The sequence below is a fragment of the Hoplias malabaricus genome, chromosome X2 (assembly GCF_029633855.1).
Source record: "Hoplias malabaricus isolate fHopMal1 chromosome X2, fHopMal1.hap1, whole genome shotgun sequence".
NCBI lineage: Eukaryota > Metazoa > Chordata > Actinopteri > Characiformes > Erythrinidae > Hoplias > Hoplias malabaricus.
This window is the reverse complement of record NC_089819.1, coordinates 39,818,853-39,879,800: the sequence shown is the minus strand read 5'-3', so window position 1 is coordinate 39,879,800 and position 60,948 is coordinate 39,818,853. Positions and strand designations below refer to the sequence as shown.

The 60,948-nt window shown below is 36.7% G+C and overlaps 3 protein-coding genes and 1 long non-coding RNA gene across 6 annotated transcripts in view; 3 read left to right on the top strand and 1 right to left on the bottom strand.

Moving 5' to 3' along the window:
• The first annotated feature begins 4,040 nt into the window (after positions 1–4,040).
• LOC136676707 (double-stranded RNA-specific editase 1-like) lies at positions 4,041–24,922 on the top strand. Its single transcript, XM_066653893.1, has 10 exons — positions 4,041–4,137; positions 7,325–7,405; positions 11,260–12,182; positions 14,696–14,810; positions 15,082–15,250; positions 16,653–16,804; positions 19,173–19,341; positions 21,577–21,758; positions 21,925–22,103; positions 23,501–24,922. The coding sequence occupies exons 1-10, from the start codon at positions 4,068–4,070 to the stop codon at positions 23,675–23,677; spliced, it is 2,217 nt and encodes a 738-aa protein (XP_066509990.1). The 5' UTR covers positions 4,041–4,067; the 3' UTR covers positions 23,678–24,922.
• A 3,951-nt stretch (positions 24,923–28,873) lies between these two features.
• Positions 28,874–42,424, top strand: LOC136677190 (centrosomal protein of 70 kDa-like). 3 transcript variants are annotated; one of them, XM_066654645.1, is made up of 18 exons: positions 28,874–29,079; positions 31,266–31,376; positions 31,773–31,872; positions 32,165–32,288; positions 33,865–34,045; positions 34,599–34,774; positions 35,337–35,396; positions 35,634–35,721; positions 36,326–36,414; positions 37,100–37,177; positions 37,606–37,684; positions 38,112–38,210; positions 38,525–38,683; positions 38,888–39,037; positions 39,163–39,331; positions 40,597–40,711; positions 41,357–41,436; positions 42,326–42,424. In XM_066654645.1, the coding sequence occupies exons 2-18, from the start codon at positions 31,368–31,370 to the stop codon at positions 42,385–42,387; spliced, it is 1,818 nt and encodes a 605-aa protein (XP_066510742.1). In that variant the 5' UTR covers positions 28,874–29,079; positions 31,266–31,367; the 3' UTR covers positions 42,388–42,424. The 3 variants fall into 3 exon arrangements, with proteins under 3 accessions (XP_066510742.1, XP_066510743.1, XP_066510741.1); XM_066654646.1 differs by lacking the exon at positions 31,266–31,376; XM_066654644.1 differs by lacking the exons at positions 28,874–29,079; positions 31,266–31,376 and adding an exon at positions 31,528–31,641.
• Positions 42,425–43,223: 799 nt separating this feature from the next.
• On the bottom strand, positions 43,224–48,483 carry LOC136677137 (cobalamin trafficking protein CblD-like). The gene is made up of 8 exons (XM_066654563.1): positions 48,350–48,483; positions 47,128–47,167; positions 46,118–46,253; positions 45,479–45,714; positions 44,772–44,880; positions 44,415–44,530; positions 44,061–44,147; positions 43,224–43,752 (listed from the first exon to the last, which is right to left on the bottom strand). Exons 2-8 carry the CDS (start codon positions 47,134–47,136, stop codon positions 43,531–43,533), a joined length of 915 nt encoding a protein of 304 aa, XP_066510660.1. The 5' UTR covers positions 47,137–47,167; positions 48,350–48,483; the 3' UTR covers positions 43,224–43,530.
• An 8,060-nt stretch (positions 48,484–56,543) lies between these two features.
• LOC136677098 (uncharacterized) overlaps positions 56,544–60,948 on the top strand; it is a 5,137-nt gene continuing 732 nt past the window's right edge. The window contains exons 1-3 of the long non-coding RNA XR_010796335.1: positions 56,544–56,891; positions 57,020–57,086; positions 59,175–60,948. The exon at positions 59,175–60,948 is cut by the window's right edge and continues 732 nt beyond it. This is a non-coding gene — a long non-coding RNA (uncharacterized lncRNA). The remainder of the gene's footprint in view (positions 56,892–57,019; positions 57,087–59,174) is intronic.

Here is a 60,948-nt window from a genome sequence, read left to right as displayed (position 1 = left end):
AGTCCAAACCCACCCTGATGCCAGGTCTACAAACATAGTGTCATGCAGCCATGAAATGACCAAGTGAACAGTGTTAATGTAAAGCCCCGTTGCCTTTCTATAAATCTCCATGACCAGAGACTGAGTAAAATGAGAGGAAATATTGACCTTGTGTTTGAAAAGTGGAGGAAGTATATAAGGATTAACACAACACAACAGAACAAAGCGAGAGAGCTTGCTAATGTACACCTGAACAGGTAACAGCAAATAATTTCTGAAAAAATAAAGATGTACAGATGCCAATGTAGAGATTAAAAGGAGTAAACACCATAGGTTGTGTATTTTATATAAAGAAAGTGAGGCATAGCGATGTTTGAAATGTGTTAGGACTGTTTTTGGTGCTTTATAAGAAGGCGAATAACAACATGATTGAAAGGTATAAATAACATTTATCATAAATAAAGGTATAAATATAATTTTTTTTGTTGTAAAGAAATTAAGGCAGATTCATGTGTGTTCCTTCGTTGTGTGTGTGTGTGTGTTAAACAAATTAATGAGTGTAAATAATATATTATAATAAATGAGTATTCAATAAGCTGGAGAATAATGAAAATAAGACTCTTCTTATTTAAAAATAACACAGTTCTTGTCTAAAATATTAGGTGGTTTAGACGATACATTTTTGTAAATGCATGGAAAACGGTGGTGGGTCTTTCCATTTTTGCCTTTCATTAAGTATGTAAATGTTTAATGACACATACAATTGGTGTGGAATAACAGTTGCTTCAAAAAGTCTGAAAAGCTGTAGTGCTAGCTTCGTCTCTTAAGGTGGAAGAGAGAATTTCAGAAGCTGGCCGATAACACCATAATAAACGGATACATATAAGGTGGAGCAAAATGTTTGACTACGTAAATTGTGAATAAGAAGCAAAGGTCTGCCTCTAATGACATTTGTGGTGGAAGGGAAAATCGATAAATAACACCAGCCTTGTCTATTGTAAATTTTGTGGATTTGGAAATTAAATGTTTTAGTGAAATAATGAACACTTTTCTGTGTATATATTATGATTATGGCACATTCTTCTTAGCTATTACAGCCCAAAGTTCTTAAACTTGTCTCTTGCTTGGCAACCTGGTCAAGCTTTATGTCTGGGGAGGACGGGGAGGAGGCAGAGGGCTCAATCCACAGTTTTGAAACTGGAGCATAGTTCAAATTTTAAACAATTTTTTGACAGTTGTCATGGAAGGCTTATGTAGGTGTAATGTTTGCCTCATCAAAACAACACCTACAGTAAAGATCGGATCAGTTTATAACTGATAAATCAATGCACACATTTAAGTGGAGTATATACAGTGGTGTGAAAAAGTGTTTGCCTTCATGATTTCTTATTTTTTGCATGTTTGTCACTCTTAAATGTTTCAGATCATCAAATAAATTTAAATATTAGTCAAAGACAACACAAGTAAACACGAAATCCAAACCTATATGGCCCTGTGTGAAAAAGTTAAAACATAACTTAACTGTGGTTTATCACACCTGAGTTCAATTTCTCTAGCGACACCCAGGCCTGATTACTGCCACACCTGTTCTCAATCAAGAAATCACTTAAATAGGACCTGCCAAGAGTGAGAACACAAATGGCAAAAACGTGGAACAGTGGTGAACCTTCCCAGGAGTGGCCGGCCGACCAAAATTACTCCAAGAGCTCAGCGATGACTCATGAGGTCACAAAAGACCCCAAAACAACATCGAAAGAACTGCAGGCCTCACTTGCCTCAGTTAAGGTCAGCATTCATGACTCCACCATAAGAAAGCGACTGGGCAGAAATGGCCTGCATGGCAGGGTATCAAGACGAAAACCACTGCTGAACAAAAAGAACATTAAGGCTCGTCTCAATTTTGCCAGAACACATCTTGATGATCCCCAAAACTTTTTGGACTGATGAGACAAAAGTTGAACTATTTGGAAGGTGTGTGTTCCATTACATCTGGTGTAAAAAAAAATAACACCACATTTCAGGAAAAAAAAAACGCTGTGAAAGACTCATTGCAAGTTACCGCAAACACTTGATTGCAGTTGTTGCTGCTAAGGGTGGCCCAACCAGTTATTAGGTTTAGGGGCAAACACTTTTTCAGAAAGGGCTTTGTAGGTTTGGATTTTTTTTTTCTTCCTTAATAATAAAAACCTTCCCTTAAAACTGCATTGTATTATAACAGTATTGTATTTACTTGTGTTTTCTTTGACTAATATTTACATTTGTTTGATCTGAAACAGTTAAGAGTGACAAACATGCAAACAAATCATGAAAGGGGCAAACACTTTTTCACACCACTGTGTGTGTATGTATGTATGTATGTATGTATGTATGTATGTGTGTATATATATATATATATATATATATATATAGATAGATATATTCTATAAAAAATAATTGTAAATATTCAGAAGCACAATTTTTATTGTCTGGATTTTCCACATTTTCTAAAATGCTGGACAAAAACACATTTTACTTCTTATAATTTTGCTTATTTTATTACTCAAATATATATTACTGGTTCTCAAAAGAAAACTTAAGCAAAGCAAATATATTCTGGAATACAATGCAAGTTTTGGTAATTATTGTGTAGAATTGTGTTTTAAACACTAGGCGGCAGCATTTGTAAACAAATTCAAATTATCACCAACTTGGCTTTTCTGCTGCAAATGTTTTAAAGCAGGTTTGCTCCCAATTGTAGGTTTACAGAAACAGGAAAACAAAAAAAAATTAAACTAAGGCTTTGGTACTATAAATGTTGCTCTGGGGCTTTTTTGCCAAGAAGACTTTTCATTCATTCCTGCATTCGTTTTCTGCGACCATTTCATCCAGTTTAGGGTTGCGGTGGGTCCGTAGACTACCTGAAATTACAGGGCGCAAAGCAGGAACACACCCTGGATAGAGCACTAGTCCACCAAAGGGCATCACATACTCACAACCATGGACAATTTTTGCACATCCAGTCCACCTCTTTTTTTTTGGACTGTAAGAGGAAACCCATGCACTCCTCACAGACAGTCACCCAAATCAGGATTTGAAGAATACCCGTGCATTTATATTTTCAAACTTGATGCCTGAACAGTGAATGTATTGTCAGACAAGCTCTGTTTATTGGTTACATAAGATTTACAAGTCAAAACTTTGAAGAATGTGGAACATGATATAAATTGCTGCAGATAAATATTTGCAGTTAAAATATAAATTTAATCAAATCACACTGCAAAATACACTGAAACACTGAAAAATCTTGACATCCACACTACACTGAAACACTCGCACACTACACTTGTGTAATAGGAAGGTATTTTTCAGATGAACTGAGTGGGCTCAGTAGCACACAGGGAAATAATGTTTGATAAACTCCTGAGTTTGGAGGGTTTTTTTTGAGGAACGAACAAACATTTCCCTCTTTCAGTTTTTATCGGCCTGTACAGGTGACGGAGCAGGTGCTGAAACACTGATGTAAAGTGAATTAGAGACCCGAGTCAATGAATACAGGACACCCAGTAAACTCACAGCAGTGCTGTAATGGTGCTTATGACTGCGAACAACAATGGTGTGAGCGCTGTGGCTGCAGACCGTTGTGGGTTTACTGGGGTCCTCTGTAAAAATGAGAGGAGTGAATGTTTGTTCATTTTTTAAAAACCAAAAATCAAAGCCCAGGTGTTATTAAACTAATATTATTTCCCTCTGTGCTACTGAGCATGCATGGATCAGCATAGATTTTTCAATGTGTTACGCAAGTCTTTCAGTGTAGTGTGCACAGGTTTTTCAGTGAGTTGTGCGCAAGGGTTTCAGTGTTTTTTGCCCTAGATGGCCTCTCATAGCCTGTCATAGCCTCCTATAATTCAGTGCCTCTCTTTCTTTCTCTCTCTCTCTCTCTCTCTCTCTCTCTCTTTTCACCCTCCCCTCCCCTTTTTTACTCTGTCTTCTCTCTCTCTCTCTCTCTCTCTCTCTGTCCCCACCCCTTTCTGTTAATATATATTAGTATCATTCTGTTTGTGTCTGTGAGTGTGTGAGTTATGGCTCTCTCTCAATCTTGTGTGAGCAGCATGACTCTATTTTATTGTCTCATCCGGAGAACATTTAAACGAAGACGCAAGAAACGCTCTGAACGCAAAGGTAAAATCTACATGCTTGTGTCTGTGTGTGTGTGTGTGATGATATATATATATATATAAAATGTGTGTGTGTAATTCTACAATTTCCTTCGGCATCAGTGAAATGTTATATATGTATTATTCTGAATATATATAATCTAAATTAAGTTTATTAAGAATATACATGTTTTTTAAATTAAGAAGTTTGATTTTTGAGCAAAGCTCTACTACATTCTAACTAGGGGACTCCCTCAGCATTCATCAAGATTACAGATAAAGCAAAGATTTATTGATTAAATATAAGGGTACAGTCTATTGTCTAATATTAATCTTATACAGAATATCGCATAGTGTCGCTATTCTAATAAAAACATTTGTTTGTAACTGCACAGGAGAAGTGAAAAGTTAATATTGCTGGATTTTGCTCTGAGTATATTTGGAGCATTTTCGGTGTCAGTGGTCAGAAAGTTTAGCAATATTTGTTTTGCAGCATTTAGTTTAACAGAGGTACATTTGTTATAGAGAACATGGCAAAACTTCATAATAACACCTTTATAATAAGTTTTAAATCTGTAGTTGTAACACTCATCCACAAGAAATATATATTATTTGACCCTACTTCTCTTTCATGTTTTCTCTTTCTTCCTTTGCCTTCACTCTTACACTCCCTTCTTTCTCACTCTCTACTATATAACGCTTTCTCCTCCTTCTCTCTTCTCTCTCCTCTCTAAACCCCCCCCCCCCCCCACACACACACACCCAAATCTTTGGAATATAGTGTTAAAGGCTGATAGTAGGTTCAATTCTGAAGGTTTCTCATGTGTAAAGTTTAATCCTCTTCTTTGAACCAGTCTCCACTCTCTCTCTCACTTTAACATCTGCTCATCTGTCACCATGGTTACATCTCCAACGACTGTTTGAGGAGCAGCATTCCTCACATGCTGCCCATCACACATTATGTTTCTATTGGTCCTATTGGTAGATAAGGATTATATTTCTGTTATGACTGAAATACTTGAAGTTTAATATCTTTTATCACAGTAGTTAATTATCCAGTCTTATGCATACATATATATAGGTTAATACATTTGTGGACACACAATGACATAAAAAAAATGACACTTTGTATTTACCTAATTATTTTTGTCAGACGGTTCCATGAAATTAAATCATCTACATGCAGATGTATAATTTGACAATTAGTATGTTATTTAATTATATGTTTGGATGTAGAGGCTTTAATTACATGCAGCCTAGTCTTTTGTGTTTTGAGTGCTTCCAACATTTCTGCTTAAGTAATTTGTTATTACTTTACTGCAGTAACAGCTTCTACTACTATAGGAAGGCTTTATACCAAATGCTGATAGATATATTTTGTGGCAATTTATTGTTCAGCCATGAGAGCATCAGTGAGGTCAGTTCTGGAATGAAAACCTTGTTCCAACTCATCCTAAAATTAAACTTCAGGGAACCCAGTTCCATTGCTTCACAGACGAATACTTCAGGGGTTTTCCACAAATTTAGCCTACGCTTGACATTTAGCATGGTTGTAGGCTCATGTGCAGCTTTCACATATGAGAAAATGGAGATGAGAACACTCACCTGTATGTACCAACAAGATTTTTCTTAGGCTATTACCTCAATAATTAAGGTATTCATGTAGATAAATGTACCGCGACCCTGTATTGGAAACACAGTTACTGATGATGAAAGAATGAACGAATGTAAGTAAATTTGGGTTTGATGGAAATAAGCTGCTGGCATAGAATATTTACATACATTTTAATATGTTCCTTGCAGTTTTGTAGAAAATGAACAAGGTTTTGACTAAAATTGCCTAAAATTATTAATATTCATTCATTCATTCATTGTCTGTAAATGCTTATCCAGTTTAGGGTTGCTGTGGTTCTGGAGCCTTGTGTTAGGTCTGACACAAATCTGGGTGGGTTGTTTTATAGCTGTCTTTAAGCATTTGATGCCTCATCTCCAAAGCCTGGAGACTCTCTGGGTGGGTAGGATAGCCCTCCTTCTCCTCTCACCATGCACAAATACAAGGCAGTGTGGGTGTCTGTTAGTGGGCATACTAGATATAAACAGTTGGTGGTCTCCTCCAAGCATGTTGAGCTCCAGTGGCATTGTGTTAGCAGCAATTTGAAGAGAAGTCTTCACATGCCTCAGAGTACATATGTGTGATTGATGAGTCCTCATCTTCCAAGCTTGGTGCCACTGTGTTATTGGGGATGTCTGAGCTATAGGTTGTTGGTAATGAAAATAACGGGAAACATAAGAATTAATATAAATAAATAAGTAAAAGCTGCTGATTACAAAGTAAAATATATGTCAGACTTAGCTGTTGCGACTTCCAAATGAATATATGTTCATCTTTAGTGTTTCATTTGATAAATTTATCTTTGGGAAACCTTGAGAAATCATATGCTTCCTCTGCTTCTATTTAATGTTAAAACATAAGCCCAGGACTTAATGGCGACATTCACAAGCTCTGTTCTCTTGGCCTGAGCTCATCTCAGTTGGTCCAAGTGTCAGTGGATATCTGTGCTGTGATCAGATGAGTCCATGGTTTAGGTTTTTTTTTTCTTCAGAAAAAATAGATATTGGTTTCTCAAAGAAGAAATGGACTATCCAAATTATTATCAGCAAAAGTTGCTTAAGGTGAAATCTCTCATGGCATGGAGGTGCATTAATGCCCATACCATGTGTCTTGCATATGTGTGAATGTACCATGATGTGAAATCATATATTGGGATTTCAGAGAGACATGCGCTACCAAAGACTGCCAGGCCTCATTCTAATGTGCCACAATAGCATGGCTTCATAGACACAGAATCCATATGTGTATGTTGCCCTGTGAGGGTGTATTCCCGCCTTGCACCCAATGATTCCAGGTAGGCTCTGGACCCACCATGACCCTGAACTGGATTAGCGGTTACAGATAATGAATGAATGAAATATTTTATTTGTACCTTTGTTAGTTAAATATAGGTTCAAGTGGATTCACAAATCACAGATAGTTGTTTCTGAAATTGGGATGTGTACCTCATCGAAATTGCCACAGATATGAATTAATATGATTTAATTAATATGAATATGAATTAATATTCATTGCAGTCAAAATGAATTAGTGGTTATGAGTGATGTGTAACATCTATCTATCTATCTATCTATCTATATCTCTTTTTTTCTTTCTCCAGGTCGAACTTGTGTGAAGCTAAAAGGTCAACAGAAGTTTTTTGGCTTGAATGTGGAAGAAGAGGATACTATGAAGAGTATGAGTGAGTATGTTTGTTATTCTGTTTGTGTCTGTGCCATTTTCTCTTTCTCCTGCTTTTTTATCTAGGTGTCTTTCCTTGTCCTTTACTCTTTCTCTTTTTCTGTTTCTCTATTTCTGCTTTTTCTTCTTGTCACACCCATGTATTTTTTCTGCACTCAACCACATGAAACAGATTCAATTTGAAAACAAAATCAAACAAACATTAAAGCCTTATAGCATTAGCTCAGTTCTGTTTGAGTCTAAATCCTGGTTCAGCGCTGTGGTCAGCAGGCAGAATGGATGGGCCAGGATTAGTGGACCAGCCAGTGGTCCCTTTTTTATTTATTTGTGGAAAATGGAGGGATTGTCCTTGAAATAGAGACATGTCCCTCTATCAACCAACACAGGGGGAAGGAAGCACATTAATCCCTCTTTCCAAACACAAAAAGGCACATTGCCTGCATTTGAAAAAGAGAACTTCTGACCTTTTGACTTTGTCAGGAATGGATTTATGTTGTGTTTTGAATGGTGATGGGGGACTGACATATGCAGCTAAAGAGGGGATCTGGTTCCAACTGTCAAATAAGTTTTGAACAAATTATGTCTGATGATTTCAGACATTTCAGAGAAAATTTAATGCTGATTAGTTTTTCATCAGAACTGCTGACCATCCCAGAACATTATATATATTATGAGTCTTCAGGCAGATTCTTAAGGAATTGTAAATTAAGCAAATATATACCACAGAAGGCTTTAGATGTCAAAGCACACTCACTAAGTTACAACAGGTAAAGGGCTCTGGGAAACTTAATGCAAGGGTTAGAAGAATGAGGAAACTTTCAGGTTGAAATATAAACATGTTAACCAAATAGGCAAAGCTAAAGTATTGCCAAGCCTACTGGAAGGTTTAGCTGATACAGGAGTGGTGGTCCACCATTCTGCTTTGCAGTGTTGCTTGCACAAACAGGGGCTGCTCATGTAGTGCATGGGCTCTCTTTTGCAGATAGTGTGATTTCTGCTCTAGTCAGTGCCACGAATGTCCAGAGGAGTTTTTGGACTTGACGGAGAGGTCAAGACTGGTGGAAAAGAATTGCATTTTATGGACACATAATTTCTGTCATTTCTTCACATATGGCTGTCATTAATATTCAGAGTTATAAAAACAGATTTGTAAACCGAATATTTCTGTATATAATCGTCTATTTTGAGTTCTTGAAGAATTTCGCTTTCATTCCGCCTTTTCTCGGTTGCGCTTCTCTCAGTCTCGCTTTTGCCTCCAGAAGTTTCTCGCTTTTAGTAATGCATAGTTCGTCATAATGGCTTAGAGTCATTTTGCAATCAGGGTTAGGGTGGGCAGAATCTGCTGGGTGGGCAGGGCTTAACTTTAGCAGCCAATTACTGTCTAGATTCCAACACCGTCAAAAGCAAGAAACCTCTGGAGGCAATAGCGAGATTGAGAGAAGCGCAACCGAGAAAAGGCGTAATGAAAGCGAAAACGGATTCTTCAAGAATATTAAACTCAAAATAGACAATTATATACAGAAATATTCGGTTTACAAATCTGATTTTATAACTATGAATATTAATGAAAGCCATATGTGACGAAATGACAGATTTTAATCATTTTGATAATTTTGTGTCCGTAAAATGCCATTTTGTTTTATATAATTCTCAATATTAATGACAGTTTTCTCAAATATAAAATGACATTTATTGGTTATGGATTCTGTTTTTTGGTTCTTAGAACTTTAGAACCTATTTTGATGCCATAATGTACATTCAAGTTAATCTGTGAAAATCTAGCCAGCAATCTGCATTGTCACTCCTTTCAACCGCTTGCATAACTCAACCCGGACACAAAATAAATAAATTCTCTTTACCATTGTGTTAAGTTTGAACAAGATCTATGGTTCTGTCATGCGTATCTGAATTTCACTTTTGAATATTATTTTTTTTATTTGAATATTTGAATTATTTAAATATGTATTATGTATGTTTGAGTAACGTGTGTATGCCGTTTCATAAATAAAGGGCTGATGTGAGACAGCTCTGGAATTGGTGGCTGGGAGACAATGGCATTGTAATTGGTTAATACTATGTTCACTTACTCATTTAAAATTGTACTTTTCTTGGGGAGCCCAGCTGGTTCACCTCTGGCTTAGATTTGAATTTATGGATCTGTTTTTCTTAAATGTGAGAATAAAGTTTAAGTATAATGTGAGAAACACATAATATAAAAACAACATTGTTAAAATTCTTATTAATAAAATACTATATATATATATATATATATATATATATATATATATATATATATATATATATATATGGCAGCTACTTAGCTCCATGTGCTCCAGTTGTAACCTTATCACAGTGTCTCCTAGGGGCATTAACATTTGGCTTTTTATGCAGACAAGTTAGATATGAGTATTATTTAACAAAAAATGCATATATGAGAGAATATATGGAAATATATGGAAAAAGATCACACTGTAACACTAATGGTTAAAATTTTTCTTTGTGATGTTTTCCTTGGTATTAGCAGTCATTCTGTGTCCAGCTGTTTAGCCATTTATATACAGCTCTTTTTCCTTTTTAAATTAATAATTAACTTCTTATTAACCATAAATTACTGATAGAGTTAAATACTTCTAAATTAATGTTAATATAAGTTTTTAAATTATGGTGATTGTTAATTAAAATAATTTGTTTACCCTTCCTTTGCTTACCTTGTTTGTTTATATTAAGGGCTGCGTATCTGACCTTGAAAATCACCCTTCTACTCCCTCCCAAAGCCTTCTCTCTCTCTTTCTCCCTGTCTTTTATTGTTTCTCTCTTTGTTCGTCCTGGAGCACCAAATGGAGTAACCTAACGAGCTTTTGCTGCAGGATGTTATAAATGAGAATTTACACTTGGCTTTGGTAACTAGCACTTGGGATGTTGGTTTCTTTAAAAATGGACGTATTCTTGGACGCTGAGGTATTTGTGTTTTTTTTGTTGTTTTTTTTTTACTGTCCAATGTTCAAGCCTAATAAAAATGTTTTTATTGCCATTGCACAACATACAATGAAAACATTCCCTCACATATAACACATCTGAGGCAGTGTGCATGCACACGCGCACACACACACACACACACACACACACACACACACACACACACACACACAGTGCACTAGGAGCAGTGAGTACACACACACATACCTGAGAAGCGAGCAGCCATCCCCAGAACCCACAGCAGTTGGGGTTAGTTGCTTTGTTCAAGGGCACTTCAGCCATTGATGTTGAGGGAGAAAGCAATGCTGTTCCTATTACCCCAAATTTCTGGATAGCATGGGTTTGAATCTGGCAACCTTCCAGTCCCAATCTTGCTTCTGTAACTAATAAGCCATGGCTGCACCCATAAAGCATAGAATAAAAATGATCTGAAATTAAGATTTAAAACAAATATTTTTTAATGGAAAAAACTGTTAGGGGTCATGTGGTCAAGTTATTATATCAAACATCTACTTTAATATTGTGAAGCTGGCTTTACTTAGAGAAACTTCACCACTGAATTTGCATGAAGCAGATGTCTTGTGAAATTTGACAGTTAAGACAATGCATTAAAAATGTAAATATCATGCAGCCAGGCTTGAGTATAGTCTAAGATAACCATATGGCTTTATAGGTGATTTATAATAACCAAAAAACATTTTTCAGCCATCAGTTGTGTGTGTGTTGGGATATATCTGGTAATACTTTCTGGAATTGTTTTTAAAGAAACCCACATAATCTAGGCCTAGTTACAAAGGAGAGATAAACCTATCTCTAAATTTTGCATTTACAAGATCCTGCACCGAAGGCGTTGTAAGTTGCTCTCTCTGGGCATCACAGGTTCATGTGCCATCGATGTTAAAGAAAACCGCAATGTGGACAACCTCTCCTCCAAGGAGGGGCTTGGGGAGGGCCTGCAACTGGCCAATGGGAGCACGTCGGGCTCAGGCCGCAAGAGACCGCTGGAGGAGGGTAACGGTCATGCGCACTCCAAGTTCCGACCTAAGAAGCGCAAGAAAGCACCAGGGCCTGTGTTACCCAAAAATGCCTTGATGCAGCTCAATGAGATCAAACCTGGTCTGCAGTACAAGCTTTTGTCTCAGACTGGACCTGTCCATGCACCGGTTTTCGCTATGACTGTGGAGGTCAATGGTCAACTCTTCGAAGGCACTGGCCCAACCAAGAAGAAGGCCAAACTGAATGCAGCCGAAAAAGCTTTGCGATCCTTTGTTCAGTTTCCCAATGCTTCCGAGGCTCATCTGGCCATGGGGCGCACACTGACCATCAACACAGATTTCACTTCAGACCAAGATGACTTCCCCGACACTCTGTTTAACGGCTTTGAGACACCCATCCCTCCTGAAGATTCCTTCTGCCTGAATCCCAGCTCCAGCATGCCTTTGTCATACCAGGAAGAGTGTCCGCTGCCCATCCCACTGACCCACACTACACTGCTCCCCATGACCCCTGCCCTCACTGCACCACCTATTGGCCATGGCAAGAATGCAGTGATGATCCTCAATGAGCTGAAGCCAGGTCTCAAGTACGAGTTTGTGGCCGAGAGCGGTGAGAGCCACGCCAAGAACTTTGTGATGGCTGTGACCATTGATACCCACACTTTCCAGGGCTCCGGACGAAACAAGAAACTGGCGAAGGCCAGAGCAGCACAGGCAGCACTTTCTGGGCTTTTCAACATGCAGCTGGACCAGACTCCCTCCAGGCAGCCCATTCCTAGAGATGGACTACAGCTACACCTGCCACAGGTAAGAGCAATCATAACCAAGCCACACATACACGTACCATTTGCAACTTTTATACTTATGTATCACAGACCATGAACCCTATACTGTAGGGGTGCAATTTTACATACTCTTCAATTTCTTTTAATTCTATTGTGCTCTTGAGTAGGTCACAGTAATGAGTGTTTCTTTTGTTATGGATTATTAATGTAAAAATACTCTATATATTCACTGGTTTTACATTTTTTGCATCACTGGCTTTGTTTATCTAACACTTGTCCTTATAAAAGGATCTGCCAATCTTCATTAGTGCAGATATTAATTAAATCACAGTTTAATTGTGATTGAGGTGGCTTTCAAAAGGAGTCAGTCATTAAACCCTTAAGCTTTCTGTTTGCATTCATAGCATTTATTTACACATCAGATAATCCTGCCTCCCTAATCCCTCTATTTTCCTCAGTATAATGAGGCAGAGAAATAAACTAATCTTAATTAACATCAGAGACTTTCGAAGTGCTCAAACAGGGAAATGCATCACTGTCACTTTCCTGTCCACAATACACAGGATTTCCTTGTGTATGTTTGTGTGTGTCTGTGTGTGTTCTTTTTCATTTCCAAATTTACTCTCTTTTTTATTTCATTTGTTTAGTAGTGTGGGGGGGAAATGCAGAGGCATGTTTGCTTCTTAGGTTTTGCACTGGAGCTTCAAGATTAATGCAGATGTGAAATCTTATGTATACCAATTAGTATGATGAAAGTGGCCTTTCCTAAATTCACAAAAAGAGCTTTAATTGGAACAGAAATTTTGGCTTGAACCCACATAGACCCAAGCAGTTTCTATCTGAACCAAACATGTCACAAACAATCAAACATTTGAGTCTAAAACTGACAGAAGGCCAACTTTTTTTTATTGAACCTATCTGTAATCACCCAAACTGGCAAAACCTTTTATCTCAAAAATGGTAAGACAGTTACATCTTTTGACAATTGTTTAATGAAGATGATGCAAAGAAATTTCAGAAAATTAATGTCAATATCATGTAAGAATGTAAATGTAAAAAAAGTTTTTAAACTATTTTTGACTATACTATGTTAAAACCCTTTTCAGTATATTTGCACATTCATTTAGGAATTAGGAATGCTTTGTACCCCACAAATATGAAACAGCACGTGTGAATTAGCTGTATCTCCTGCACATGCTGCACAGGTACCGCCTCGTGTATAAAGCTCATGGAGCATTTTCCGCTGTGAGAACAGATTGGACACAGGACCACCCACTAAGGGACCTCCCCAGACCTGATACTTTGGAGCTTCGGAGCACACACACACAGGACAAATCGGGAGTCATTACCAATCTGATCTCTAACATTAAATAGCACACATACAGACAGTACTTGTCTTGCACACAGGCTTTAATATCAACATATAAACCTACCAATGGCATAACAGCTAGCTCAAATTCAAACAATGGACAGTGGTTGAGTGACAACCTGCAATGTTTGCTTGCTTGATTAAAAAAAAAAATCCTCAGATAGCTAGTGATCTGTGCCTCAGAGTAGCAGAAATGAGGACTGCTGCTAATAATTGTATTGTCTTGGTGTCAAGTGATTAAGTCTATAAATCCTCATCTGAACTACTTACTGGAGCCACCACACCCCAGACAGTTAAACTGTAACTGGTATTACATGTGTGAGTGAGAGACATGTAGGGATTGCTGTATTTTTATTGTTAAAATATGGTGTTCAGTCATTTACTTTGTACTGTTTTAACATTTTTTCACCGAGGACAAACTTCGATTTTTATATAATAACAACAAAAAATGACTTTTTAATCTTAATTTTTAGGGACGCTGGGACCCAATTTAGGGTTACTTGTGGAATGCATTTGAAGTCTTGATGCCTTTCTGTAAAACTGCTTTGCCACAATATAATTTTTAAAAAGCACTATATAAATACATTTTGATTTGATATAAATACATTATATTCTAGAAGCCTTTATATCACAGCAGAACATTGCTTTTTTGTGTTCTGATGAGGTATCAAGCTCTGGAATACTCATCCCATTTCACAGGGCAAGATTTTAACCACTACACATTGTAACTCAGTTCCAAGAGGCAAGATAACACTCAAATGCAAGGGGGTACAATTAAAAAAACAGGATTCACCCTTAAATTGCTTAAAACAGACTCAACAAGAACCCCGTTTCTCGCTGCTTCGTGTCCAGGTATGGGATGAGCAGTGGCTCATCATCATTTAAAGAATCAGTCACTGAAACCAGCCATTCTAAACAGGGTTGTTAGCAGTGCTGTGTTGTTTGATCCGTGTGGTACTTTGACCAAGGAATGACACAAACATTTCATTAAGACCCCAGATCTGTGTTAACTTGTGGAAATGGGTACAGTGTGTCACCTTTAATCATTCTTTTGGCTTTTAAGGAATGCAGTGTTGTATTATCAATGTGTGTCTTGCGAATGGTTGTAACTCTCTCTGTGTGTGTGTGTGTGTGTGTGTGTGTGTGTGTGTGCGTGTGTGTATCAGGTTCTGGCTGATGCTGTATCTCGGCTGGTTGTGGATAAGTTCAGTGAGTTGACGGACAACTTTACTTCACCTCACGCTCGACGGAAAGTTCTTGCAGGTGTTGTCATGACGACAGGTACATGCCTCTCTCAGCCTCCACATTAAAATAACTCTTACTGTAAAGCTACTGTAGATACTTAACACATACCCTTTGTGCTTTGTTCTTGTTCCTAAAATATTATGTAGTGTATCATATTCTAATTAATGTTTAAGTCCACATTGTATATATTTTATTACATATAAAATAAGCATTTAAGATACATGTAATGTATGTGTATATGTATGTGTATAAACATGTAGGACAATAGATCTAAATGTCCAAACTCTTTTTTGTACCTGTTGGATAGGTATAGATGTGAAGGATGCTCAGGTGATCTGTGTTTCTACGGGAACCAAGTGCATTAATGGGGAGTACATGAGCGACCGGGGATTGGCTCTAAACGACTGTCATGCAGAGATCATCGCACGCAGGTCACTCATCAGATACCTGTACAGTCAACTGGAGCACTTCCTCGGGTTTGTCAGCACACAGGATAATGCATAATAAATACACAAAATATTCAAATGTTTTTGGCTACCTGCTCATTCCATATATAGGGAGTTGTTCCTCTTTGCTTCATTAACAGCTTCCACTCTTCTGGGAAGTTTTTATACTAGATGTTGGAACATTACTTTTGAGTATTTGATGGCATTTAGTTACATAAACATTAGTAAAAAGTAACATTTTGTATCTCACAATATTGTCAATATTGTATCTCACAAAGTAGCCTTATTAACTTAAGAATGGCAGAAATTCAGTCATTGCTACTACTAGAATCCCGGCTGCAGAAACTTCACTATGTAAATTTGGGAGGAGGGTAGGAATCTACCCACCTTCCTCTCTCCCTCCCCTTGCCCCTCAGGACAGTGCTGTAAAATTGAATTACACTCTGCAACTGTAGGGGTGTCCAAAAGCAAAAATATAAATTCTTACCCAGTGTTCCTCTACACTTCAGAGCACCCCTACCATTTTGTATTTCTTTGAAAATTATGTCAAGTCTGTGTTCAGTACTGAATGTGTCAAAAATGTCTGCACTTTAATGGAGCTCAATTCAATCATAAGGGTATCTACAAATTTTAGGACATAACCTCTATCACTAATATTGCACCATTTGGTTTTAATTGGTTTTCACAGTTTTACAGCTTTAAAACTAAAGAAGCAAACTTCCCAGCAAAGACTCCAGAAATATCTTTGCTGATCAACTACATCAAGGTTGAGAGTGGAAAACTGTACATATGATTTTATGGCAAAGTATACATTTAATGTGTGTAAACTAGGTCCAAAACCCCAATGGCCACATTCCCAAGTGTGGAAACTTGACTTTAAAAGCCAGTCTCACCAAGCATTGAACTGGAACTGTGTTCTCTAGATTCTATTTGAGATGTGGATTATGGAAAGTTTATTCTCTCTCTCTCTCTCTCTCTCTCTCTCTCTCTTTCTGTGTGTGTGTAATTGGTGTCATGGCTTGTTTGAGTGGTCTGTGTGTTAAATAGTGATTGATTGATTGGTTTGATGGCTGACAGGGCATGGACCCTTCTGCTCATTTTCAGCTGCAGAGTTCATTTTCTGCCCATTTCAGCAGCTCTAACCAGATCAGTGTGTGCATGTGTGTGTGTTTGTGCGTTGCAAGGTAACAGCTGGGATTTTCACAAGCTACTTCATGCAATTCTTGAGTCTTTATCTCAGTCTTCAACAGATTGTAATTGAAATCATCCAGGTTCTGGTGAATGAAATATTGTAAATGCTGCGCTGAAGAGATATTATACATGAAAAAAAATGTTATACTTTTTAGGCAGAAATAGATTTATTTAATATAAATAAGAATTTAAAATGTAGTCACAGTGTGTTGAGTTATTTGTTTGTGTGTGTGTTTTGCAGTAACAGTGCTGAGGATCATGCAAAGTCTATATTCTGTCGCTGTGAGCCATTCGGTTACCAGTTGAAGGAGGGAGTTCAGTTCCACCTTTACATCAGCACATCACCCTGTGGAGATGCTCGCATCTTCTCTCCACACGAGGCTGCCGTAGATGGTGAGTATCAGAAATACTTTAATATCGTTCAGCTAAATTCAGTAAAGTTCCTTGAAATTCATCTCCTTTAGCAAATTTCCACCAACGAGCCTCGAACACAGTGATATTGAGCTGGACATTTACAATGTTTCATATGAGTAAATAAATAAATAGGAAATAAAACAGGAACATGCCCCATTTGTGTGTGTTTCTGGGGCTGAGTTTGGCTGTGTTTGGCATGTTGGTCAGAGCCACGGCTCTGCATTACGTTTCTCTGCTGTTCACAAGTTCAGCGGGATGGCTCGGAACTCAGCAACATTTACACATCTCACTCTAATTTAACAAAAATAAAACAATGACTCTGACAGTTTATCTGTGGCTTTGGCACTGTATGTAGCCACAGTGATGCCCCCTCACTGATGACATATCCTTGGTTCCCCTCTAAACGTGCAGAAACGCAGGCCAGTTCAATGGAAAGAACCAAGGTTCCAGGAATGGAACTTGTTAAAGAACAAGAGTTCTTTTGGTGGATAAGCACTACATTTCCATCCTGTTTTGTTCAAGTGACATTCATTTAGTTCAGTACTGATATATTCAGTTTAATTCTGTTAGTTCCTTTCAATATAATTCACTTAATTTAAAATGGCTTCATATTAAATCAGTTCAGTCCAGTTTAATTCAGTCCTCTTCAATTGAATTCAGTTTAATTAACTACAGTTCAATATTTTTAGCTTTAATTTCAGTAAGATCTTTGTGTTTAGAAGAACACTAGGTAAGATATTAGTTTTTTGCTACTGGGGCTCCCCCAGTATAATTAAATTTTATAACATTGTATTGAAATCAATTCAGAGAAGGAAGGAGGGAGCATGGTTTCCTACCATCCTCCAAAAGTTACATAAGTTTCTGCAGTGCTGATCCCAGAGTAACAGCAACAGAGGCTCTGTTTTCCCTACAGCTCAGTGGTGCAAAGTTTTTAAAGCTGCAATTTTAAACAAAAAATTTTACATAGTGTTCCTTTAATTTAGATCAATTTATTTTAACTTCTTTCAGCTGATCTATGTTTAAATGAGTTCTGTTTAATTCCATTTATTCTACTTCAGTTATTTATTTCACTTTCTGTTAATCATAAATTAGAAAATAACAATAATCTGAAGTAATGAAGCAATGAATTAAAAAGATTTTTTATTCAAGAATACGTTATGGGAATGTGGTTAATTTAGGTAAAAACCTTTAGCTCAAACTGAAATTATGAATTTGTAGTGGAAATATGTGCACACTTTTTCATTACATGTAGAAGAAGACAGTTGTTATTGTCTGTGTGCTCACACAGAAATCAATCTGGATTATAAGAAAACCTCTGAGGCCCCAGTGCTGAGAATGTGTGATTAGCTTTGTCGCGACATAATACCTGGCCTGACGGATACACTGAAAACGAGAAAAAGCTCTGGTCTGTATCTGGATGCTAATCTTCTGCTGATAGTGTGATATATCTGACGCAGATGTCTCCCTGTGTCGTAGTCGTCTCTGTTGAACAATAGGCACGTTAGCCAAGCTGCCACATCTGCTGAAACGAGAATAAAATAATAATCTGATTAATCTTATAATGTTTTAGCTGCTTTTATATGATAGGGATTGGACTTCTCATTTTGTTCTCATTTACTCACCATGGGAAAGATGTAAACAGATGTTGTATTTAGGGCTGTCCATGTTAATACGTTGAAACGTGATTCTTCTGGAAATGTTAATACATTTTTAATGCAAATTAATCATTTTAACAACATTTTACCATAATTAATTCATTTTACAGAGCCTAGTGATGTTATAGCAGGTTTGAAAATTTGAAAATTATAATAAAGTAAAAAGTAGGGTTACTTTTATGGTTTGTCATGCATATCTCTCTACACATTTATTTGTTGTATCTCCCTTTCATAAAAACAAGGAAATACTACCATTTTAACTCATGATTAATCTTCATTAATCACAGAATGTCACTGTGATTAATGCAATTACAATTCTTAATCAATTGACTCCACTAGATATATAATTTTAGTGAGTGAACCCATTTTCCATTTCCTCCGTTGAGAGGAGTAGCAATCCATAACTAATCATCCAGTTATAGTCTTGTGGCTGAATAGCATCAAATACTTAAAGCAATGTTTCAGAGTATAGTATAAAGACTTCCCAGAACAGGGGAAGCTGTTGCTGCAGGAATACAAATCTATGTATAATAGCCATCATTTTAGAAGGAACAGTGTATATAGGATCTGGTGTTTTAGAATAGGAGGAATGTTGCAGTGCTGTAGGTCTTCGGAAACTGAAAGTTGGGTGCATCTCTATTTTAAACCATCACTGATGTGGAATGTGTTTTCTTTTTCATTTCTCTGTCCAGATCAGGGTGACAGGCATCCGAACAGAAAAGCCAGAGGGCAGCTCCGGACCAAGATTGAATCTGGAGAGGGAACAATTCCAGTGCGAGCCAGCAACACCATCCAGACCTGGGATGGAGTCCTTCAAGGAGAGAGACTACTGACCATGTCCTGCAGTGACAAGATTGCCAGGTATGGTCATTTATTCTCCCCATGCAATTATACACAATATGCCCTTTTTAGAACCCCCTCCTCTGCAGCTCGATGTTGCTGATGTCCGTTTAGCTTATCAGCTCATGCCAGGCTCATAATTTTTGGCAAAGTATGTAATTGCAATATTTCTTATGATTTTGTTTTCATCTTCCCCATTTTCAGCAAAAGATGGTCTACAGTTTGTAACTGCATATCTATATAGTAGACATATATTTGGGCAAAAGTATGTGGACATTTCTAAATTCAACTATTTTTTTAATGAATGCTATTAAAAGCATTTGGCAGTTTCTACTCTTCTGGGATGGATATAGGCTACATGCAAGAACATTGCTGTGAGGATCCGATGGCACTGGTGAGGTCAGGTACTGAAAGTTCTGGATCTGAAACACCACTGCGACTTGTGGAGCATTAGCTCTCCCACAGTTCCACGCCAACCCAGCACTAATGGCAATTTTATTGGGCATAATGACCTTTGGCTCTTGTGTTCCATTTTATGCTAATTCGTAGAGATTATACAAATTGTGTGTTGCACAATTCAATACATGTGTAATCAAATTTAAAACTGCTAAACTCATTCGTAATAAGGGGTGTCCACAAACATTTGCATATATAGCAGACATAGCTATCATGTCCTATACTAGCAGGAGCATCCTAAGGAAGCAGAGTGGGTAATTTAAATACTTGCGTTAGAACTTTCTCCAGATTTATTTTTCACCATAAACAGCCACTGATTGGTGACTTTTTTCAGTGATATCAGGATGTTTTTAAAGCTGGCAGGTGGGCATGCTTTAGGCATCATGATCCTTCATCAGTACAGCCATACAGCTGTTTCATGTGCATACAAACACACATACACACACACACACTCACGGTGATTGGTATTCAGGAATTCACTGCTGACTTCAGGTGGTCTGCTATTTCCACCCTCCTCTTTGATTACACTTCTGGGGTGAAGTCAGACCCCTCAGTCTCTAAACACACACACACATTTGTTTTTGTACCTTATCAGTACATAGGGTTTTGTATATACATCTATGTAGCTAAATGTAACAATTGGTTGTATTGCGTATATATATATATATATATATATATATATATATATATATATGTATATATACATATATATATTAAATTTGAATGAGAGTTAACAAATAGTTTTCCACACAGTTAGTTACACACACTCCTATTGCATGAGAACTGTCTGCTCTTATCTGTAATAATTATAGGGTTCTTTAATAAAAATACAAGACTTTGACTGGGCTACTGTAAAATCTTAATTTCACTAATTTGGAGACATTCAGAGAACTTATTCTTGTGCTTATGATAATTGTCTTGCTGAAAAATTCTATCCTGAAAGTGTATGAAAACACAAACACAGCCCTGGTACTGCGTTATATTTTCTCCTTTTCCACAGATTTTATACTCTAGTACTTTCTGAAAGTAGCTGATTGGCCAAGCCAAAAGCTCTAATGGTCCAATCACTTACCATCTTCTCAGAGCATGCCCCCCCATGTCACCTCCATTAAAGGCTGATTACAGCTTTGATTACAGCTTTTACAGAAGCAGTGAACCTGCTGAGATTGTTCTCTGACTTACTCTCTCTCTCTCTCTCTCTCTCTCTCTCTCTCTCTCTCTCTCTCTCTTTCTCTCTCTCTCTCACTCTCTTTCTCTCTCACACTCACACACACACACAAACCCATATACTGCAATACACACACAGCAAATGTCCTGTTTAATCACTGAAAAAAAACATGATCTTTAAGTATATAGTCCCCTTAGTGAGTGGAAGCTTAACAGAGAATAGTTTAAGTAAATGTTAAAGTTTAAGATTAATTTGAATATAATTTCCCCTAAACTAATGTGGCAGAGGGGAGGGGAAATGAAAATAGGTAGAAAATGTTCTTGAGAAAATAGGAACTGGTGTCTCACCAAAACTGTTCCTATCAGAATCCCAAAGATGTGGAGCTGTAGAGAAGCAGGAAATAGTCACAAAAGGAGAGAATCCAAGAAAAAAAAAGTTACTGGAGCTCTCAAAAAATGGGCTGACACCAGGGCACAAACATCAATGTTATTTTTGTTTTTAGTTATTTGGCCATTACATTTAGAGAGTGACAAACAATTTAAACATCTCTGAAATGACATGATGCTAATGCATGGTATGTAAACTATCTTCCTGTCTCTTCATCTATCTCTATCTATTGCTTTCTGTCTCAGGTGGAATGTAGTAGGGGTGCAGGGTTCCCTGATGAGCTATTTTTCAGGACCCATCTATTTCTCCAGCATAATCCTGGGGAGTTTGTATCATGCAGACCACCTGTCTCGTGCCATGTACCAGCGCATAGCAGATATAGAGGAGTTACCTCAGCCCTTTAATCTCAACAGACCACTGCTCAGCGGTAGGACCACCCATAATGCAAAAAACACTTTTTCCTATTTGCATATCTCAGTGAGTCCTACACTTCCCAAAGCAACCTCCATGTACAACTGGTTACTAACTGTATAGAATAACAATGTAAATTTATCTCTTTTTTTTCTCTCTCGTTTCTAAATGTCTTTCTGTAGGTATCAGTAATGCTGAGGCCAGGCAGCCAGGTAAAGCTCCCAACTTCAGTGTGAACTGGACAGTTGGAGATCAGGGGTTAGAAGTAATTAATGCCACCACAGGGAAAGATGACCACGGACGGCCATCTCACGTCTGTAAACATGCATTGTACAGCCGCTGGGTTCAACTACACACAAAGGTGCACATTAAACCTTAATTCTAGTTCTATGAAAGATTTTATATTAACTTTATCCCATTCAACTATAAATCTCATTTCTAGAAAAGTTGGGATGTATTCTCATTTTTTAATTCACTTGAACTTGTATTTAACAGATAAAAACACAAAGAAAAAAATATTCAAATATGGAATGGCATATTTCAAGAATGGCAAATATTTCAAAATGTAATCAAATTTAGAAACTGAGACACAAGAACAACTGGAAAAAAAGACATGTTTTCCACTGTGTTACATCACCATTTGTAAACATGTAGATATTTTCCTCTCCCACAAATACGACTTAACAGTTACACCTTTACAAATTCCTCATTGCAGGTACACAAATCCATTTCTACAGGTTTGCAACTCCTGAAGAGATTTTTTCTGTGACAGATTTACAGATTCACATGTGTGACTATATATACCTACAAACTGTTGCCTGATTCTCCTCTCCATGATGTACCACAGGTGTGAGAGTGCAGGCAGGCCAGTCAAACAAACACATTCTGTTTCTATGGATCCACATTATCGTAGCACATGCAGAATTAGGCCTGGAAGAAGCTAGATCTTGCTGAAATAACCATTGACTTCCCAGGATCAGACATTGTCCTGATGATAGCATATGTCTTCTGTTGCAATGAAAATGCAATGTTCTTCTGTTGTTTTTGAACTGTTTGACAATCCTCTCACAAAGTGTAACACAAAGTGGAGAGCCAAAAATCAGGTTTGAGTGTGCCTTTCTTCGAAGCTCAGTAACTATACTTATACCAGTTACCAATTTACCTGCCTATTCAAATGTATCTTGAATATTCTATAAAACTTTTAGTCTTATCCTGCCTCTGTTCCAACCTTTGGAGTGTGTTGCAAGAAGCAACTACAAAAAAAAATTCAGGAAAACACCATGGAGAGGGCACCAGTCCTTCACATGGCGACACACACTCACACATTCATACCTATGGACAGTTCAGTGTCCCCAATCCACCTACCAACGCGTGTTTTTGAACCATGGGAGGAAACTGGAGAACCCGCAGGAAACCCACACGGACACAGGGAAAACACAAAAAAAAAAAATTTATATTCCCAAAATTATAATTTTTTCTTTGTGGTTTGCCAATAACAAAAGCTATGTGTGTATAATGCTCACTACCATTGGACTGTGGAGCAGTGGAATTGCTTTCTCCAACATGTAATCATCCAACATCAGTACCTGACCTCACTAATGATCTTGTGGCTGCCATAACAGCAATGTTAAAACATTTAATTTAAAAGAGGAGTAAAAGTTGTTTCTCTCTCTCTCTCTCTCTCTCTCTCTCACTCTCTCTCTTTACACACACGCACAACACACATGTTCTTCCTATATATTTCTTTTTCTCTCTCAGCTCTCCCAAACAATGAGGATCAGAGGGGAGAATCCAGCGTCATATCACGAGGCCAAACAAGGAGCAGTGGAGTATCACCATGCCAAACAGACTCTGATTAAAGCCTTCCAGAAATCAGGCCTTGGAGCCTGGGTCAAAAAACCCATCGAACAGGACCAGTTCTCTCTCAACCCTTGAGAAAGAGTATGAGAGAGAGAGAAGAAAAAGGAAACTGCATGGAAGGACTGTTTCAGCTCATCATTTCAGGTTGTTTTAAAGGAGCAAACATGTTTTCCCCACCAGAAAATTGCAAAAAACACCAACTTGAATTAACCAGCCAATACTCCATTAAGTGGATGCCCACATGGGGACAGCCATGTTTAAAACAGTGTTCAGTTCTGATTCATCCAGAATAAATCCAGAAGAAGAATCACTGGATAAAATGTCAGACTGCTCCTTTAACAACACATTCCCTGTTTATGACATGTATGTTTTGTGTTTGCTACTGCTACTGTTTGTTTATATATATATAATAACAATAATGAAAATTAAGTTTCTATAATGGTCGTTTAATAAAGAAAATGAAAATAACCCTGAACATTTGAAGAATCTTTTGCATGATTAAATGGTTCTATATGGCACCAAAATTGGTTCTTCTGTTGAAATTAGCTTGACATCATGAAAATAGAGAAACCACCTTTGGTGCCATATAGAACCCTTTTCTGAAACTATATAAAACCATCTAGCACATTCTCCATCAACCTGAAGAACCCCTTCACGATGCAAAGAAAACTTTAATCATGCAAATTGTCCTTCTTGTGTTCAGGGTTCTATTTGCTCTATCTCCAATTTTTCAATTTCATTTAAATACGGCTGTTGCTCTTTAACTTAACTTCTTTTTTTTTTTTTTGGAGAACGAAGATGTATTGCTTCCATTGTGTGCTTTTCTGTGTTATTTTATATATTTTGTACTAATGTGTTGTTAAAAAGCTACTTTCAGTTCATGTCCAGACACAAGGTGTTTTTTGCCAGAGTTTTGTTTGTAATAGAAATTATTTTGCAAAGTTAACAAAGTAAACAAAAGTATGTCAGAAAATTTAAGTGTTTTCAGTAAATATTGTGTAGCATCTTCCTTAATATTTGTTTATTTTGTTATTATTTTATGTTGTTATTTTACCAAATTACCTCATCATATTACATTACTTTTAACACCTGCATTTTTAACTGCTTATTCCTCTTCGGAGAACTGAATGTCTAAACAATTCCCTTTAATATATAGGATTTGTAAAGATTAGCATTTGAAAGAATGGGGGAAATTACAGTCCAGCCTAATACATGCTTACAATTTGCTTTATTTCCAAAAAGAACTATGAATTAAAATTCCCTAAATTACATGCCCTTATTATTTATTTTTAATTATTATTTCACCCAGTGGGTGTTAACATGGCTTTAAATTGATTTTGTTATTAAAGACTCTACTGCAATTCTAAACAGTCTTTTAATCATGTTTGTTATTTGTCTAATTATTTGTCTATATTAATGTAGTTGAATCATATATATAGTAATTATGTATTCATTTACCCATGTACTTATGGGTTTCTATACGTACATCCTCTGGGTGCTCCGGTTACGGGAGTGTACGGGTGTGGGTGTAGGCTCCAGACTAACCACCACACTTAACTGGATAAGTGGTTACAATATGAATTAATGCATTAGGTTAATTGATAATTATTTATTTCACATATATTTTGGCAATCTCCAACGGTCTATATAGGGCAGTCATTTTCTAAATCTAGAATTTATAATAAATAAATAAATAAAAATTAAGAAGAAACCTATTTTGTCCCATAGGGTATAGAGGACAACTCTCTGTACCCTATGGGACAAAATAGGTTTCTTCTTAATTTTTATTTATTTATTTTTTGCACTGGAGTTATCAGGCAAATGCCTAACAAGAAACAGAAGCTAATATGTGTAGTGTTAGCATAATGCTAAAGTTCTCACTTGTCTCATTTTGTGATGATTTGTTCAGTAATTTCTAATAGAGTATTACTATTATTACCTATGTTTTCTGGCATACTGTTAGCTATAAAAATGTATGTATTAAAAAATATTATATTATAAAAATATTGCTCAGTAGATCCAGATCTGTCCAGATAGAAGGGCAGCATTTCCCCTCTACACATGCAGAACTGCAAGATAAAAGCTACAAATAAACCCTTCAAACACCTAATTTAAACACCTCATGTATAGCCAGGAAAGTTAGCTAATCCTTTTTTCACCAAATAATGTCTTTGTGTTAGGTCTCCAGATTTATATGCATTTTCCTTGCCACTGTTCCCTTTGGCTTGCTTACCTTGGTCTTTCTGATTCACATTTTCTGTTGGTCTGGTACTACTTCTGTAATGCTGCTTTGCAAAAACATTCCTATAACATTTGATTTGACAATTTATGTAGCTGTTCTAAAGCCTTTTAGTTAAAATGAATTGCATAATGTTTATACATAAATATTTTACACTGTAGTGGGTTTTTTGATTTGACCCAAACAGTAGGAGAGCTAATGCACCATGATTTGACATCCTGCAATCAAATGTTGGAGATTTAACACTTAACACCTTGTACTTTCACTCAACGTAAGTGGTTTTAAAGAAAGACACCTAGTTGCAGGAATTAAACTCAAAGGTGAGGAGAATGTATTTCCTTTTCCTTGAAAGGCAATTTGCAGATAAAGGCCTTAATCCTACCTCACCTTGAGTCAAATCGACTTCTCAGCACATTTTTAATAATTGCACATTATATTTCATCACAAATCTTTACTGCTTTCCCCAAAACCACAAAAAAAACCTTCCTGCTTCTCTTCAGAGGGTTGGAAAAAAGATATGAACTTTGGGCTTTTTTAAGAATATATTTTCCTCCTGCTCTCCTGAGAGTGGTGGAGTCAGAGGAGATGAGGAGAGAGGGGGGTGGTGGGGATTGGGGTTGTGATGGACGATAAGGCTTGTTTGCGTTTAACTGAAGCAGAAAGGACAGGTAAAAATATCAGACCAGAGATTATTGGCCACTCTTGTGTGTCGCACAGGTGTGAGACGCTGATATGGAGGGTGAGAAGGGGGCGGGGGGAGAGAGAGTGGCAGCTCCACAAATATCATCAGCACTCTCTGTTTCAAACGGGAATGTGGGGCTTATCTAAATTACCTTTATTTTAAAGACCAAGTCAACAACAACTAGAAAATATTTAGACAATTTAGATCCAATTTGCCTAATGACCAGAATACATTTCTTGTTTTATTATGGCTAATTCCTGTTGTTATTTGTTAAGTTTGACAAAATACCTAGGTTTTAAACTGTAAAATTCAATATTTGTTTTCTCACTTAATTAACAAAGTTAATGAAAACACTTTTTTTAATTAATAAAATTCAGAAAATGTTTCAAAATTTGCTAGATAGTTTGGGTGCTCGAAACCGGTCTAATGTGTTTATGAAGCCCCAGCATCTGTAAATGAGTAAATAAACCAAATAGTAACACAGCTGCAGACCAGTGTTGAATTAATTAGTAATACAGTTAGCATAATTTTGAACTTTGAGCTACAGGTTATATTAAGTACATTAAGAAAATAGCACTGATATTAAATTAAATCAGGAATTCAGACACCAGACATTCCCAAGCTGATCAAAAATATTTTGGCATTATGTAGATTTTGGATGAAATTATTCAAATTTCTGCTGCTTATTATTGTTTTCTACTTGCTGCTTTGTCAGCGATTGGCAGAGGGTTTTATGTTCTGTGATCACAATAATGCTATTTAGTGTTCAATTTCGGTTCACTAAATAGCAGTATCTGCTGCAAAATGTCAGCCTTGGCATGCCTCATATTCAATGGCATTTTGTGATTGGACAGCTTCACTTACAGGCTTTCCGTGGCATTTAGCTCCTACACATTTGAAAGCTTTGGTTAATTGGACTTCTGAAAAACACATTATTGCACCTGCCGAAACTCAACGAATAACATGACGTTATTATTTACAGGAAGAAAATACACAAATAGCTGTGGGACGTTCAGACCTGTCTGTTATTCTAAGAATTAATAAGAATTTAAAAGTTTCCTTCCTTTTTGAAATAAGAATTACTGTTATACATACAACTGATGTATAGCTTATGCCTTGAAACACTGCGTTTCACATTGTATTTCTTGATGCAGCAACAGACTTTGTTAGGTGACGTTTCTCATGCAAAGCCATTTGAGGCTGCACTTTAAACAGTGGTATCTGGCTTTGCCAGTAGACCGATATTTATCCATATTCCTAAATCTTTTCAAAATATAATGTTTTAAAGGTGGTCATTCACCTGAATTATTTGCTAAATTATGTCCAACCACTTCCTGTAATGGTGGTTGCATTACAGAGCTCCACATTGTGTTCATGTCAAATTACATGACCATAGTTCTTGTCTGAATTTATTGACTGATGTACCATTCAACCTAGCAAGGTCCCTGATGTTTGTAAACAAAATATGACCACTCACCCATCCAACACACACACACACACACACACACACACACACTAGCACACTCACAATTTCAGTTTCACTGCTGTGCTGAGAAGAGAATCATGTCTGGACACCAGTGATTACTAAGTATTTTCAACCGTTTATTGACTATCTGCAGTCCAGATCTCTCTCTCTTTCTTTCTCAAACCACGACCTGACCAAACCAGAACTGACCACTAGTACAAAAAGAAATGTTAGAATTTCTGTAAGATTCAGGGAGAATGTGTATTAGATCAGACTTTCGTTAATATATAAAAGATACATAATTTAATTCGTAATATTAATCTTTATGAATTAATATTAATGACCCTTCAGGATTTAAATACCGTTTGATATGCTCCCTCTGTTGTCTCTTTTCTGCCATCTTGTGGTACTTGTTGGTACTACCCTGCCAGACGTTTGTGGACACACATCCAGCATTTTCTCTGAAATGAAGGGCCTTATTCAGGAGTTTATTCCTTTTCGCTGGAGCAGGCGTTTCTTCTGTTCTGGGAGGGCTTGTTATATTGTGAGAACTTGATGGAATTTAAGCACATAAAAAACCATGTTCTCCCTGTCACTCGTTTGTATATAGACTGTCTGGCCAAATAACAGTCGCAAACGCTGATAAGCTACATTCACTGTACTTTGTATCATGAATGTAGAATCAGGAATATTGTTTATTGTTGGTGCCGATCGGACGATGGTCTATAAATTAAGAATATGAATCAAACAATCCTACGCTATTTATCAAATACTTTGCAGTTTGTAGACTTGTGTGTGAGATTTGGAACATAGATCCTATGAATATGGGCGGGAACTGTCGTCATGCTGGTCTGCAATTGGTCCGTTTTGCGGAAGTAGGTTTTGACTTCACTTTCAGCAGTTATTTTGAAAAGCAAAACAAAGAAACAAAGGCGCCGTTGTTGTAAATAACATAAATATGAATGATCACTAACTGAGGAGATTCCAGGTAGGCTCTGGACCCACCGCGACCCTAAAATTGGATAAGCGGTTACAGATAATGGATGGATGGATGGACTAACTGAGGAGTACTTGGATTTTAAGATCTAAAGGTAGGATTAGAGTGTGTATTAGAACCAGCGTTCATTAAATTACCTCTGTTTAGTTTGTTTATGTGTGTGTACTGACTGTAAAGTTGAGAGATGTAGCTATATTAGAGTTAAGATCAAAATCAGTACCGTTGATGCCTCGGTTTGTTTGATATTAGTGGGTTGTCTTTTAGATTAAATAATTATTTCAGATATAAAACGTTAATAAAGGAGCTGAGGTATTAGTGTACGTATATTTGATATACTTATATTTTAACACCCAGAACTGTGAAACTGGCAGTTCAGGTCTCGGCACCACTGACCCGACTTTAAATCAGTAAACTCTCCATTGTAAATCAGTTTTTTTTTCATTGCATGCACAAAATAAGAACTGTACACAATTCTAAAAACTTGAAGTTCATGTATCAACATCATGACTCTAAACTGCTAAAGTCCAAGCACAATTCCATTTGTTTTCAATGAAATATCATACTAAATCACAGTTTTACAAATTTCTAAACACACACTGCATCATTTAGGAAACTTTGGTCACCTGGAAACACTGGGCTTCAAAATTCAACTTCTCAATTTCCAATTCATCTCACTCATGTACAAATACAATTGGGAGAAAACTTTGATAATTTATAAGGCAGGATATAGAGTAACCTGTTTTATGCATTTTGCAGTGAATACATTTATTTTGTGACCCTTTTCTTCCTTTTAGTGTTTGTTTTGCTACATGCTATGTAAAATGAGTCACATTTGTGTTACAGACACATGAGGTGTTGTAAATGCAGTTTTGGGACAAAAAACCCTGTACTTCACCAAAATTAGGGAAAAAAAACGATTTTCCACACACATGCATTTGAACATGTAACATGGCCTCATTAAGCAAATCATACATATACACGTTTGATGGTAGTGTTATGAATGTCATATCACTGTATATTTGATGCATTGTAAGAGATAAGCATGTAGCAGCTGTGTGTAGTGTTTCAGTGAAGGGAATCAGTTCTGAGGAGAGAGAACATGGTTTTGAGTGCTGTGTTTCATTTTGCCAGAGATTTGTGTCTTTTTGACTAAGTAATAAACTATTTTGTGTGTAGAGTTTCTGGAAATGTGTTTAAACATTTGGGAAAAACTGTAATGAACTCGTTATTAATGTTATCAATAATGTCTCCAATTTAATGAGCTGTACTAGCTTAGTTAACATCTCATTAACTGTATTTACCATCTAAGAAAATGAATCCCATAGTCTTTCAGAATGTTGATATTTGTTGTATTTAATTTTTTTGATAATGTATTTACCCAGCCAGAATGCTGTAATGGAATCCACATAAGTTGAACATGTTCTAGCTAGGTTCAGCATGATCATGGGCTGTTGATGGGTTAATAACTGCCATTAGTGGGACCCAGTTGAGCTGCGTATATTAGATAAATGTGGGCAGCCATGCAACTATACGTAGGGGCCACAAGGACCCCTAGAATATTTTCTTAATTTAGAGAGGTTGTGTTGCCCTTGGTTCTGTGTTTAACACATCCTTGTCGCATCACAGACCTGGAGGGCATCCAGATGTGGGGCTAAAATTTAACCCTTGGCAAAACTTTTGTTTGTAAATATAGTCATGCACAGGATATAAATATCGTATGCCAATCCATTAGAGCTTCACATAGAGCCCACCCCACTCTCTTCCTACCTGCAGCTAAAATATTTCTGTTGTTTAAATCCTACACCTAAATTAAATAATAATTCTACAATCATTAACTTAATATGAACTTCAATAAATTGAAAACATTTTCTAAATTTATTAATATTTATAATTTAATCTAAATCTTTGGCTTCATTGAGTTCTTTCTCCTTTTTTATAAAGTGTAACACTTTTTAAAATTAAGGTATATTACTGCTTTTTTCTCTGAATATAAATTCCTACCAGGATATCTTCTACTCCCCAAAAAAGACAAGAAGAGCGACCAACTCACTTTAATATTTAGTAATGCTTAACTTCAGCGCTGCCATTAATCATTGTACACTTATTGTGAAGTATTACCACTTTAAGTATTGATGATGTTACATTAGGTTTAGCATTAGAGCATATTGTTTTGAAGTTGATTATTTTAGCAATATATATCGTCCCACAGCATTGATGTTAGGCATTTTCCTGTGTATTTGCACATTTCTAATCTTAACATATGTTCTACTGTGCTTTTAGAATTGTGCATACTCCTGACACTGCAGCTGATGTTATGATATTAATGATATTTTGGCTGCCACCAAAAATAAGAAAGCTTCCACAGAGTAGAGGAGTATAAAGATGGAAAAGGTGAGTTTTAACCCCTCTCTGACCAGTCAGGTGAGAAGGGTGTGGTAATTTGATATTTGTACCCCTCCTACTCCCTTCATGGGGGTATTAAATGATGAATTGAGTCCACATAACACGACCAAACATTCTGCTGTTCTTTTCTTCTCTCTGTAGAAGGTATAAGTAGTATTTAGGTCAGATAAAAATGGACAGTACAGCAGTGGCCACTCGATTTCAATCTAGGGACAAAACTTATGTTTTTCTTTGGACCTACAGTCAGTTTCAGGTAGTTATATGTGTGTAATATCACGTATTTGTGTATCATACAATTCAAACAAATGTGACCATTTGTTTATACAGAGAAACAGTGATTAACTAAACTGTTTAATTAATTTGGTGTTTATTTTTGCTTTACAGCAGGAGCAGATGGAGTGGGACAATGTTAATCGTCTGCTACAGCATCATGGCTTCAAACCTGTTCGCTTTGCAGATCCAACAGAAAACAAGAACCTGGCAGGTATTTATATGAACACTGAAGTGTTTTTTGGATGCTTGTCAAACTGCAGTGTAGGTGGCTTCTGGTAATATTATTTTGCTGTCCCCTAGCTTTAACTTTACTACTTTATTTGTATTTGTACATACACACTGACTACACAAACGGAATACTTTCCTAAAGAATTATAATCAGACTATGGCATGAAATCTGAACTGTTTCGGGCTAATTTACTATTCTATTGAATTTTCTACTCTATTAGTTCTACTCAGTATTAATATTTGTGGTTGTTGTTTATTGCCTGGTATTTTTTTAGACTTGGTTCTGTTGGAGAGGAACTCTGCAGCAGAAATGAGGAGTATGCTAAAGACCATGACATCTGATTCTGAGAGGAGGCAGGCCCTCATTCAGGAGCTCATTCAATCCAATACTCGGCTCAAGTAAGAGGAGGGTACTTTATTTAAGGAAAAAGTCCACCTTAAAGGAGCTTTTAGTAATTTTTATTATTAATATGTGGCTCACAGTATTTAGGATAGTGATTATTTATAATTGGCATTTTTTCTATAAAGTTCAGCACATTTAATTCAGAAATAAAATTGCTTTGCAGTACCCGAATGATCCAGTTTTTGCTCCATGGAGCAGGTTTCCCAACTAGGGACTGCTGTTTTAAAGACACATCCAAGTCACTAGGTGTCAGTGTAACGGTGGTTTCATAAAGTGAAGTAGAATCACTAGAGAAAATAAACAATTCCTTGTTTATTGATTAATTTAAACAAATGTCCAAAAAATGTTAAAAAAAATTTGGGAACACTAAAACATTTTTTCTTACTTTTAAATATATCCTTGTCTGCTTACAAAAAATATCCATGCAATTTCAATGCTTTCCATTTACATGAGCTATGGATGATATATTTTTAATACAAAATAGCATGCTTTTGTTTTAATTTGTGATAACAAGTAAACAAATACTTGTTGCACACCATTGTTTGAACATATTTCATTATAAATATTCAAGGGGTTTATTTTATTGAACTGAATTATTGAAGAGTGGTGATCTTCCTCTGGGGATGGGATGCTCCTGTAGAAAAAGTACTCTCATGCTCTTATTTAATTATGTAGAGACCCACATATCACCTTGCTGACCACCTGCTGTCATTCAGGCTCTTTTCCTGCCTCATGGAGGGATTCTGATGCACCACTGCAAGCTTCTGTTTACTGCAGTATAACTTCAGTTCATGCTGGCCATTAAAATATGATCTATACTCATGCAGACTCAGTTAATACAGTGAACTGACTGAACCTAACAGTGGCCATTTAATTATAATAACAGTTTATTACAATTACAATTATTATAATTTGTGGAATGTATTGTCAATTGTAACAACCTGAGATAAAGTATGCATATGTTTTTGAAAAATAAATGTTATAAACACAAAAATTTATATAAATGAAAGTCATATTTAATAATATATATTAATAACATTATTAGCCCCCTCCAGGGTGTATTCCCGCCTTGCGCCCAATGATTCCAGGTAGGCTCTGGATCCACCGCGACCCTGAACTGGATAAGCGGTTACAGATAATGAATGAATGTATGAATAACTTTATTAGCTAAGCATTAAATATTTTTTTACGAATAGAGTATATATGTTTTAAATGTTGCTGGAGTGTTTTGTTTAAATTTGTTTTGTGTAAATATTATTGAATAAATAAACTGGGGTCAACTAATCAAATGAAAATGACTATGCACTTCAACATATTTTAATGCACACTTACTGTTTATTTGCACTGCTGCAGACTTAATAATATTCCCAGTCCTTATTTGGACTTTTGTTTTATAGGAGACTGTAGAAACATAGTACAAAACATACTTGGTATGGATTAGTTTAATTTACAGTACGTTGTAATGTCAGCCATTTTCAAAAATCCCATTCATTTTTTTTGCATAGACCTGGAATTCCTTATATATGCAAGATAGAACTTTAGAGATGCTAATGTCCAGACTCCCTTTTCCAGGCAGGAAGTGGAGCAACAGCAGGTTCGGGCTGCGCGGCAGTCTCAGAGAGCCGAGGAGCTGGAGAAAATATTGTCTGGCGTTAAGGTCAAAGTTCAAGGCCTGGAGGACTCCTTCATCAAAAAAACTGCTCAACAACACAGCAACATCCAACAGCTGCAGAATGATAAGAGAGAATCAGAGGTAAATATCTAGTATTAGTATGGTAAGTAACATATTTAATCACCTCTTGGGCTTTGAATGGGCAACATATGGTGCTGCACTATGTCAAAACACAACTCTCAAAACAAATCAAATTTGTCAAAACAAATCTCTCTCTCTCTCTCTCTCTCTCTCTCTCTCTCTCTCTCTCTTTCTGTGTGTCTGGGTGAGTAGGATAGTCCACACTATCTCCATCACAGGCAATAGCTAGGCCAATTTTGGTGGAATTTCACATTTTTGCAAATATCTATTCCTAGCACTCTTAGCTTCAGGACTGCTTATTCAGTACGGCTTATTTTTCACTACTGTGAGGGACTATGCACCCATGTTTTTCACTCACCTTAAATTATGTATTGTGACAAAATATGTATTGTGACAATAAGCCTGATTTCATTTGATTTGTGTGTGATGGTGCAGGAGGCCAAAATAATGTGAGGTTGTAAATTACTAATTTGGGAAACCATCAAGAAGTGAATCTCTAATATAAAAATATATGTATATGTGTGTGGGTGTGTGTGTATTTACATGTTTCCAGAAGCACTGTCAGGCTCTCCAGCAACAACTTAGTGAGCAGAAGCAGCTGGTGTCTGACCTACAGAAGAAACTATCCTATGCTGTGAAAGAGGAGGAAAGACGGGTAGCCAGGCAGAATCAGGCTTTTCAGCAGATTCAAAACCGCACTGTTCACACACACTCTCCCAGTGACCAGCTGTGAGTCTACACACTCATTCTGATACACAAGGGTCCTACTGAACATCTAAAATCTAGATTTGTTCTCTGTATTTGTTCTATATATTTAGAGGAATATGCTGCTATTTTGGTAACACCATTGATTTGTCTGCTGGTGTTCACTTATAACATTATAGGGCTTTATGAATGAAAACAGTTCTAATTGATTTAACATTAACATACTCCTTCCTATATTTATCCTGTTTTTTTAAAGTGCCTTTAGGATATCTACCTGAATGATCTTGTTGGCTGTCCTGTATTGTGCCTCATTTAAGCAGAGAGAGCTGAGACAACCCTTAGTGACATCACAAAAGCAATAATTTCATATTCAAGACTGGCTTTTTATCACAGATTAATTTTGGGAGTGAACAGTGTTTATTTTGACATTGTTTACATAATACAACATTTTTGTAGTTATTCTGGTAAATAAAATATATTTACATTATGAGAGATAAATTAAGGAAGAAGGATGTAAAATATGTTATGTTTACACCAATGTTTCTGTTGTAGGATCTTAGCTTATATTTTCTAGTTTTTCCTGCAGGATCCTGGATGTCATTGACATTTATGAATCCCAAATGCAGCAGTTGCGTGACAAACTGAAGTGAGTACCTCTTAAAGCTCAGTTTTCTTGTAATAGATTGATAAAATCATAGATGAGGAAATGACTATACACAGAGGAAAGCCATAAACCAACAGTCTGTATTCAAAGTTAAGAGATGAAATAATGATATTTTCTATAAGAATTATCACATATTTTTATGTGGCTAACAATGTAGCAATCACATCTAAAGCCTTGTGCTCAAATTGTCCCTTCAGTCTTCTTTACCTTCTCCTGCAGGACTCGGAAGGATAGTTCATGTGAGAAAGATTCTTCAGACTCGGACTTATCAGCTTTAGCCTCATCTAACTACAAAGCTTTGCTAAAGGTTGCTCTCATTTCTCTGTAATCTCTCTGTCTGTATATCTATGTACAAATCTGTATTTAAAAAATATATTTTAATGAAGGAGTCTCCATCTCCAGCAGTGCTTAAGGCACAGTCCTGAAGGGAGTCTAGCATAGTATGGTGATTTTCCTCCTTAAAACACTTATGAAAAGCTAATATCCAGGATTAAATTGGTGTGCTCAGAGTAGAGAAGTCGAAGAAATGTGGTGGACACCAGCTCCCCAGGGTGAAAGAATGAGGGTATACATTTCTTACCGTAGTTGCTTGAGCCCCTTTCAGATATGCATGGTAACCCAGAATTTTTCCAGATATTTCCAAAAGTAACTGTATGTTTGAAAGGGCAACTCAGGAAAAAATGTATGGGCCTGATTCTCCAGAAATTGTTTGGAGTTCATATATGAAAATAGCTCTAGTTTATAAAAATGTAGCTTTCTGAAATGTTATATGTTAATGGGAATAAATGCTGCAAGAATCTTCAAATTCAATTCATGTTTCATTGATTAGTCTGATGCCCCTTAAGTTGTTTCAGGATATAAATTCTAGAACATTTGAAGTGCAAGTGTATTGTTTTTTTTGTTTGTTTTAGTCATACCAAGAGCAGCTGAGGAAAACTAAAGCTCAGCGTGAAGATCTAAAGAATGAAATCCAGAGGCTCAAACAGGACTTGGAATCCAGGTTTAAATTAATTCATTCATAGATTTATTCTTTTAGTTAGTTACAGGGGTGTCCAAAATCTGCCCCCAGACCCCCTGTAAGATTTGAATTGGCCCACAGCTTCATTTAAAAAATACATCATTAGTGACCCGCTGGCACTTTGCAGTTTTTCTTTCACCTGACGATGAGAACCGGCGATTTCAAGAGGGAAGTATGTGCAGAAAAATGTTGGATTTTACACTCTTTTGATATCCTGCAGCAGTTAATGCTCTAAAATTAAATTTAGCAGTTAATAAATATAAACTGTTTAGTCAATTTGTGTTTTTCATATTTTGAATACAGTGTTATAAATAATTTATGAAAAATATACTTGGAAAGAGAGACTGGCTTTTAAGAATTTTTATATGATCCAGTCCGTCCCCTTTGGACATCCCTGATCTATCCACTTATATAAATTATCTATTGCGATTGGAAAGAATCACAATACATCCAACTATAAAGGGAGCATGGAGCCTATGTTGTTGTTTATGCTATGACAGGAAACACAGCAGTTATAATTCCATATGTTGATCCTTGCTCTACTGTTTCCCTACAGGCAGATTTTAACCAGTAACAGAAGACAAACCCCAAGACTCTGAATGGATCACTAATGGGACATTATGTTTGATTGGATTAAAATGTAACCTTGTGATTATGTTTATTTTAGACCTACTATGAAGGAGCTTAAGTCCTGTAAACAGCAGTTGAGACGAATGGACCGGATTATCCAGCAGAACAACAGCATGTACGTTGTTACTTTATATTACAGCAACATAACAACTCCCACATTTACATTAATTAAAGAGGAATTTTCTGACATTTGAGCACTTTGTAAGTAAATGTTATCTAATGTTAATCTTTCACCAGTGGAAACAAACATTCTGACAGAAGTAACAAAAAAAAACCTTAAGCTGTCAATAAATGGTCATTCAAAACACCAATAAGCCCTTAAAGAACGTAAAAGATTTTTGTTGAATCAATTCATAATGATCAGCTTTCAAATGAACCATGAAATGGAAAAAAAAGCCCCTAACAAATATAGCAGTTACTCTTCTCCTCCAAGCATGTTGACTTTGTTGTTCGGTGATACAAAACATCTGTTATAAAATATAGTGATATAAGGAGTTATAAATGTTATTGTGCCTCTATTAAACAGATTTTGTTGTTTTTCAGGCCACAGAGAACAGACGAATCTGCTCGGATCTCCAGTACTGAGAACCAGAAGAACACACTCTACCTGAAATATCTCAAGGTATGTGTGTGTGAGGGCAAAATCTGGCAATGGCTGTTCAATGTTTGGAGCCCCTTATCAAACAAAATATTTTTTAAATAAATGAGCATTTTCTCCATCATTTTGCAGTCCAGATTATTTATGGATATTATTAAATTGTACCACAGGAGAATCAAATAATTTTTTATCATTCAGTACCAAATTTCAGTTTATCAAGTAGTTTCATGAGTTAATATTTGTCAATATATTAGCCATTTCTTCCAGCTTTTCTGACACTTTGTTTTATACATCTTTTGAAAATCGTTTGATCTTTACACTGAATGGAAGCATATTGTTACATTTTCCTGTAAAGTTCCCATTTGATGATAAAAGTTTTTATTTTTCTGTGGAATAAAAAAAACATTTGCTGTAATTAAAGGATTGTAACTCATATTGTGTTGTGTTCTAGGAGATTTGTTCCGAGCTAAAGCTGCAGGATGTCAGTAACATTGTGTCTGCTGTTAAAACTCGCTGCAGAGAAGCAGATGCAGCCATTAAATTGGAGAAGGTGCCTCTCTCTCTCTCTCTCTCTCTCTCTTTCTCTCTCTCAAAACATGGGCAACCGTTTTAACTTTAAAATTTATACTGCTATTTTTAACTATGCAAAATACTCTTCTTGTCTATGTTGAAAGATAAGAGTATGTCATGCTGAGTGATGACTAGTTATATTTAAGTACCTAGGTTCAAGTAAAGTACTGATGGATTTTCATATACTTTAAATTCTACTCAAGTATGTTAGTGTAAATCTACTTTTAGCTCATCTTAGACATACATATTTGGTCATTTGGTTTAGGTCGTATTATAATGACTTGTTTTTAACAGATTATTAATGAGATCATGGCACTCCTGACCAATCCAAGGGCACCTTTGGGGTTGCTTAGGCAACCTGCTGACGTGCAGAGTGTCAGAGATCCAAGTCAACAGCTGGAGCTGATTGTCCCCACTCTGGAGTTCTGGAGCCAGCAGCTCGGTTCTCTGCCGGTCAGCTTCAGTAAAAACTAAAACTGTCCCCTCATTATTTAAACACATCTGATAATATAAACTGAGTTCATGCCTAAACCTGCTGTGTGAAACTGTACATTCTATTATAATTAATTCATTATTTTGTATCATGCAGATTTCCATTTTTTCTATGTACCTTTTACAAACCCTTCTATAATAACTTTATTTTCTTGATGTCATCAGGATCTCAATCACTCGCTGGGCCAACTTGTCAAGAGACTGTTGCCGTGGCAGCCAGAGAGGAGTGTGTTCTCCGGATCAGACCCTGTGAAAGTTGAAGATGTGATGCTGATGGTGGATCTGCTGCTGGATGAAACTTCTCCAGATGACAAGGTATTTTTTCCAGATTTATAAACCACAGATAAACATCCTGACTTATTCATGGTTGATGCCAAAGTTCCTAACTCAAAAACTACCTAACTCAATTTTCACAATGTTTACGTTTTTCCTTTCTACAGATCCTACGAAGCCCCACCAAACACACTTTGGAGGCAATGGTGTCTCACTTTCAGAAGCTTTTTGATGCTCCCAGCCTCAGTGGAGTTTATCCCCGAATGAATGAGGTGTACACTCGGCTTGGTGAGATGACCAACGCCATGAGGAACCTTCGAGACATTCTAGATATGGGTTTGTTTCACTGAAGAAGGAAAAAAAATCAGTGCATGGAAAACAAACATATTTAATCTGGGATTAAGGGCTGAAATGTGTGAATTCTCATATGTGTTTAATGTGGTGCAAAATGTGGCACAGTATGTTTTTTACAGTGGACTAAGTTATAGAACCACATTTTTGAAACATATTTAAACAGTACATGCTCACAGCCAACCAAAAACAGCCCAGGTTTTTTCAGTTTTCAAATACCAGTCTGTCTGTTGAAATCCATCAATTCTGCCTCCTTCAGTTCCTCTCAATTTGTCACAATTATTCATTTATTCACTGAAATATATATGTCAAATTTTAGTAGTTATCTATGTTGGCTATTTATCTTAAACTCCTTTCACACGTATGGTAAACCAGAAGTTTTACTCTGGGTGAAGTTAGAGTGTGTGCATGTGTAAATAGAGCCACAAGTGGAATATTCCGGAATATTGTGCTGTGACTCCTGTGCACACCGTGCAGCTACTGGCCCATGCCTAAAAATAAAAGTTATTGTTTTATTAACTAACTCTAGAAAATTATAAAGCAACTTGCTGTTGTTTAAAAAATGTTGTCAAACATTATTAGCGAGGGTACCATTTTCAGGGTTGGTATGGCCTGGGGCGATGGGATGGTGTGCCCCAGTGTAATATATTTTCATGGGCTTTAAAATCTCTGGCAGCATGCCTGTTTTGAGTCCAATTAAGATTGAGGTATTTGAATTTGAGAACACTACAGTCTTCCACTCGTAATCTCTAATGAACATCTCAGATCACTGATCAGAAGTTAGAGCAATGAGACCACCTTCTTAATATGACACTAACATGAACATGAACATTAACATTGAAATTGATCCTAACATTGGGAGAGATTCTATTCCAGATTTTCTCGATTGTTCTGCAGCAAAGTTATATAAGACATAAACACCCCTACACTTCCTGTTGTGCACTGCAGGATATCGCCCTGCCCATATTAACCTTACAGAGCAGGACCATAGAAGAGTACCTTAAAATTTAAAGCCTACTTTTTTATCTCTATATTGTGTTTTGTCCCACAAACATCGTAGGGCTCTGTTATACAACCCTTTACTAATGAAATTTCATCAGTAAATATCCACTTAAACCGTGTTTCATAATGTTTTATACACTGACAGTTTTAAGGTGGCATTGAATTAAAGCTTTGCTTTATAGTAAGTTATATGTCTGATTCCTGCTGTGAGTTGTAATCTGAGTATCTGTACTTTTGTTGTTTGTTAGATGATAGAGCGCCTCCTAGTGAAGTGGTCAACACAGTGGCCAGAATAGTGTCATCTACTGGAGCCTTTTTTGGCCAAGACCTAAATGAACTGCTGGCAACCAGTGACATTGACAGGTACAACACTCTAGAGCATTCTTTCAGAGGCCATGTATCACTTTCAAAGCCATGTTTTTTTTTAAGTGAAGCCTAATGTTATGCAGGTATTATCTTACAACAATTGCATAGGTGAAAATATCCTCTAGAGGACATTGAATTTTCACATTTTGTTGAATAGTTATGTTTATTTACTTAAAATACAAACATGAAATATGGCATATTTGATGGGTTTTTTCCAATATGTTAATTAAAATAAAGGGTTGCACGGTGGCGCAGCAGGTAGTGTCGCAGTCACACAGCTCCAGGGACCTGGAGGTTGTGGGTTCGAGTCCCGCTCCGGGTGACTGTCTGTGAGGAATTTGGTGTGTTCTTCCCATGTCTGAGTGGTATAGTGTATAGTGTAAGTGTGTGTGTTGCCCTGTGAAGGACTGGCGCCCCCTCCAGGGTGTATTCCTGCCTTGTGCCCAATCATACCGGGTAGGCTCCAGACCCACCGCACCCCTGAACTGGATGTTCTTACAGACAATGAATGAATAATTAAAATAAAATATTTTCTTTCTGAAGCTTATGAAGGACATTACTTTGCTTGTTAAGTACTTAATTTGGTTAATAGTCTGTTTATATTAACCATTGTTAATAATACCTCTCTTTGTTTTTCTTTAGCATTATTGTGAAACTGAAAGAACATGAAGAATTTTTTCCTGCATTTCACTCCTTTGTTCTGCAGCTTCTGCAGATTTTAGGTAGGAGTCAATCATTATGTGTCACCCAGTCCTGTTTGGACAAATTGCAGTTTATTGAGATGTCCTTAACCAGGGTCATGAGGCTTGAGTAATGACTAAATGTAAGAACTTGCAGATACAAGGAGCCATAATTTCTCAGGTGGATTTCTGGCTTCATTCTTTGTGATCAAGTGAGGTAGCTTTGTGGAGGAGCTTGGTGTAGAACCAGTGCACCTTTACCGATACCTTTTATTTGACAAGGATGCTCAGACTGGAGGTATACCAGGCACAGCATGCCTCAAGGTAGACCCAGGGCTCACTGGAGGGAGTATATCTCCACACTGATCTGGGAACACCTGGTGATCCCTCAGTAGGGGCTAGTGGAATTTGCTGGGGATAGAGATGCCAGGGCTTCTTTGTTTGCCCTGTGACCCCTGCCGCCCTGAAATGAGCTGAGTGGAAAAATTGATGACGTACACTGCTCTTTCATATATAAACGCCCCTCGTAACTCAGTGAACTCAGCTACTTTATACTTCATCTATTGTGGACACTCAATAGATGATCTCAGAATGAAATGTAATGCTCTGGAACAACTGCACATGATTGCAAGATCACCAAGGTCAATTTCCAAGTCTTGTCTAGAGGGGTATAAACCTCCAGTACTGGGCTGGAACAGAGGAGCTACTCTGGAGTGAGGGAGCTGCTTTGTAAATTTTATGTAGATTTTGCATCTGAAACTGTCAATTATACATGAGCACCTGATCCTACTAATGTTCTTCTGGCTACCATGAAATCCTTAAAGTATTAAAGCCTTCCCGGAAATAGACTATTACTACAGAAAAGAGGAGCAAAATCCTGATTAATGCCTTAATTTTAGAAGAAATGTCCTGTTGCATTATTTTTTTTCAGATGCTGAGAGCCTGGATGATGTTTTACCAATAGTGAGATCATTGAAATCAACAGCAAAATGAAGTTTGAAGACTTTTATCATCGTGTTTTTATCTGGTTTTGATTTATCATGTTTCTAAGGTCTTTAATAAATTAGGTTGAATAAAATATGAAATGTAAATAAAGGTATCTTTACATATATTTGTGTACTTTTTCGCCCTCTTTACTAATATTAACTAATATGAAACATCAGTTCATTCAGCACAATGAACCACATCGCTGGATCTAAGACTTGGCAGAATTTTATTACGTTATGTTAGAACATTAGAACACTATCCAGTTGGATTTTAATACTTAGAAATGTCCTAATTCTAAAAAAAAAAAAAAAAATCCACTTTCCGCTTAAATATTTACCTCAAATAAATTTTAAGCAGCTCATTTAGAGACAAATGTTTACGATTGTGGGGAATGCTGTTCTTTGGTTTACGTTCAGAACTCAGGAAATGACTGAATTACTACAGAAACTCACTTGTAGCTTGAGTTGTTTAATTTTGTTGCACTTTCAGTAATGCAGTTGGCCAGCTCCTGAATTTGGAGACATTTCCCACCTATGGAGCAGGAATTGTGCAATATCCTCATCTTGATTTGTGCTTTTCAATGTTTGGAATTTTCGCCATTATCTAAAAAAAATCCAGATGTTTTTGCCCTGCCATGAGCAGAGAGACAGAAAGACTAGCATACTGGACCGAGACACTTTTTTTTTTTTTAACCATTTACTGACAATGGGGCATAGTAAAGACATTAGCTCAGTTTTGAGCATGCAATCCTGAGAATTTTATAAAAAGTCTAAAAAAAAATAATAAATATCACTCAAAATTTTTAACCCATAATAAATATCACATACACCAGTTTTGTCAATAAATAGTTTAATCCAGGGTTTTATTCAAAACATTCCCTAAAAATCAAGTAATAAACAATCAACCAGCAGTTGTGTTAATGAATGTGTGTGTATATACATATCAGCCACGACATTATGACCACCTCTTTTTCTTCACACACTGTCCGTTCTCTCAACTCCACTGTACATACAGGAGGACTTTGTTGTTCTATGATTACAGAGTAGAATCCATCTGCTGCTCATCATACTCCTGTGAGTAGAGCTGAGAGAATGGAGAGTTAGTGCAGAAACAAAGAGGTGGTCATATTCACATGATTGATTAGTGCATTTATTGTGAGTGTGTTTCCTCCAACTCGACCAAACATCCAGTGAGCCGCTCCATGACCGGGCTATCATATGGAGCATTGGTGATAAGTGTCCCTACAAAGGTGTGCGTGTCCTTCAGGATGTGTTTGATGACTTTGCAGGATGCTAGATCTTCGATGTGGAACCCAGAGTGGTGACGCTGCTCCAGCTCCAGAACTGAGTCCAGAGACTGAGCTCCAAAAAACTAGTGGACAAAACATGCATAGAAACATGAATGAGAGAAAGCTCAAATGAAGCGGAATGAACTGCAAAGATGTATTATAAAGGCAATCAATTATTTAGTGTTAATGCAATGACAGGAGATCGCCACTTAAAATGCTGGGTATCATTAAGCATGTGTCTTAGTGCCTGTATACAAATAGTGGAATAACTATTTTAATACTTGGATGAAATACAGGCTCACAATTAATCAAAATGTTGACTTCAGTCTAGGCGTTGTCTCTGTCTATTCGAGATCGACAGTTCAATCCTCAGTAATGCCTCAATACTCACAGCGTTTCCTGATAAAGGGTCTATGAAGTCAGCCCAGTATCCTTCCCTCCAGAGCATGAAGCAGATCTCTTTAGCACCAGTAACAAACTGGAAGACCACACACACACACACACACACAATATATATTTAATCATTTAAAAAAAAAAACACATGCTTCCAAGGTATTTTTCCATATGTCTAGTACAGGCTTAAACGTTCTGCTCTTTATTATAATTAATATATAAAAAATTAACCTCATAGGTTTTCAAACCACAAAAAAAATCTCCTGTGTTACAAAAAATTAACGAAACCTTGGCCGTATTGTGTTTTAGCACTGTAAATTTGAAAAAGTCATCATGGTGGCAGGTCACTCACTTTATCTAGCAGCTGGCCTCTGTCCAGTTCCTCTGTTTCACTGGCTGTTTTTTTCTGCTTTACAGTGATGACAGTGATGCCACTAACAGGGAGCTCTGGGAAAAATGACTCTAATTCTAAAATAAAAAGAAAGAATGAATATACCTAGAAATGTAAGGTATATCTTATATTTTTAATCATTTATATTAAATAATACTAAATTGTTTTTTTTTTTAAACAAAAGCTATGTACATGGCATGTTATCACAAACAATCATAGTGTTGTGTCTCATCTCGTTTTTTTGTCACTCCACAGGGTGACATTTCAATCATTAAATAGTTTTAATTTTAAATATAACTCTCTTAAGCAGAATTTCACCTTGCTTAAGCAGCTCAGGGCAGGAATGCATAGAGCACTCCACTTCAGAGAGATGGAAGTAGGTCTCTGCTTTACTCACTCTCTGAATCCATAAAGAGACTTCTTTACTCTGAAAAAAAAAACAAACAAACAGAACAAGACTGAAACAAATAAGTTTAAACATATTTATTAAGTTCCATCTGTTTTCTGTTCATTTTGGTGTCAAAAGAAATGCAAAAAACATGGCACAAATTGTCCTCTAAACAAGACTGCACTTATAACTACATGTGTAACTTCACATAATAGAATATTTCCTCTCACCTTTTATATTAACAAATATTACTGTATTTAATTTATTAATAACTGATGCTGCCCAGATTTAAATATTATTAAACATAGTGAGGTATTTAAAGAAAGTTTTAAACAATGTAATGCTTCATGTTTTTTGGTGAATGAGTTATTAATTAACAAATACTATTCTCAAGGTAGTATTGTTCATTAGAACATTCATAAGGAACTGAAATATCCAAATGAAATGAACCATTGAAATTAGAGTTATAACTCAAGAACTATCTGCAACAATCTTCAAAGAAATGCTTAGAAATTATTTAAAAAATCGTTTGAAACTTGTAAATGGCAGTGGATTTTAAATAAGAATTTATGCAAAACAAATGTAAAACAAAACTACAGAAATGACACTAACAGAAATATTACTGCTGAAATATTACCTGATACTCATTAATAAACTGAGCAAGTATAAACTCGTGTCTGTCGCTGCTGGATGGAGCTGAGAGGACGTCTGGAACAAAGCGGTGTCTCAGGACCTTTGTCTGATCGCCAAGACCTTCGAGTATGCCAAGACCACTGAGGTGACAGTCAAATCCCACATTGCCTGGTAACTGAAACCGTGTGTCCTGAGGTCCAAATGGGCCCATTGCCTCATCAGGCCACACTGTTCTAGGACCTGACACACACACATGCACAAAACAACATCACTAGCATTATTATTACTCTATCCAAAATCTGGGAATACCCTGGTTACTTCATCAGACACCACACATTGCCCCTCATTTAAGAGACTGTAGATAGTGCTTTTCCATTCTGCAGATTTTAAAAAGGGCCAGTATATAACCACAGATGCAATCTTGTTTAATCTTCTTAATATTTTTGGCTGTTGTTCCTTACTAGGATGCTGAAAATAGTACACCACACTAATAATATCTGGACATCAGAAGCTGAACAATAAAGTGGGTGTTTCTAATAAAGTTGCCTAGGAGAAGTTTCTGATCAAGCACAATCTCTATAGCTGTGTTTTATAAAATGTAATAGATTTTTAGCCCATAATAAATCCAATTGAAATATCTGACCTGTAGCTTGAGATGAAAAAGCTATATAAGGCTCATCTGATCCTGAGGATCCAGCCGTGGAGAATGCTCTGAGAGACAAAATCCTTTCAGCTACAGCTCGAAAAGCTGGCAAATGCCTGGCTTTTCTACACAACACCTGCAGAATACAAACAAATCACACACACATTCAACACTGACACAAAATATGTATGTATTGTAAAACAGTGGGTGTAATATATGCCCTCACTGCAGAATATCAGAGTAAAATTAATAGGGATTTTGCATGGCATTGCACTGTTTTGCAGGGGGTGATGAACACTAACTGCTAATACTGTTACATGAGCTCTGCATGCTTAGAGAAGAACAATAAATGCCTCTATTCTGCTATATATTAGATGCTATAATATCTAACACAATTTGGCATTTGCTTGACTCCTAGCTGACTGATGGAAGAGAGGAGGGGCCATCCTATAGTTTTAATACCTCTGCCTCCTGGACACAGATGGCTGTGGCATCACTGGGAATGAAACACAAAATCTCTTGATAATGAGCTGCATAGATGGTGGTCTATTTTTACATTTTGGTCTATTTTAGGGGGCAGATATGTTGGAAAAAGTAGCTATATCAGCTACTTCAGCTAACCCTATCTTTGGCTAAACTTAAAAAAAAAATGCACTGTAGTGGGAAGGGCTGTTTCCGGGAGCACTGTTGGGGAAGGCTGGGCTCTGCTGCAGTGTCTGTTTCATTTATATAATGACAGACAAACCCAAGAAAAATATTTTCACACCAAACAATATACTTTAACTGATCATGAAAATTGTATTAGGCTGTATTTATACTTTAAATAAAGATCTACTGGATCTTTTTTCCTCCTGGGCAAAACCAATCTGACAGGAAAACAAATACAGCTACAGTCAATATACTGCAAATCTAGAACAAGGAGCTTGAAAAATAGTTTCAAACCTTGAAATAGGAAAATTATTACAGCCCTAATGAGTAAATGAGTAACAGTAAGAAAGATAAATACTCACATTTGCCATGTCCAAGGCGACAGCTCTCTTCTAGTAGATCCTGCAGACACACAATGTCTTTTAAAAATTTATTGAGAATGTTTAAATTATGTAAAACTACTGGGACAATGGCAAACAGCTATATAAACTAGTTACTGCTACAGTGTTTCTTTTGCCAGATATTCAGTGTGTATTCCATAACAAGAAGTAATTTAAAACTAGTTATTATTGCACATTGCTTAAATCAAAACCCCAAATCACATTTTCAAGAACAGATAAAAAGATGTTAATGAGTAATTTTAATAGTAGTGTAATTTTAAAAGTTCTTTTAATTGCATAATGTACCTTTACTGTCTCTCTCCTTACACAAGTCAAATGTATCCTATTTGTATCTGTTCATAAAGAAATATGACATGGCGGTGTCTGGATGATGTTAATGACCAGTGAGAACTTTAAAATATTTCCTGCAAAATTATTACACATACAACTGAAATTACACTACCTGGCCAACATAAAGTCACTTACCCTACAGATGCAATAAAAAGTTCTAAACAGACTCACTGATCCATCTGTTGCTCTACATACTTTGTTAACCCCAACTCACACTGTTCCTCTCATGGTTGTGGTGAGTTAGCATGTGATGCACTGGTCAGGGTAGTTCTTAACTGCTGTCTGATCCACTCATACCATCTCATCTCACATTAACTCCACCACCATATGAGTGCTGAGAATGACCCACAACCCAAATTATATCTACTCTGTGGTGGTCCTGACTGCTGACGTACAGGGTGTACTTGAAGTTCTACAGGGTAGAACTACATAGATAATCTATATGTTAAGTGGAGCTGATAACATTTACAATAAATGTAGAATATAGTGCTCACCGTTTTTGACCAGGCAGTGCATATTTTTGATTGGTATATGTATTTTTAATTCCAAATAAAACAATTAACATGGTTGCACACAAAGTTAATAATTTGAATATATGCAGATGACCTGTCATATTGATATTGATATTTATACTAACAATTAAATGCAGTTTTTTAGCAAGCTCAAACCATCTATCGGATTAAAATCATTAAATATAACAGGTACAGTGTCATTTTTAAATAATTTAAGGATGCAAGAGATTATGAAAACTCAATTTAATGACACTACCCCATAAACCCAAGGGTGTTTGTTTTGATAAGTCTCTTTCGTTCATATTCTGAAAAGGGCTAAAATAAATATAGTAAAGTATTACCTCAGCTATTCACTTTAAGGATTTTTAAGGATATAAAAATAAATTTAAAACATATTAAACGAAAGTACAATATGTTCCTTAATTCTTGTTTTCTTCACTCAGCCTCCATTACTCAACATTACAGCACGTCCGCACTGCCTGTCAAAATAAAAGTCTCGGCTTGTATCCTTATAATGAAAATGTACGTTTACATATATTGTCCTTTTCCCCATGGGAAAATTTGTAAATATATATTTTGTCACACAAATATAAGTAATTATAATAATAGACAAGATAAGATGTAAAATATCCTATGCCAATCCATTAGAGCTTCACATAGGGCACACCACACTTTCTTTATCTTGTCCCCTTTGCTTTTTCTGCAACCTACCAAACCTTGCCATTCTATATTCATAAATAACGTTACCTAATGTATTCAATTTCTTCTCTGTTGATCCCTTCAAACCAGAAAATATACCTTTCCAGATCATCATTTATACATTTCCACTCTATCTTCTCTACTGCAGCTTGCAATTTTACTTTTATTCTCTACTCTTGTATGAATTCAAAGCTTTTAGTTAACATCAAATACAGTCGAATTATTCTAAACAAAGTTTAATTTTGTAACGTACATATGTGTCAAGTAAAAAAAAAACAATCACATTTGTATTTATTTAAATAGACTGGATCATTTAAACATAATTGTGCTTGTACAAGAAACACTGAATTAGATCACATCCTCAGGTACAGTGGCTTACAAAAGTATTCATACCCCCTGAACTTTTACAAACACAAATTTAGGTGTATTTTATTGAGATATTAAGTAATAGACGAAAACAAAGTAGCACATACCCAGCTGGCCACCAACGTCAAAAGACGTTGATATGTGGTTGAATGTTGGTCGTGACGTCGGATGACCAAAATTTTACGTCAGGGTAACGTCTAATACCGATGTTAAACTGACGTAAGAAACTGACGACATATGACACTGATATTTTGTTAGTTTTAAGTCATGATATTATGTAACCACAATCCAACGTCTAATAAACGTCATATCCTGATGTCAAATAGACGTAAAATACCAACATTTAGTTGTAAGGTTAGTGACCAAATCCCAACGTCTGATTAACATCTGAATTTTAACGTCAGTTCAACCTGCCATTCTAACATCAATAGACGTTGATAATTTGTTGGTTTTAAGTAGTGATGTTATGTAACCAAAATCCAACATCTTCCAAACGTCACATCCTGATGTCAAATTGACGTACATTACCAACATTAAGCTGTAAGGTATGGTGACCAAATCCCAACGTCTGATTAACGTCTGAATTTTAACGCCAGTTCAACCTGCCATTCTAGCATCAATAGACGTTGATAATTTGTTGGTTTTAAGTAGTGATGTTATGCAACCAAAATCCAACATCTTCCAAACATCACATCCTGATGTCAAATTGACGTAAATTACCAACATTAAGCTGTAAGGTATGGTGACCAAATCCCAACGTCTGATAAACGTCTGAATTTTACCGTCAGTTCAACCTGCCATTCTAACATCAATAGACGTTGATAATTTGTTGGTTTTAAGTAGTGATGTTATGTAACCAAAATCCAACATATTCCAAACGTCACATCCTGATGTCAAATTGACGTAAATTACCAACATTAAGCTGTAAGGTATGGTGACCAAATCCCAACGTCTGATTAACGTCTGAATTTTAACGACAGTTCAACCTGCCATTCTAACATCAATAGACGTTGATAATTTGTTGGTTTTAAGTAGTGATGTTATGCAACCAAAATCCAACATCTTCCAAACATCACATCCTGATGTCAAATTGACGTAAATTACCAACATTAAGCTGTAAGGTATGGTGACCAAATCCCAACGTCTGATAAACGTCTGAATTTTAACGTCAGTTCAACCTGCCATTCTAACATCAATAGACGTTGATAATTTGTTGGTTTTAAGTAGTGATGTTATGTAACCAAAATCCAACATCTTCCAAACGTCACATCCTGATGTCAAATTGACATAAATTACCAACATTAAGCTGTAAGGTATGGTGACCAAATCCCAATGTCTGATTAACGTCTGAATTTTAATGCCAGTTCAACCTGCCATTCTAACATCAATAGACGTTGATAATTTGTTGGTTTTAAGTAGTGATGTTATGTAACCAAAATCCAACATATTCCAAACGTCACATCCTGATGTCAAATTGACGTAAATTACCAACATTAAGCTGTAAGGTATGGTGACCAAATCCCAACGTCTGATAAACGTCTGAATTTTAACGTCAGTTCAACTTGCCATTCTAACATCAATAGACGTTGATAATTTGTTGGTTTTAAGTAGTGATGTTATGTAACCAAAATCCAACATCTTCCAAACGTCACATCCTGATGTCAAATTGACATAAAATACCAACATTAAGCTGTAAGGTAAGGTGACCAAATCCCAACGTCTGATTAACGTCTGAATTTTAACGCCAGTTCAACCTGCCATTCTAACATCAATAGACGTTGATAATTTGTTGGTTTTAAGTAGTGATGTTATGCAACCAAAATCCAACATCTTCCAAACATCACATCCTGATGTCAAATTGACGTAAATTACCAACATTAAGCTGTAAGGTATGGTGACCAAATCCCAACGTCTGATAAACGTCTGAATTTTACCGTCAGTTCAACCTGCCATTCTAACATCAATAGACGTTGATAATTTGTTGGTTTTAAGTAGTGATGTTATGTAACCAAAATCCAACATCTTCCAAACGTCACATCCTGATGTCAAATTGACATAAATTACCAACATTAAGCTGTAAGGTATGGTGACCAAATCCCAACGTCTGATTAACGTCTGATTAACGTCTGAATTTTAACGTCAGTTCAACCTGCCATTCTAACATCAATAGACGTTGATAATTTGTTGGTTTTAAGTAGTGATGTTATGTAACCAAAATCCAACATATTCCAAACGTCACATCCTGATGTCAAATTGACGTAAATTACCAACATTAAGCTGTAAGGTATGGTGACCAAATCCCAACGTCTGATAAACGTCTGAATTTTAACGTCAGTTCAACCTGCCATTCTAACATCAATAGACGTTGAAAATTTGTTGGTTTTAATTTGTGATGTTATGTAACCAAAATCCAACATCTTCCAAACGTCACATCCTGATGTCAAATTGACGTAAATTACCAACATTAAGCTGTAAGTTATGGAGACCAAATCCCAACGTTTGATAAACGTCTGAATTTTAACGTCAGTTCAACCTGCCATTCTAACATCAATAGACGTTGATAATTTGTTGGTTTTAAGTAGTGATGTTATGCAACCAAAATCCAACATCTTCCAAACGTCACATCCTGATGTCAAATTGATGTAAATTACCAACATTAAGCTGTAAGGTATGGTGACCAAATCCCAACGTCTGATAAACGTCTGGATTTTAAAGTCAGTTCAACCTGCCATTCTAACATCAATAGACGTTGATAATTTGTTGGTTTTAAGTAGTGATGTTATGTAACCAAAATCCAACATCTTCCAAACGTCACATCCTGATGTCAAATTGACGTAAATTACCAACATTAAGCTGTAAGGTATGGTGACCAAATCCCAACGTCTGATTAACGTCTGAATTTTAACATCAGTTCAACGTGTCATTCTAACATCAATAGACGTTGATAATTTGTTGGTTTTAAGTAGTGATGTTATGTAACCAAAATCCAACATCTTCCAAACGTCACATCCTGATGTCAAATTGACGTAAATTACCAACATTAAGCTGTAAGGTATGGTGACCAAATCCCAACGTCTGATTAACGTCTGAATTTTAACATCAGTTCAACCTGCCATTCTAACATCAATAGACGTTGATAATTTGTTGGTTTTAAGTAGTGATGTTATGCAACCAAAATCCAACATCTTCCAAACGTCACATCCTGATGTCAAATTGATGTAAATTACCAACATTAAGTTGTAAGGTATGGTGACCAAATTCCAACGTCTGATAAACGTCTGAATTTTAACGTCAGTTCAACCTGCCATTCTAACATCAATAGACGTTGAAAATTTGTTTGATTTTAAGTTGTGATGTTATGTAACCAAAATCCAACATTTTCCAAACGTCACATCCTGATGTCAAGTTGATATAAAAAAATGCCAACTTTAAGTTATAATATAGGGTGACCAAAACCCAACGCCTGGTAAACATTAGACTAACATCAATAGACGTTGATATTTTGTTGGCTTTAGGTCGTGGGGTTTAGTACTTCCAATTTAACGTCATCTTGATGTAAAATACCTACATTTATTTGTTAGGTATTGGTAATCAAAACCCAGTGTATGATAAACATCATAATCTAAATGTCAACGCAATGTGACATTCTAACAATATTGGATATACTTAGTTGGTTTAAGATGCAACATTCATTCATTCATTCATTCATTTATTAAATGTAACTGCTTATCCACTTTAGGGTTGCAGTGGGTCCGGAGCCTACCTGCAATCAGTGGGGCACTTTTCCTTCACAGTGCGACACACACTCACACACTCATTCACACACTTATACCTATGGACAGTTTTGAGTAGCCAACTGAGCTACCAACATGTGTTTTTGGACCATGGGAGTAAATTGGAACACCCGGAGAAAACCCACATGAACACAGGGAAAACACACCCAACTAATCACAGACAGTCATGCGGAAAAGGGTTCGAACCTACAGCTGCAGCACCCTAGATTTGTGTGACAGCGACACTACCTGTTGCAGTCCCAAGTTGAATTTTATAAAAAGTTCCAAACATCATTCTGATACTCTACCATACTGAAATTAATTAATTAATTAATTAATTGTCTGTAACCGCTAATCCAGTTCAGGGTCGCAGTGGGTCCTGAGCCTACTCGGAATCACTGGGAGCAAGGCAGGAACACACCCTGGAGGGGTCGCCAGTCCTTCGCAGGGTGATACACACTCATACATTCACACCTATGGACACTTTTGAGTCACCAATCCACCTAACAACATGTGTTTTTGGACCTTGGAAGGAAACCTGAACACCTGGAGGAAACCCCCGTGGACACAGGAAAAACACACCAAACTACTCACAGTCACCTGCTGCTCCAGGACCCTAGAGCTGTGTGACAGCGACAGTACCTGCAGCACCATCGTGCTGCCCCAAGCTGCAATGTTAAGAAACCAAAATGCAGTGTGTTCAAAACATTATTCTGATGCCATATTGACATAACATAACAAAATTCAGTTGTGAGATACCATAACCAAAATGTAAAATTATAGAATAAGAAATCATTAAAATCATTTAAAATTAGTTTTAGGAGATCAAAAACTACTGAGATGTTCTTAAGTGGGCAATAATCTGAGCGGTCCAATGACCAGCAGTGGCCTACCATCAGTGGGTTACCAACATTTTCAAGCCATTTGACAGGTATATGCTTGCCGTCTTAAGAATACAAAACACACTAAAAATAAATGCTGTAGCGAGTTTGCTACTGTATTGTAATGTATTTTTGAATACAGTATTTTACTGTGTATTGTAATGTATCTTGGGTAACAGACTGGAAGCAGCAATGAAGCTAGCTTTACAGTATTTCACTGTATTGTGAGCTGGGGAGGCTGAGGACTGCAAATGGCATCTAAAGGTGAGTAACTTATTTACACCATTTATTTATCACTTATTTTATTGTTTTGACAACATAAATATAGCTTAGTTCCAAAATTACATTCGTATTTACATTAGTTCCAAAATACCCCCCCCCCCTTTGGGCAATGGTACAATTTATTTTTGTAACGTCAGTTGTAGGCCTCACTACAAAACAAAACCAGAACAGGACAAGTGAATACTTTTCGTCCAAATAAAAGAGAAAGAATTGTGTTTTTTCATTTAGTTACACCGCGACCCTGAAATGGACAAGCTTAAAAGATGATGATGATGATGATTTGCGTTAATATTGTTTTATTTTATTTAAATTATTTTGTTGAGGGTGGGGCGGTTAGCGAGAACGGGGCTAACGGTTCCCTGGGGGCGGGTTGACGAGAACAGAGACGGAGAGAAAGAGACAAAACGTATTCAGAGGCTGCAAGCGTCGTCGTACTTTAGGGACTTTGGAACAAAAGTAATGAGTAAATGTATCTTTTAATCATACAGCTCTAAACGTTTCCAACCACATTGTCTTGGTACTGCTTTTTAGCAAGATAGATGGTGCTAGTTATGATAGCCGCGAACATTTAACCAGATAACTCCTGTGGAATTTGCACACTTGTTTGCTCCCAAAAAATGTTAATGTTTTATCGTCGCAGATATCGTCAACTGGCGTTTCCCCCCCTCAAATTAGTCCGTTGGAGGGGATTGAAGCCGGAGACATCACCAGTTTTGTGACGGCTTACAAGCAGGAGGCTGAGGGAAAGGTAGGAGAGAAGAGGCGGGAAGAAAACAAAGAGAGGGTTCTGCTCCATTGAAACAGGCTGCCAGTGAAAGTACGGGTCAGTCGTAGCATTATTTATTTATATTTAGCGTAGTAGAGAACGATAATTTAACTGTACAAACAATTGTAAACTCAAAGTCCAGTTTTGGGCTTCTTGCGGGTACTATTCGAGTTTTAGTTAGCTAGCAGAGTAATGCTTTTTAAAGAAGAGAACGGAGGGAAATATAAACATAGAGATGGACAGGGATTCTGGTCATTGATATTGGTCAGTTTGGTAAAATTAGCTACGTTCATTATAACAGAGAATTGTAAACGTAGATGTTGTAGACATTGTAAACATGTAATGTTAGCTACAGACAAACTCCATTCCAGATTATTAGCTAATATATATTTGGAGTGTCAGGTGTGAATGAGGTACAATATGGGGGGAGTGAAATAGATTTTACTTTGTGCTGTATTGAGAATTATAGTCTACTGTATTTTGCTGCAGAATTTTGAGCTCCATTCTACGGAGCCCCTAAAGGGACTGGGGGAAAAAATTTTAAAAAGACTATTGATTTTGCGTTCCCTCGCAAACACAATTGCGTTCCCTCGCAAATACATTGTGCTCCTTTGCAAATGTTTTATGATACACAATTGTCTTTGTGGCTCAGTCAACACATCAGGACACTGCAGTTTCCAGTGAAATCCAGCCACTTGAAACAGATATTATATATGTATTTATTTATCTCTACTAACACACAGTTTCGTTGCCAGTGCAACGTCTGTAAGGAATACATCTGTATACATCTGTAAGGAACTGCCTAACATCAGAAGTTGTCAGCAACAGGTTTATATACGTTATGGAGCATCCTGAAAGTTCTAGTCAGAACGCCGTATTTCCATAGTAACAGGTGTATGAGATGTAGGCTGCTTCATGAAAGAAAGAAAAAGTGTGGAAGGCTGTGTTTTTTTATTGTTATTGACTGGGGTAGGGGTCAAGCTAAGAATGTTAACGAAAAACCTTAACAAGCAAAGACTCTTAAAAATCAGGTCATTCAATAACAAGATGGAGGGTGTAAGGCGCAACACACAGAGATCTCAGGGCACACTGCGGACTAATTTTTACAGAGACGTGGCTCAGCGCGCTGACTCCAGACACGGCTGTGGAGCTAGAGCCAGTCACTACACCATGCATTTCCTTTTATCTGGAAAAGGTTTTTTTTTTTTTTTTCTCCAAATAAAGCTGCAGTAAAAACAGGATACCCTTTTCTGACTGACTTTTACACACACACACACACACACACACATTACTCCAATACACTACCAATAGCTACACATTTATTTAGGTGTTCACTCTCCTTTCTCTCCCACTGATTGGAAACTGTGTTCATTGTCTGTATCTCTATACTGTTCACGTAACCTTTGTCCATGCGCTTGCACTTTAAATTCTCTCATCCTCTTTGCTAAGCAATTAACAACACAGCATCAAACGTTTCAGTTGGCACTCCCCAATAACATATCTATGTTCTCTGTTGAGAAGAAATGCTATGTCTTTATATTTCAGTCCAAGATCAAAGTAAAATTCAACAAGTTGCTCCATAGTTCACCTGACACGCACAGCAAGCACATAATCAACAGCAAGCACAGTACTACGGAGCCCACAAAGTATTTGCGAGGTAACGCCAAAGTCTTTTTTGCCCCAGTCCCTTTAGGGGCTCAGTAACAAAGACAATTGTGTATCATAAAACATTTGCAAAGGAGCGCAATGTATTTGCGAGGGAATGCAATAATATTTGCAAGGGAACACAAAATCAATAGTCTTTTTTTAATTTTTCCCCCAGTCCCTTTAGGGGCTCCATACCATTCCAAATCTGATTTGAGACTCCCATTTTTGTTATTTAGTTTATATAGAGTGTACATTTTAATTGTTTATCAGAGTTTAAGAGTATTGCATTTAAAGTGTCTAAATACTAAATGTTGGCTACCAGTTCTGTGATCACAAATGTAGTGTGTTGGTTTTTGTAATGCATATGAAATGACATCTTATTTCTCTGTACTATATGTTTTAAATGTGGAGAGTCTCGTCGTGCCATGACTTTCAGGAAGTTGGCTGCATTTAAGGCTCACATTTACAGGTATCATTAAAACAGGAAAACTGAAACTAGACCTAGGCTATATCATATAGGTTTTAATTTGACATGTCATTGAAAACTGCAATGGTAAATGTTGAAGACTTAAAATAATTTATATTCTCATCATTTAGGCAAGTGCCACAGTTGCTGATTTTGAAACCCTTAACCTGCTTGTGAGTCCTCAGATGTTTATTCTGGGTATGTATATATAATTGCAAGATACTCCAGAATGACAAAAGTTTAACATTTGAATTAATTACAGTGGAATTTTTGACCAATGCAAGATATTTGCTGACAGTGGAAGGACAAGTGACCTATGTTTGCTCAAGCCTCCATTAATTTCTGGAAAGGCAGCCCTATTCACCTTGTACTAAAATTTCAATTTCCAATATCGACAGGAAATTTCTTTCTTTCTCTCTCTCTACTTGTTTACTTCCTTCTCTGAATTAAACTAGCCTCTATTTCATGTTATCTTACCTGTAATTAAAAGTATTATTATATATAAAAACCTTGAAATATGATAACTTTACTGATGCAGAAACCCCATGTATGAAAATGGATTAAAAAATTCTAAAATTATCTGAAGGTAATTGGTTTTTAATATTTTGACCCATTTCTGTTGGATAATTCTTTATGAAATTATTATGAAGGGCAGTTACTGTTTACTGTCATTCATTCATCTGTTGCAACCATTTAATTCTAATCAGGGTCATTGTGGGAATAATTTGATGCAGTTGAAATTTGTGCTTTTGATATGTGAAATTAAAGGTCAAATACAGGATTTTCTGATTACTATGATACATTGAAATATTGCATAGCATATCAGTATACATGGCTTTTAGATCAGGTATCAAATTGAAATTGCAGTACTTTTGGAAAAAAATGGTTTTGTTGAGTTCGTATTAATATCTATCCTCAGTCTTCACTACAAAAAGTGTGAGCAAGCGACAACTAGGGCTGGGCGATATGACCAAAAATTCATATCTCGATATGCCTAAAAGAAATGGAGATATATGATACGATATGACATTATGAAAGCCATAACAAAATACAATGTCAAAGTATTAGTGTTTATTTTTAGCACCAAATAGGACATGCTGCATTATCTAACTGTAATTATTAATGTAATTCACCCTTTACCTCACTCATTTGCTCTGATTACTTGCAGAAAAATAAAAATAAACATAGCACAAAAAGTAAGAAAATTTGTGTCTGGTTGATTATTTCTTTGTTGTAACAGTGCTTCTTGCCAATAAACCTTATACCATTACTGTTAATTTCTCTTTTAAATGGTGCTACATTTGTAAGAAACATGCTTTTGTGAGATGAGCAGTAGAGCTGAGTATGTGGATTGCGCCAGTGAAAAATTTGTCAAATACTCACTGCCAGTGCCAAACAGCTTATTTTGTGTGATGGTGTGATGTGGCATCTCCTTCACTTGAAAAATGAGGTTTATCGTCATTGCAAGCAATCCCAATGCAGAAAAAGATATTGAGATGAAATTCTACAACCAGTGGCAATCCCATATCTCTACAGTCTGGGACCAAACTCTATCCTCCAAAATGACAACACTTGCCCCCACAGAGTGGTGTTTATCAGAGACTACCTCCAGAATTTGGTAGTGGAGAGGATGGAATGGCCTGCTAGCTCCTGACCTCAACCCCAATGAACACTTGTGGGATCAGCTTAGGCATGCTGTTCATGCCACAGTGACCAACACAACCACATGTGTGACCAGCAGTGTGTAACCAGGATGGTGACCATCATGAAGAGAAAGTCCTGGGCTGTTTATGGTTCTTCCACACGCTACTGAAGCTCCTATTTGTTAAAAGAATACATTGTTAAATTGCCAATATGTCTTGTTTCTTCAAACTTCAGTCAGCCAGTCACAACTCACCAAACGAGTCAATGGCAGAATAAGCTCTTTGGCATCGGCAGAGAGGATTGGGCTAATGTTTCATTGGCACAACCCACATACTCATTTCTACTGCTCATCCCACAAATGCATGTTCCTTATAAATGTGGCACCATTTCAAAGGGAAATTAACATGATTCCAACAGTATAAGATATATTGCCAAGAAACATTGTTACAACAAAGATATAATCTACCAAACAAAAATATCCTTATTTTTGTGCTATGTTTAGTTTTAAAAATTGTCTTGCCCATGATGTCATCTGATCTTCCCCTTACTGTATCCTCTTGTGTACAAAATTTTTATTGCAACTTTTTTGTACCTTTATTTCCACATGCTATGTTACTAACTGTGGAATTTTTATTTTTATAGACGCCTCATTGGTACAAATCCCCAGGGGTGGTCAACGTAGAGAGCAACCAAGATGTCCTGAACCATGCATCCGTGTGTATCCTTGCTTTAAAGAAACTGATGGACTTTGAATTAAATTTTATTTACAAACCGGATTCCAAAAAAGTTGGGACACTAAACAAATTGTGAATAAAAACTGAATGCAATGATGTGGAGATGGCAAATGTCAATATTTTATTTTTAATAGAACATAGATGACAGATCAAAAGTTTAATCTGAGTAAATGTAACATTTAAAAAAAATATATGTTCATTCAAAATTTCACAGTGTCAACAAATCCCAACAAAGTTGGGACAAGTAGCAATAAGTGGCAAAAAGGAGGAAATTGAGCATATAACGAACAGCTGGAAGACCAATTAACAATAATTAGGTCAATTGACAACATGATTGGGTATAAAAAGAGCTTCTCAGAGTGTCAGTGTCTCTCTGAAGCCAAGATGGTAAGAGGATCACCAATTCCACCATTGTTGCGCAGAAAGATGTTTGTTGTGCAGCAATAACATAATGGTGTTACCCAGCGTAAAAAAGCAAAGATTTTTAAGTTATCATCAACCGTGCATAACATCATCAAAAGATTCAGAGAATCTGGAACAATTGCTGTGCGTAAGGGTCAAGGCCGTAAAACTCTACTGGATGCTTGTGATCTCCGGGCCCTTAAACATCACTGCACCTCAAACAGGAACGCCACTGTCAAGGAAATAACAGATTGGGCTCAGGAATACTTCCAGAAAGCATTGTCAGTGAACACAATCCACCGTGCCATCCGCCGTTGCCAGCTGAAACTCTACAGTGCAAAGAGGAAGCCATTTCTAAGCAAGCTCCACAAGCTCAGACATTTGCACTGGGCCAGGGGTCTTTTAAAATGGAGTGTGGCAAAATGGAAGACTGTTCTGTGGTCAGATGAGTCACGATTTGAAGTTCTTTATGGAACACTGGGACGCCATGTCATCCGGACCAGAGAGGACAGGATAACCCAAGTTGTTATCAACGCTCCGTTCAGAAGCCTGCATCACTGATGGTATGGGGTTGCATGAGTGCTTGTGGCATGGGCAGCTTGCGTGTCTGAAAAGGCACCATTAATGCAGAGAACTATATTCAGGTTCAAAACATATGTTCAAAACATATGCTCCCATCTAGACGTCATCTCTTTCAGGGAAGACCCTGCATTTTTCAACAAGATAATGCCAGACCACATTCTGCAGCAATCACATCATCATGGCTACGTAGGAGAAGGATCCGGGTACTGAAATGGCCAGCCTGCAGTCCAGATCTTTCACCTATAGAGAGCATTTGGCGCATCATAAAGAGGAAGGTGTGACAAAGAAGGCCCAAGAGGCCTGTATTAGACATGAATGGGAGAGCATTCCTATTTCTAAACTTGAGAAACTGGTCTCCTCTGTCCCCAGACATCTTTTGAGTGTTGTAAGAAGAAGGGGGGATGCCACACAGTGGTAAAAAATGGCCTTGTCCCAACTTTTTTGGGATTTGTTGATGCCATGAAATTTTGAAACAACATATTTTTCCCTTAAAAATGATACATTATCTCAGTTTAAACTTTTGATCTGTGATTTGTGTTCTATTCTGAATAAAATATTAGATGTTGGCACCTCCAAATCATTGCATTCAGTTTTTATTCACAATTTGTTTAGTGTCCCAAATTTTTTGGAATCCGGTTTGTATTTAAAGGGTCATGTTCAACACAAAACTGACTCTAAGTCAGTAACATGTTGGGTTC

Excerpts from the sequence above, each read along its gene's own strand:
- LOC136676707 (XM_066653893.1), top strand. The coding sequence starts at position 4,068 with ATGACTCTATTTTATTGTCTCATCCGGAGAACATTTAAACGAAGACGC. Across the intron at positions 12,183-14,695 it reads TACAGCTACACCTGCCACAG|GTTCTGGCTGATGCTGTATC; the intron begins GTAAGAGCAATC and ends TGTGTGTATCAG. Across the intron at positions 22,104-23,500 it reads GGGTTCAACTACACACAAAG|CTCTCCCAAACAATGAGGAT; the intron begins GTGCACATTAAA and ends TTTCTCTCTCAG.
- LOC136677190 (XM_066654644.1), top strand. The coding sequence starts at position 31,561 with ATGGACAGTACAGCAGTGGCCACTCGATTTCAATCTAGGGACAAAACT. Across the intron at positions 39,332-40,596 it reads TCGAGACATTCTAGATATGG|ATGATAGAGCGCCTCCTAGT; the intron begins GTTTGTTTCACT and ends GTTGTTTGTTAG. Across the intron at positions 40,712-41,356 it reads GCAACCAGTGACATTGACAG|CATTATTGTGAAACTGAAAG; the intron begins GTACAACACTCT and ends GTTTTTCTTTAG.
- LOC136677137 (XM_066654563.1), bottom strand. Across the intron at positions 45,715-46,117 it reads TTTTTCATCTCAAGCTACAG|GTCCTAGAACAGTGTGGCCT; the intron begins GTCAGATATTTC and ends TGTGTGTGTCAG. Across the intron at positions 44,881-45,478 it reads AGTTTATTAATGAGTATCAG|AGTAAAGAAGTCTCTTTATG; the intron begins GTAATATTTCAG and ends TTTTTTTTTCAG.